The sequence below is a fragment of the Pongo abelii genome, chromosome Y (assembly GCF_028885655.2).
Source record: "Pongo abelii isolate AG06213 chromosome Y, NHGRI_mPonAbe1-v2.0_pri, whole genome shotgun sequence".
Classification (NCBI taxonomy): Eukaryota; Metazoa; Chordata; class Mammalia; order Primates; family Hominidae; genus Pongo; species Pongo abelii.
The window spans coordinates 33,115,794-33,187,882 of NC_072009.2; positions in this window are offsets into that span (position 1 = coordinate 33,115,794).

The following is a 72,089-nucleotide window of genomic DNA, read 5'->3' on the forward strand; positions in this document are numbered from 1 at the left end:
TTCCATTGCATTCCATTACATTCCACTACTGTCCACTCAATTCTATGCCATTCAACTCCGTTCCACTCCACTGCACTCCACTTCATTCCACTCCATCCCATTCCTTTCCACCCCATTCCACTATAATCCATTCCACCCCACACCACTCCAATTCATGCCATTACGTTCCATTTCATTCCATTCCTCCACATTCCACTCCACTAATGTCCACTCTGTTCCATTCCATTCCACTGCGTTCCATTCCATTCCTTTCTTTTGAGAGTATGACACTCAGTCACCCTGCCTAGAGCACATTGGTAAAATCTCAGCTCCCATTCCATTCCATCCCATTCCATTCCACTCCACTCCAGTCCACTCCATTCTGCTCTGCTCCATTCCAGTCCATTACACTGCACTCCATTCCCTTCCACTACACTCCAATCCACTCCACTCCACTCCACTACTATCCATTCCATTCCACTCCATTCCATGCCATTCCACTCCACTCCATTCCATTCCTTTCCTCTCCGCTCCACTCAATTCCATTCCACTCCACTTCACTCCAATCCATTCCACTCCTATCCACTCCACTCCATTCCATTCAATTCCATTCCATTCCATTCTATTCCATTCCACTCCACTCCATTCCATGCCATTCCACTCCATTCCATTTCATTCCATTTAACTCCATTCCACTCCAGTCCACTAAATTCAATTTCACTCCGTTCCACTCCTTTCCACTTCATTCCATTCCACTCCATTCCACTCCAATCCATACGACTCCATCCCACTCCTTTCCATTCCTTTCCACTCCACTCCACTCCAATCAACTGCGTTTCTCTCCACTCCCTTCCATTTCTTTTCATTCCACTCCACTCCACTCCACTCCATTCCACTCCACTGCATTCCATTCGATTCAATTCCATTCCACTCCATTCCATTCCATTCCAGTCCGTTCGACACCATTCCACTCTAATCCACTCTACTCCATTCCACTCCATTCGATTCCATTCCACTCCGTTACTTTCCACTCCATTCCACTCCTATTCACTCCATTCACTTCCACTCCACTCCACACCACGATATTCCATTCAACTCCACTCCACTTTACTCAATTCCATTCCACTCCACTGCCCTCCACTCCACTCCATTCCATTCCATTCCACTCCACTCTACTCCAATGCATTCCATTCCACTCCGCTTATCGCCACTGCATTCCATTACAGTCTACTCCATTCCATTCTATTCCATTCCCTTCCACTCCGCTACATTCCACTCCAATCCACCTCATATCTTTCCATTCCATTCCACTCCATTCCATTCCATTGTACTCCATTGAAGTACATTCAGCTCCATTCCACTCCACTCCACACCACTCTACTCCACTCTACTCCTTTCCATTCCTTTCCTATCCATTCCATTGCATTCAATTCCACTCCATTCTATGCCAGTCAATTCCATTCCACTCCATTCCACTCCACTTCTTTCCACTCCATGCCATTACAGTCCACTGCATTCCATTTCATTCCACTCCACCCCGCTCCACTCCACTGCATTCGCTTCCATTCCACTCCATTCCGTTCCACTCCACTCCATTCCATTTCATTCCATTCCATTTCAATCCATTGCATTCCATTCACTTCTTACGACAGGATATCACTATGTCACCCTGGCTGGAGTGCAGTGTCACAATCTCAGCTCATATTACATGTCAACAGTACATTCCATTGCATTCTATTCCATTGCATTCCATTGCATTCTTTTAATTCCGTTGCATTCAATTCTATTCCATTCCATTCCATTCCATTCCATTCCATTCCATTCCTCTCAATTTCATTCCATTCCACTCCATTCCAGTCCATTCCACTAAATTCCACTACACTACACTCAATTCTAGTCTATTGCACTCCATTCCATTAGACTCTGTTCCATTCCACTCCATTTGATTCCATTCCTCTCCACTCCATTCCGCTGCACTCCATTCCATTCTGCTCCATTCCCCTCCTCTCCATTCTATCACATTCCACTCCACTCCACTCCATTCCATTCCACTCCATTTCACTCCACTCCACTACATTTCATTCCACTCCATTCCATTGAATTCCATTCCATTCTATTCCACTCCATTCCTTTCCATTGCATTCCATTCCATTCCACTCTGGCCCACTCCATTCCACTCCACTCCTCTACGTTCCGTTAAATCTAATTCCATTCCACTGCATTCCTATCCTCTCCTCTCCAGTGCACTCCACTCCAGTCCATTCCACTCCATTCCATTCCATTCTGCTCCTTTCCACTGCAATGCACTCCACTGCATTTCATTCAATTCCCTTCCATCCCGTTGCATTCTTCATTCCACTCTGCTCCAACTCACTCCATTCCACTCCACTCCACTCCGTTCCATTCCATTCTACGGCATTCCATTCCATTTCTTTATTTCGAGAATATCTCACTCAGTCAGCCAGCCTGGAGTGCAGTGGCCCCATCCCACCTCCCGCTCCGTTCCATTCCACTCCGCTCTGCTCCTTTCCTTTCCGTTCCATCCACTCCAGTACTTTCAATTACTTCCGATTCCATTCCACTCCATTGCACTCCTTTCCACTCTACTGCACTCCTCTCTACTCCATTTCACTGCATCTGATTCCATTTCGCTCCATTCCATTGCACTCAACTCCACCCCACTCCAGTCCATTTCATTCCATTCCATTACATTCCCTTCCTCTCCGTTCCACTCCAATCCACTTCACTTCACTCCACTCCACTCCAATGCACCCCATTGCATTCCATTCCATTCCACTGCATTCCATTCCATTCCTTTCTTTCGAGAGTATCACACTGTGTCACCCATCCTGGAGCGCAGTGGTACAATCTCAGCTTCCATTGCGTTTCATTCCATTCCATTGCATGAGACTCCTCTGCACTCCACTCCATTCCATTCCACTTCACCCATCGTCACTCCACTCCACCCCTTTCCAATCCACTCCACTCCATTGCATTGCATTGTGCTCCATTCCATGCCACTCCGTTCTATTCCTCACCACTCCAATCGACTCCACTCCACTGCACTCCACTCCCCTCTATTCCATTCAATTCCATGCCATTCCGATGTATTTCACCCCACTCCACTCCACTCAATTCCTGTCCATTACCTTCCTGTCAAATACATTCCACTCCAGTACACTCCATTCGATTACATTCCACTCCAGTCCACTCCACTCCTCTCCATTCCACTACATTCCATTCCATTTCGTTCCATTCCACTCCCCTCCCTTCCATTCGTTTCCACACCATTCCACTCCATTCCATTCCATTCCAATCCACTCTAATCCACTCTACTCCACTCCTTTCCACTTCTTTCGATTCCTCTACTTTCAACTCCACTCCACTCCCTTCCACTCCAATCCAATCCATTCCATTCCATATAATTACACTCCCTTCCACTCTACTCCATCCACTGTATTCCAATCCACTGCTGTTAACTCCACTCTGCTCCCCTCCATTCCAATCCACTTCATTCTACTCTACATCTCTCCATTCCATTCCTTTCCACTTCATTCCAATCTACTCCATTGCATTCCACTCCACTCCATTCCACTCCTTTCAGACCTTTCCACTCCATTCCATTCCTCTCCACTCCACTCCATTCCACTCCATTCCACTCAATTCCATTCCATTCCATTCCCCTCCATTCCACTCTACTCCATTCCATGCCATTCCTTTCCAAACTATTCCACGTCACTCCATTCCATTCCATTCCAATCCATTCTAATCCACTCCACTCCCTTTCCAATCCACTCCATTCCATTCCATTCCTTTCCATTCCATTCCATTCTACTCCATTCCTCTTCCCTCCACTCCACTCCACTCCATTCTTTTCCTCTCCATTCCACTGCACTCCAATCTTTCCCACTCCAATCCATTCCATTCTATTCCATTCCATTCCGTTCCACTCCATTCCATTCTACTCCTTTCCACTCCAATCCATTCTTTGCATTCCATTCCCTTCCACTGCTTTCCATTCCATTACTTTCAATTCTATTCTATTCTCCTCCGTTCCATCAACTCTACTCCACTGCACTACATTCCATTACATCCGAATCCATTCCACTCCATTCCACTCCTCCACTTTGCTGCAATGCTCTCCTCTCAATTCCACTCCTTCTCATTCCATTCCGCTCCATTCCACTGCTATCCTCTCCACCTCAATCAACTCCGGTTCATTCCATTCCATTCCATCCCATTCCAGTTCTCTCCATTACATTCCACTCCACTCCACTTCACTCCAATCCACTCCATTCCATTCCATTCTACTCCATTCTATTCCATTCCATTCCATTCCATTCAATTCCGTTCTGTTGTACTCCATTGCATTCTTTTCCTTTCTTTCGAGAGTATCTCACTCTGTCACTCAGCATGGAGTGCAGTGGCACAGTCTCAGCTCCCGTTCTGTTCTGTTCCTTTTCTTTCCGTTTCACTCCATTCAGCTCTGCTAGGCTCTGCTCCGTTCCATTTCCTTCCATTCTACTCCAGTCCACTCCACTACATTGCGTTACATCCAATTGCATTCCACTGCTTTACACTCCTCTACACTTAACTGCATTCCACTCCACTCCATTTCACGCCATCCCCTTGCATTCATCTCCATTGCACTGTATTCCGCTCCACCTCACTCCGCTCCATTTCAATCCATTCCATTCCATCTCATTCCAGTTCTCTCCATTCCAGGCCACTCCACTTCACTCCACTCTGTTCCCATGCAGTCCACTCCATTCCATTCCATTCCATTCCTTTCTTTCAATGTTATCTCACTCTGTCACATAGCCTGGAGCACAGTCGCACAATCTCCGCTTCCGTTCCATTCCATTCCATGCCATCCCATTCCATTCCACTACACTCCATTCCGCTAAAATCTACTCCACTGCATTCCACTCCACTCCACTCCATTCTATTGCACTCCACTCCACTCCGTTCAATTCCATTCAATTCCATTCCTTTCCACTTCACTCCACTCCACTACATGCCACTCCATTCCTCTCCATTCCATTCTGTTCCATTCCTTTCCACCCCACTCCACACCATTCCACTCCACTCCATTCCATTCCATTTCAGTCCACTCCACTCATTTCCACTCCAGTCCACTCCATTCCACTGCACTATACTCCATTTTATTCCACTCCCCTCCAGTTCACTGCACTCCAATCCTTTCCATTCAATTTCAATCCACTCCATTCCATTCCTTTCCACTACATTCCTGTCCGTTCCCTTGCATTCCACTCCATTCCACTCCCCTGCAACCCACTCCATTCTACTCCAGTCCATTCCACTCCATTCCATTCCACTCCATTCCAATCCACTCCTTTTCATTCCACTCCTTTACCTTCCACTGCATTCCACTCCACTTAACTCCATTCCATTCCATTCCAATCCTTTCCTCTCGACTCCACATCACTCCACTCCTTTCATCTCCACTCCACTCCACACAATTGCACTTCCCTCCTTTCGATTCCATTCCATTCTCTTCCTCTTACTCCCCTCCATTCCACTCCACTCCACTCCATTCCTCTCCATTCCACTCCATTCCATTTTGTTCCATTACATTCCACTCCATTGCTTTCCCTTCCACTTCATTCCATTCCATGCCACTCCACTCCACTCCACTCCAATCTGCTTCATTCAATTCCTATCCACTTGTCTCCATTCCCTTCCATTCCACTCCATTCCATTCATTTCCACTCCAATCCACTCCACTCCACTCCTCTCCATTTCACTCCATTCAATTCCATTGCAGTCCATTCCGTTCCACTTCATTCCATTAATCTCCATTCCAGCTCATTCCAATCCAATCCACTCCACTTCATTCCATTCTGCTCCAGTCCACTCATCTCCCTTCCTTTCCACTCCACTCTACTCCACTCCATTCCGTGCCTTTCCATTCCATTTGGTTCCATTCCATTCCACTAGACTGGACTCCAATCCACTCCTTTAGATTCCATAGTACTCCATTTCACTGCACTCCAATCCACACCTCTGCGTTCTGTTGCATTCCCTTCCATTCCATTCGACTGCTCTCCATTCCACTCCACTCCACTCCACTCCATTCCAATCCATTGGGTTCCATTTCACTCCATTCCATTCCATTCCACTCCATGCCACTCCACTCACCTCCACTCCCCTCCACTCCACTGCATTCTATTCCATTCTATTCCATTCCAATCCACTCTACTCCTTCCATTCCTCTCCACTCCATTCCATTCCACTCCACTGCACTCCACTGCATTCCATTGCATTCAATTCCCTTCCACTCCACTCCACTCCATTGCAGTGCACTCCTCTCTATTCCACTCCACTCCATTCCATTCCATTCTATTGCATTCCACTCCATTCTATTCCGTTTCACTCCATTCCACTCTACTCCACTGTACTACATTCCCTTCCATTCCACTCCTTTGAAATCAGTTCTTTCCTTCCACAGAATCTCACTCGGTCACTAAGGCTGGAGTGTCGTCATACCATCGCAGCTCACATTTCTGTTCTCCATTCCATTGCATTCCATTCCATCCCATTCCATTTCTTTCTATTTCACTCCACTCCACTGCATTCCATTCCACTGCATCCCATTCTATTCCACTCTGTTCCTCTTCACTCCACTCCATTCTACCCCTGTCCACTACATTCCATTCCATTTCACACCACTGCATTCCATTCCATTCTTTCGACACGATATCACTGTGTCAAACAGCCTGGAGAGCTTAGGCACAATCTCAGCTCACATTACATCTCAACTCTCTATTGAACTGCATTCTATTGCATAAAATTCCATTGCATCCCATTCCATTCCTTTGCTTTCCATTACATTCAATTCCATTCCATTCCACTCCTTTCCACTCCACTCCACTCCAGTACGTTCCTTTACATCCGATTCCATTCCACGCCATTGCACTCCTCTCCACTCGACTGCACTGCACTCCACTCCACACCATCCCATTACTTTCTGCTCCATTCCACAGCACTACACTCCTCACCACTCCACTCCACATCATTCCATTCCTTTACATGCGATTCCGTTCCATTCCATTCCTCTCCATTCCACTGCACTCTACTTCAGTCCACTCGAATCCACTCAATTAAAAATTCTTTCCATTCCATTTCTTTCTTTCAAGAGTATCTCACTCTGTCACCCAGCGTGGAGTGCAGTGGCACAATCTCAGCTCACATATCATTCCATCATTCCATTACATTCCATTGCATTCCATTCCATTCCAGTGCACTCCACCCCACTCAATTCCACTCCACTCCACTCCAATACGTTCCATTCCATTCCATTCCAATCCCTTCCATTCCACTCTGTTTTATCGACAGGATCTCCCTCTGTCACGCAGGCTCCAGCGCCGTGGCCAAATCACTGCACATATTTCTTCATTCCATTCGATTCAATTCCATTTCATTCCATTGGATTCCATTCCACACCACTCCGTTCCATTCCACTCCACTCCGTTCCTTTCCTCCCCATTCAATTCCACTCCATCCCACTCTCCTCCACGACACTCCACTCCATTTCATTCCACTCCACTACATTCCTCTCCACACCACTGCACTTCATTCCATTCCATTCCATTCCATTCCATTCCATTCCTTTTTTTACACAGGATTTCATTCCGTCACAAAGGCTGGAGTGCAGTGGAACAATAACAGCTCACATTTCCTTTCAGCAGTCCATTGCATTCCATTCCAACCCATTGCATTCCATTCTATTTCACTCAACGATACTCTACGCCACTCCGTTCCATTCCACTCCGTCAAATTCCATTCGTCTCCATTCGACTCCACTCAACTCCACTCCACTCCATTCCATTCAATTCCATTCCACTTCATTCCATTTCACTCTATTGCATTCCATTCCTTTCTATCCACAGGATATAACGTGTCACCCAGTCTGGAGTGCAGTGGCACAATCTCAGCTCACACTACATCTCAACTTTCCATTGTATTGTATTCTATTACAATGGATTCCATTGCATTCCATTACATTCCACTACTGTCCACTCAATTCTATGCCATTCAACTCCGTTCCACTCCACTGCACTCCACTTCATTCCACTCCATCCCATTCCTTTCCACCCCATTCCACTATAATCCATTCCACCCCACACCACTCCAATTCATGCCATTACGTTCCATTTCATTCCATTCCTCCACATTCCACTCCACTAATGTCCACTCTGTTCCATTCCATTCCACTGCGTTCCATTCCATTCCTTTCTTTTGAGAGTATGACACTCAGTCACCCTGCCTAGAGCACATTGGTAAAATCTCAGCTCCCATTCCATTCCATCCCATTCCATTCCACTCCACTCCAGTCCACTCCATTCTGCTCTGCTCCATTCCAGTCCATTACACTGCACTCCATTCCCTTCCACTACACTCCAATCCACTCCACTCCACTCCACTACTATCCATTCCATTCCACTCCATTCCATGCCATTCCACTCCACTCCATTCCATTCCTTTCCTCTCCGCTCCACTCAATTCCATTCCACTCCACTTCACTCCAATCCATTCCACTCCTATCCACTCCACTCCATTCCATTCAATTCCATTCCATTCCATTCTATTCCATTCCACTCCACTCCATTCCATGCCATTCCACTCCATTCCATTTCATTCCATTTAACTCCATTCCACTCCAGTCCACTAAATTCAATTTCACTCCGTTCCACTCCTTTCCACTTCATTCCATTCCACTCCATTCCACTCCAATCCATACGACTCCATCCCACTCCTTTCCATTCCTTTCCACTCCACTCCACTCCAATCAACTGCGTTTCTCTCCACTCCCTTCCATTTCGTTTCATTCCACTCCACTCCACTCCACTCCATTCCACTCCACTGCATTCCATTCGATTCAATTCCATTCCACTCCATTCCATTCCATTCCAGTCCGTTCGACACCATTCCACTCTAATCCACTCTACTCCATTCCACTCCATTCGATTCCATTCCACTCCGTTACTTTCCACTCCATTCCACTCCTATTCACTCCATTCACTTCCACTCCACTCCACATCACGATATTCCATTCAACTCCACTCCACTTTACTCAATTCCATTCCACTCCACTGCCCTCCACTCCACTCCATTCCATTCCATTCCACTCCACTCTACTCCAATGCATTCCATTCCACTCCGCTTATCGCCACTGCATTCCATTACAGTCTACTCCATTCCATTCTATTCCATTCCCTTCCACTCCGCTACATTCCACTCCAATCCACCTCATATCTTTCCATTCCATTCCACTCCATTCCATTCCATTGTACTCCATTGAAGTACATTCAGCTCCATTCCACTCCACTCCACACCACTCTACTCCACTCTACTCCTTTCCATTCCTTTCCTATCCATTCCATTGCATTCAATTCCACTCCATTCTATGCCAGTCAATTCCATTCCACTCCATTCCACTCCACTTCTTTCCACTCCATGCCATTACAGTCCACTGCATTCCATTTCATTCCACTCCACCCCGCTCCACTCCACTGCATTCGCTTCCATTCCACTCCATTCCGTTCCACTCCACTCCATTCCATTTCATTCCATTCCATTTCAATCCATTGCATTCCATTCACTTCTTACGACAGGATATCACTATGTCACCCTGGCTGGAGTGCAGTGTCACAATCTCAGCTCATATTACATGTCAACAGTACATTCCATTGCATTCTATTCCATTGCATTCCATTGCATTCTTTTAATTCCGTTGCATTCAATTCTATTCCATTCCATTCCATTCCATTCCATTCCATTCCATTCCTCTCAATTTCATTCCATTCCACTCCATTCCAGTCCATTCCACTAAATTCCACTACACTACACTCAATTCTAGTCTATTGCACTCCATTCCATTAGACTCTGTTCCATTCCACTCCATTTGATTCCATTCCTCTCCACTCCATTCCGCTGCACTCCATTCCATTCTGCTCCATTCCCCTCCTCTCCATTCTATCACATTCCACTCCACTCCACTCCATTCCATTCCACTCCATTTCACTCCACTCCACTACATTTCATTCCACTCCATTCCATTGAATTCCATTCCATTCTATTCCACTCCATTCCTTTCCATTGCATTCCATTCCATTCCACTCTGGCCCACTCCATTCCACTCCACTCCTCTACGTTCCGTTAAATCTAATTCCATTCCACTGCATTCCTATCCTCTCCTCTCCAGTGCACTCCACTCCAGTCCATTCCACTCCATTCCATTCCATTCTGCTCCTTTCCACTGCAATGCACTCCACTGCATTTCATTCAATTCCCTTCCATCCCGTTGCATTCTTCATTCCACTCTGCTCCAACTCACTCCATTCCACTCCACTCCACTCCGTTCCATTCCATTCTACGGCATTCCATTCCATTTCTTTATTTCGAGAATATCTCACTCAGTCAGCCAGCCTGGAGTGCAGTGGCCCCATCCCACCTCCCGCTCCGTTCCATTCCACTCCGCTCTGCTCCTTTCCTTTCCGTTCCATCCACTCCAGTACTTTCAATTACTTCCGATTCCATTCCACTCCATTGCACTCCTTTCCACTCTACTGCACTCCTCTCTACTCCATTTCACTGCATCTGATTCCATTTCGCTCCATTCCATTGCACTCAACTCCACCCCACTCCAGTCCATTTCATTCCATTCCATTACATTCCCTTCCTCTCCGTTCCACTCCAATCCACTTCACTTCACTCCACTCCACTCCAATGCACCCCATTGCATTCCATTCCATTCCACTGCATTCCATTCCATTCCTTTCTTTCGAGAGTATCACACTGTGTCACCCATCCTGGAGCGCAGTGGTACAATCTCAGCTTCCATTGCGTTTCATTCCATTCCATTGCATGAGACTCCTCTGCACTCCACTCCATTCCATTCCACTTCACCCATCGTCACTCCACTCCACCCCTTTCCAATCCACTCCACTCCATTGCATTGCATTGTGCTCCATTCCATGCCACTCCGTTCTATTCCTCACCACTCCAATCGACTCCACTCCACTGCACTCCACTCCCCTCTATTCCATTCAATTCCATGCCATTCCGATGTATTTCACCCCACTCCACTCCACTCAATTCCTGTCCATTACCTTCCTGTCAAATACATTCCACTCCAGTACACTCCATTCGATTACATTCCACTCCAGTCCACTCCACTCCTCTCCATTCCACTACATTCCATTCCATTTCGTTCCATTCCACTCCCCTCCCTTCCATTCGTTTCCACACCATTCCACTCCATTCCATTCCATTCCAATCCACTCTAATCCACTCTACTCCACTCCTTTCCACTTCTTTCGATTCCTCTACTTTCAACTCCACTCCACTCCCTTCCACTCCAATCCAATCCATTCCATTCCATATAATTACACTCCCTTCCACTCTACTCCATCCACTGTATTCCAATCCACTGCTGTTAACTCCACTCTGCTCCCCTCCATTCCAATCCACTTCATTCTACTCTACATCTCTCCATTCCATTCCTTTCCACTTCATTCCAATCTACTCCATTGCATTCCACTCCACTCCATTCCACTCCTTTCAGACCTTTCCACTCCATTCCATTCCTCTCCACTCCACTCCATTCCACTCCATTCCACTCAATTCCATTCCATTCCATTCCCCTCCATTCCACTCTACTCCATTCCATGCCATTCCTTTCCAAACTATTCCACGTCACTCCATTCCATTCCATTCCAATCCATTCTAATCCACTCCACTCCCTTTCCAATCCACTCCATTCCATTCCATTCCTTTCCATTCCATTCCATTCTACTCCATTCCTCTTCCCTCCACTCCACTCCACTCCATTCTTTTCCTCTCCATTCCACTGCACTCCAATCTTTCCCACTCCAATCCATTCCATTCTATTCCATTCCATTCCGTTCCACTCCATTCCATTCTACTCCTTTCCACTCCAATCCATTCTTTGCATTCCATTCCCTTCCACTGCTTTCCATTCCATTACTTTCAATTCTATTCTATTCTCCTCCGTTCCATCAACTCTACTCCACTGCACTACATTCCATTACATCCGAATCCATTCCACTCCATTCCACTCCTCCACTTTGCTGCAATGCTCTCCTCTCAATTCCACTCCTTCTCATTCCATTCCGCTCCATTCCACTGCTATCCTCTCCACCTCAATCAACTCCGGTTCATTCCATTCCATTCCATCCCATTCCAGTTCTCTCCATTACATTCCACTCCACTCCACTTCACTCCAATCCACTCCATTCCATTCCATTCTACTCCATTCTATTCCATTCCATTCCATTCCATTCAATTCCGTTCTGTTGTACTCCATTGCATTCTTTTCCTTTCTTTCGAGAGTATCTCACTCTGTCACTCAGCATGGAGTGCAGTGGCACAGTCTCAGCTCCCGTTCTGTTCTGTTCCTTTTCTTTCCGTTTCACTCCATTCAGCTCTGCTAGGCTCTGCTCCGTTCCATTTCCTTCCATTCTACTCCAGTCCACTCCACTACATTGCGTTACATCCAATTGCATTCCACTGCTTTACACTCCTCTACACTTAACTGCATTCCACTCCACTCCATTTCACGCCATCCCCTTGCATTCATCTCCATTGCACTGTATTCCGCTCCACCTCACTCCGCTCCATTTCAATCCATTCCATTCCATCTCATTCCAGTTCTCTCCATTCCAGGCCACTCCACTTCACTCCACTCTGTTCCCATGCAGTCCACTCCATTCCATTCCATTCCATTCCTTTCTTTCAATGTTATCTCACTCTGTCACATAGCCTGGAGCACAGTCGCACAATCTCCGCTTCCGTTCCATTCCATTCCATGCCATCCCATTCCATTCCACTACACTCCATTCCGCTAAAATCTACTCCACTGCATTCCACTCCACTCCACTCCATTCTATTGCACTCCACTCCACTCCGTTCAATTCCATTCAATTCCATTCCTTTCCACTTCACTCCACTCCACTACATGCCACTCCATTCCTCTCCATTCCATTCTGTTCCATTCCTTTCCACCCCACTCCACACCATTCCACTCCACTCCATTCCATTCCATTTCAGTCCACTCCACTCATTTCCACTCCAGTCCACTCCATTCCACTGCACTATACTCCATTTTATTCCACTCCCCTCCAGTTCACTGCACTCCAATCCTTTCCATTCAATTTCAATCCACTCCATTCCATTCCTTTCCACTACATTCCTGTCCGTTCCCTTGCATTCCACTCCATTCCACTCCCCTGCAACCCACTCCATTCTACTCCAGTCCATTCCACTCCATTCCATTCCACTCCATTCCAATCCACTCCTTTTCATTCCACTCCTTTACCTTCCACTGCATTCCACTCCACTTAACTCCATTCCATTCCATTCCAATCCTTTCCTCTCGACTCCACATCACTCCACTCCTTTCATCTCCACTCCACTCCACACAATTGCACTTCCCTCCTTTCGATTCCATTCCATTCTCTTCCTCTTACTCCCCTCCATTCCACTCCACTCCACTCCATTCCTCTCCATTCCACTCCATTCCATTTTGTTCCATTACATTCCACTCCATTGCTTTCCCTTCCACTTCATTCCATTCCATGCCACTCCACTCCACTCCACTCCAATCTGCTTCATTCAATTCCTATCCACTTGTCTCCATTCCCTTCCATTCCACTCCATTCCATTCATTTCCACTCCAATCCACTCCACTCCACTCCTCTCCATTTCACTCCATTCAATTCCATTGCAGTCCATTCCGTTCCACTTCATTCCATTAATCTCCATTCCAGCTCATTCCAATCCAATCCACTCCACTTCATTCCATTCTGCTCCAGTCCACTCATCTCCCTTCCTTTCCACTCCACTCTACTCCACTCCATTCCGTGCCTTTCCATTCCATTTGGTTCCATTCCATTCCACTAGACTGGACTCCAATCCACTCCTTTAGATTCCATAGTACTCCATTTCACTGCACTCCAATCCACACCTCTGCGTTCTGTTGCATTCCCTTCCATTCCATTCGACTGCTCTCCATTCCACTCCACTCCACTCCACTCCATTCCAATCCATTGGGTTCCATTTCACTCCATTCCATTCCATTCCACTCCATGCCACTCCACTCACCTCCACTCCCCTCCACTCCACTGCATTCTATTCCATTCTATTCCATTCCAATCCACTCTACTCCTTCCATTCCTCTCCACTCCATTCCATTCCACTCCACTGCACTCCACTGCATTCCATTGCATTCAATTCCCTTCCACTCCACTCCACTCCATTGCAGTGCACTCCTCTCTATTCCACTCCACTCCATTCCATTCCATTCTATTGCATTCCACTCCATTCTATTCCGTTTCACTCCATTCCACTCTACTCCACTGTACTACATTCCCTTCCATTCCACTCCTTTGAAATCAGTTCTTTCCTTCCACAGAATCTCACTCGGTCACTAAGGCTGGAGTGTCGTCATACCATCGCAGCTCACATTTCTGTTCTCCATTCCATTGCATTCCATTCCATCCCATTCCATTTCTTTCTATTTCACTCCACTCCACTGCATTCCATTCCACTGCATCCCATTCTATTCCACTCTGTTCCTCTTCACTCCACTCCATTCTACCCCTGTCCACTACATTCCATTCCATTTCACACCACTGCATTCCATTCCATTCTTTCGACACGATATCACTGTGTCAAACAGCCTGGAGAGCTTAGGCACAATCTCAGCTCACATTACATCTCAACTCTCTATTGAACTGCATTCTATTGCATAAAATTCCATTGCATCCCATTCCATTCCTTTGCTTTCCATTACATTCAATTCCATTCCATTCCACTCCTTTCCACTCCACTCCACTCCAGTACGTTCCTTTACATCCGATTCCATTCCACGCCATTGCACTCCTCTCCACTCGACTGCACTGCACTCCACTCCACACCATCCCATTACTTTCTGCTCCATTCCACAGCACTACACTCCTCACCACTCCACTCCACATCATTCCATTCCTTTACATGCGATTCCGTTCCATTCCATTCCTCTCCATTCCACTGCACTCTACTTCAGTCCACTCGAATCCACTCAATTAAAAATTCTTTCCATTCCATTTCTTTCTTTCAAGAGTATCTCACTCTGTCACCCAGCGTGGAGTGCAGTGGCACAATCTCAGCTCACATATCATTCCATCATTCCATTACATTCCATTGCATTCCATTCCATTCCAGTGCACTCCACCCCACTCAATTCCACTCCACTCCACTCCAATACGTTCCATTCCATTCCATTCCAATCCCTTCCATTCCACTCTGTTTTATCGACAGGATCTCCCTCTGTCACGCAGGCTCCAGCGCCGTGGCCAAATCACTGCACATATTTCTTCATTCCATTCGATTCAATTCCATTTCATTCCATTGGATTCCATTCCACACCACTCCGTTCCATTCCACTCCACTCCGTTCCTTTCCTCCCCATTCAATTCCACTCCATCCCACTCTCCTCCACGACACTCCACTCCATTTCATTCCACTCCACTACATTCCTCTCCACACCACTGCACTTCATTCCATTCCATTCCATTCCATTCCATTCCATTCCTTTTTTTACACAGGATTTCATTCCGTCACAAAGGCTGGAGTGCAGTGGAACAATAACAGCTCACATTTCCTTTCAGCAGTCCATTGCATTCCATTCCAACCCATTGCATTCCATTCTATTTCACTCAACGATACTCTACGCCACTCCGTTCCATTCCACTCCGTCAAATTCCATTCGTCTCCATTCGACTCCACTCAACTCCACTCCACTCCATTCCATTCAATTCCATTCCACTTCATTCCATTTCACTCTATTGCATTCCATTCCTTTCTATCCACAGGATATAACGTGTCACCCAGTCTGGAGTGCAGTGGCACAATCTCAGCTCACACTACATCTCAACTTTCCATTGTATTGTATTCTATTACAATGGATTCCATTGCATTCCATTACATTCCACTACTGTCCACTCAATTCTATGCCATTCAACTCCGTTCCACTCCACTGCACTCCACTTCATTCCACTCCATCCCATTCCTTTCCACCCCATTCCACTATAATCCATTCCACCCCACACCACTCCAATTCATGCCATTACGTTCCATTTCATTCCATTCCTCCACATTCCACTCCACTAATGTCCACTCTGTTCCATTCCATTCCACTGCGTTCCATTCCATTCCTTTCTTTTGAGAGTATGACACTCAGTCACCCTGCCTAGAGCACATTGGTAAAATCTCAGCTCCCATTCCATTCCATCCCATTCCATTCCACTCCACTCCAGTCCACTCCATTCTGCTCTGCTCCATTCCAGTCCATTACACTGCACTCCATTCCCTTCCACTACACTCCAATCCACTCCACTCCACTCCACTACTATCCATTCCATTCCACTCCATTCCATGCCATTCCACTCCACTCCATTCCATTCCTTTCCTCTCCGCTCCACTCAATTCCATTCCACTCCACTTCACTCCAATCCATTCCACTCCTATCCACTCCACTCCATTCCATTCAATTCCATTCCATTCCATTCTATTCCATTCCACTCCACTCCATTCCATGCCATTCCACTCCATTCCATTTCATTCCATTTAACTCCATTCCACTCCAGTCCACTAAATTCAATTTCACTCCGTTCCACTCCTTTCCACTTCATTCCATTCCACTCCATTCCACTCCAATCCATACGACTCCATCCCACTCCTTTCCATTCCTTTCCACTCCACTCCACTCCAATCAACTGCGTTTCTCTCCACTCCCTTCCATTTCGTTTCATTCCACTCCACTCCACTCCACTCCATTCCACTCCACTGCATTCCATTCGATTCAATTCCATTCCACTCCATTCCATTCCATTCCAGTCCGTTCGACACCATTCCACTCTAATCCACTCTACTCCATTCCACTCCATTCGATTCCATTCCACTCCGTTACTTTCCACTCCATTCCACTCCTATTCACTCCATTCACTTCCACTCCACTCCACATCACGATATTCCATTCAACTCCACTCCACTTTACTCAATTCCATTCCACTCCACTGCCCTCCACTCCACTCCATTCCATTCCATTCCACTCCACTCTACTCCAATGCATTCCATTCCACTCCGCTTATCGCCACTGCATTCCATTACAGTCTACTCCATTCCATTCTATTCCATTCCCTTCCACTCCGCTACATTCCACTCCAATCCACCTCATATCTTTCCATTCCATTCCACTCCATTCCATTCCATTGTACTCCATTGAAGTACATTCAGCTCCATTCCACTCCACTCCACACCACTCTACTCCACTCTACTCCTTTCCATTCCTTTCCTATCCATTCCATTGCATTCAATTCCACTCCATTCTATGCCAGTCAATTCCATTCCACTCCATTCCACTCCACTTCTTTCCACTCCATGCCATTACAGTCCACTGCATTCCATTTCATTCCACTCCACCCCGCTCCACTCCACTGCATTCGCTTCCATTCCACTCCATTCCGTTCCACTCCACTCCATTCCATTTCATTCCATTCCATTTCAATCCATTGCATTCCATTCACTTCTTACGACAGGATATCACTATGTCACCCTGGCTGGAGTGCAGTGTCACAATCTCAGCTCATATTACATGTCAACAGTACATTCCATTGCATTCTATTCCATTGCATTCCATTGCATTCTTTTAATTCCGTTGCATTCAATTCTATTCCATTCCATTCCATTCCATTCCATTCCATTCCATTCCTCTCAATTTCATTCCATTCCACTCCATTCCAGTCCATTCCACTAAATTCCACTACACTACACTCAATTCTAGTCTATTGCACTCCATTCCATTAGACTCTGTTCCATTCCACTCCATTTGATTCCATTCCTCTCCACTCCATTCCGCTGCACTCCATTCCATTCTGCTCCATTCCCCTCCTCTCCATTCTATCACATTCCACTCCACTCCACTCCATTCCATTCCACTCCATTTCACTCCACTCCACTACATTTCATTCCACTCCATTCCATTGAATTCCATTCCATTCTATTCCACTCCATTCCTTTCCATTGCATTCCATTCCATTCCACTCTGGCCCACTCCATTCCACTCCACTCCTCTACGTTCCGTTAAATCTAATTCCATTCCACTGCATTCCTATCCTCTCCTCTCCAGTGCACTCCACTCCAGTCCATTCCACTCCATTCCATTCCATTCTGCTCCTTTCCACTGCAATGCACTCCACTGCATTTCATTCAATTCCCTTCCATCCCGTTGCATTCTTCATTCCACTCTGCTCCAACTCACTCCATTCCACTCCACTCCACTCCGTTCCATTCCATTCTACGGCATTCCATTCCATTTCTTTATTTCGAGAATATCTCACTCAGTCAGCCAGCCTGGAGTGCAGTGGCCCCATCCCACCTCCCGCTCCGTTCCATTCCACTCCGCTCTGCTCCTTTCCTTTCCGTTCCATCCACTCCAGTACTTTCAATTACTTCCGATTCCATTCCACTCCATTGCACTCCTTTCCACTCTACTGCACTCCTCTCTACTCCATTTCACTGCATCTGATTCCATTTCGCTCCATTCCATTGCACTCAACTCCACCCCACTCCAGTCCATTTCATTCCATTCCATTACATTCCCTTCCTCTCCGTTCCACTCCAATCCACTTCACTTCACTCCACTCCACTCCAATGCACCCCATTGCATTCCATTCCATTCCACTGCATTCCATTCCATTCCTTTCTTTCGAGAGTATCACACTGTGTCACCCATCCTGGAGCGCAGTGGTACAATCTCAGCTTCCATTGCGTTTCATTCCATTCCATTGCATGAGACTCCTCTGCACTCCACTCCATTCCATTCCACTTCACCCATCGTCACTCCACTCCACCCCTTTCCAATCCACTCCACTCCATTGCATTGCATTGTGCTCCATTCCATGCCACTCCGTTCTATTCCTCACCACTCCAATCGACTCCACTCCACTGCACTCCACTCCCCTCTATTCCATTCAATTCCATGCCATTCCGATGTATTTCACCCCACTCCACTCCACTCAATTCCTGTCCATTACCTTCCTGTCAAATACATTCCACTCCAGTACACTCCATTCGATTACATTCCACTCCAGTCCACTCCACTCCTCTCCATTCCACTACATTCCATTCCATTTCGTTCCATTCCACTCCCCTCCCTTCCATTCGTTTCCACACCATTCCACTCCATTCCATTCCATTCCAATCCACTCTAATCCACTCTACTCCACTCCTTTCCACTTCTTTCGATTCCTCTACTTTCAACTCCACTCCACTCCCTTCCACTCCAATCCAATCCATTCCATTCCATATAATTACACTCCCTTCCACTCTACTCCATCCACTGTATTCCAATCCACTGCTGTTAACTCCACTCTGCTCCCCTCCATTCCAATCCACTTCATTCTACTCTACATCTCTCCATTCCATTCCTTTCCACTTCATTCCAATCTACTCCATTGCATTCCACTCCACTCCATTCCACTCCTTTCAGACCTTTCCACTCCATTCCATTCCTCTCCACTCCACTCCATTCCACTCCATTCCACTCAATTCCATTCCATTCCATTCCCCTCCATTCCACTCTACTCCATTCCATGCCATTCCTTTCCAAACTATTCCACGTCACTCCATTCCATTCCATTCCAATCCATTCTAATCCACTCCACTCCCTTTCCAATCCACTCCATTCCATTCCATTCCTTTCCATTCCATTCCATTCTACTCCATTCCTCTTCCCTCCACTCCACTCCACTCCATTCTTTTCCTCTCCATTCCACTGCACTCCAATCTTTCCCACTCCAATCCATTCCATTCTATTCCATTCCATTCCGTTCCACTCCATTCCATTCTACTCCTTTCCACTCCAATCCATTCTTTGCATTCCATTCCCTTCCACTGCTTTCCATTCCATTACTTTCAATTCTATTCTATTCTCCTCCGTTCCATCAACTCTACTCCACTGCACTACATTCCATTACATCCGAATCCATTCCACTCCATTCCACTCCTCCACTTTGCTGCAATGCTCTCCTCTCAATTCCACTCCTTCTCATTCCATTCCGCTCCATTCCACTGCTATCCTCTCCACCTCAATCAACTCCGGTTCATTCCATTCCATTCCATCCCATTCCATTTCTCTCCATTACATTCCACTCCACTCCACTTCACTCCAATCCACTCCATTCCATTCCATTCTACTCCATTCTATTCCATTCCATTCCATTCCATTCAATTCCGTTCTGTTGTACTCCATTGCATTCTTTTCCTTTCTTTCGAGAGTATCTCACTCTGTCACTCAGCATGGAGTGCAGTGGCACAGTCTCAGCTCCCGTTCTGTTCTGTTCCTTTTCTTTCCGTTTCACTCCATTCAGCTCTGCTAGGCTCTGCTCCGTTCCATTTCCTTCCATTCTACTCCAGTCCACTCCACTACATTGCGTTACATCCAATTGCATTCCACTGCTTTACACTCCTCTACACTTAACTGCATTCCACTCCACTCCATTTCACGCCATCCCCTTGCATTCATCTCCATTGCACTGTATTCCGCTCCACCTCACTCCGCTCCATTTCAATCCATTCCATTCCATCTCATTCCAGTTCTCTCCATTCCAGGCCACTCCACTTCACTCCACTCTGTTCCCATGCAGTCCACTCCATTCCATTCCATTCCATTCCTTTCTTTCAATGTTATCTCACTCTGTCACATAGCCTGGAGCACAGTCGCACAATCTCCGCTTCCGTTCCATTCCATTCCATGCCATCCCATTCCATTCCACTACACTCCATTCCGCTAAAATCTACTCCACTGCATTCCACTCCACTCCACTCCATTCTATTGCACTCCACTCCACTCCATTCAATTCCATTCAATTCCATTCCTTTCCACTTCACTCCACTCCACTACATGCCACTCCATTCCTCTCCATTCCATTCTGTTCCATTCCTTTCCACCCCACTCCACACCATTCCACTCCACTCCATTCCATTCCATTTCAGTCCACTCCACTCATTTCCACTCCAGTCCACTCCATTCCACTGCACTATACTCCATTTTATTCCACTCCCCTCCAGTTCACTGCACTCCAATCCTTTCCATTCAATTTCAATCCACTCCATTCCATTCCTTTCCACTACATTCCTGTCCGTTCCCTTGCATTCCACTCCATTCCACTCCCCTGCAACCCACTCCATTCTACTCCAGTCCATTCCACTCCATTCCATTCCACTCCATTCCAATCCACTCCTTTTCATTCCACTCCTTTACCTTCCACTGCATTCCACTCCACTTAACTCCATTCCATTCCATTCCAATCCTTTCCTCTCGACTCCACATCACTCCACTCCTTTCATCTCCACTCCACTCCACACAATTGCACTTCCCTCCTTTCGATTCCATTCCATTCTCTTCCTCTTACTCCCCTCCATTCCACTCCACTCCACTCCATTCCTCTCCATTCCACTCCATTCCATTTTGTTCCATTACATTCCACTCCATTGCTTTCCCTTCCACTTCATTCCATTCCATGCCACTCCACTCCACTCCACTCCAATCTGCTTCATTCAATTCCTATCCACTTGTCTCCATTCCCTTCCATTCCACTCCATTCCATTCATTTCCACTCCAATCCACTCCACTCCACTCCTCTCCATTTCACTCCATTCAATTCCATTGCAGTCCATTCCGTTCCACTTCATTCCATTAATCTCCATTCCAGCTCATTCCAATCCAATCCACTCCACTTCATTCCATTCTGCTCCAGTCCACTCATCTCCCTTCCTTTCCACTCCACTCTACTCCACTCCATTCCGTGCCTTTCCATTCCACTTGGTTCCATTCCATTCCACTAGACTAGACTCCAATCCACTCCTTTAGATTCCATAGTACTCCATTTCACTGCACTCCAATCCACACCTCTGCGTTCTGTTGCATTCCCTTCCATTCCATTCGACTGCTCTCCATTCCACTCCACTCCACTCCACTCCATTCCAATCCATTGGGTTCCATTTCACTCCATTCCATTCCATTCCACTCCATGCCACTCCACTCACCTCCACTCCCCTCCACTCCACTGCATTCTATTCCATTCTATTCCATTCCAATCCACTCTACTCCTTCCATTCCTCTCCACTCCATTCCATTCCACTCCACTGCACTCCACTGCATTCCATTGCATTCAATTCCCTTCCACTCCACTCCACTCCATTGCAGTGCACTCCTCTCTATTCCACTCCACTCCATTCCATTCCATTCTATTGCATTCCACTCCATTCTATTCCGTTTCACTCCATTCCACTCTACTCCACTGTACTACATTCCCTTCCATTCCACTCCTTTGAAATCAGTTCTTCCCTTCCACAGAATCTCACTCGGTCACTAAGGCTGGAGTGTCGTCATACCATCGCAGCTCACATTTCTGTTCTCCATTCCATTGCATTCCATTCCATCCCATTCCATTTCTTTCTATTTCACTCCACTCCACTGCATTCCATTCCACTGCATCCCATTCTATTCCACTCTGTTCCTCTTCACTCCACTCCATTCTACCCCTGTCCACTACATTCCATTCCATTTCACACCACTGCATTCCATTCCATTCTTTCGACACGATATCACTGTGTCAAACAGCCTGGAGAGCTTAGGCACAATCTCAGCTCACATTACATCTCAACTCTCTATTGAACTGCATTCTATTGCATAAAATTCCATTGCATCCCATTCCGTTCCTTTGCTTTCCATTACATTCAATTCCATTCCATTCCACTCCTTTCCACTCCACTCCACTCCAGTACGTTCCTTTACATCCGATTCCATTCCACGCCATTGCACTCCTCTCCACTCGACTGCACTGCACTCCACTCCACACCATCCCATTACTTTCTGCTCCATTCCACAGCACTACACTCCTCACCACTCCACTCCACATCATTCCATTCCTTTACATGCGATTCCGTTCCATTCCATTCCTCTCCATTCCACTGCACTCTACTTCAGTCCACTCGAATCCACTCAATTAAAAATTCTTTCCATTCCATTTCTTTCTTTCAAGAGTATCTCACTCTGTCACCCAGCGTGGAGTGCAGTGGCACAATCTCAGCTCACATATCATTCCATCATTCCATTACATTCCATTGCATTCCATTCCATTCCAGTGCACTCCACTCCACTCAATTCCACTCCACTCCACTCCAATACGTTCCATTCCATTCCATTCCAATCCCTTCCATTCCACTCTGTTTTATCGACAGGATCTCCCTCTGTCACGCAGGCTCCAGCGCCGTGGCCAAATCACTGCACATATTTCTTCATTCCATTCGATTCAATTCCATTTCATTCCATTGGATTCCATTCCACACCACTCCGTTCCATTCCACTCCACTCCGTTCCTTTCCTCCCCATTCAATTCCACTCCATCCCACTCTCCTCCACGACACTCCACTCCATTTCATTCCACTCCACTACATTCCTCTCCACACCACTGCACTTCATTCCATTCCATTCCATTCCATTCCATTCCATTCCATTCCATTCCATTCCATTCCTTTTTTTACACAGGATTTCATTCCGTCACAAAGGCTGGAGTGCAGTGGAACAATAACAGCTCACATTTCCTTTCAGCAGTCCATTGCATTCCATTCCAACCCATTGCATTCCATTCTATTTCACTCAACGATACTCTACGCCACTCCGTTCCATTCCACTCCGTCAAATTCCATTCGTCTCCATTCGACTCCACTCAACTCCACTCCACTCCATTCCATTCAATTCCATTCCACTTCATTCCATTTCACTCTATTGCATTCCATTCCTTTCTATCCACAGGATATAACGTGTCACCCAGTCTGGAGTGCAGTGGCACAATCTCAGCTCACACTACATCTCAACTTTCCATTGTATTGTATTCTATTACAATGGATTCCATTGCATTCCATTACATTCCACTACTGTCCACTCAATTCTATGCCATTCAACTCCGTTCCACTCCACTGCACTCCACTTCATTCCACTCCATCCCATTCCTTTCCACCCCATTCCACTATAATCCATTCCACCCCACACCACTCCAATTCATGCCATTACGTTCCATTTCATTCCATTCCTCCACATTCCACTCCACTAATGTCCACTCTGTTCCATTCCATTCCACTGCGTTCCATTCCATTCCTTTCTTTTGAGAGTATGACACTCAGTCACCCTGCCTAGAGCACATTGGTAAAATCTCAGCTCCCATTCCATTCCATCCCATTCCATTCCACTCCACTCCAGTCCACTCCATTCTGCTCTGCTCCATTCCAGTCCATTACACTGCACTCCATTCCCTTCCACTACACTCCAATCCACTCCACTCCACTCCACTACTATCCATTCCATTCCACTCCATTCCATGCCATTCCACTCCACTCCATTCCATTCCTTTCCTCTCCGCTCCACTCAATTCCATTCCACTCCACTTCACTCCAATCCATTCCACTCCTATCCACTCCACTCCATTCCATTCAATTCCATTCTATTCCATTCCACTCCACTCCATTCCATGCCATTCCACTCCATTCCATTTCATTCCATTTAACTCCATTCCACTCCAGTCCACTAAATTCAATTTCACTCCGTTCCACTCCTTTCCACTTCATTCCATTCCACTCCATTCCACTCCAATCCATACGACTCCATCCCACTCCTTTCCATTCCTTTCCACTCCACTCCACTCCAATCAACTGCGTTTCTCTCCACTCCCTTCCATTTCGTTTCATTCCACTCCACTCCACTCCACTCCATTCCACTCCACTGCATTCCATTCGATTCAATTCCATTCCACTCCATTCCATTCCATTCCAGTCCGTTCGACACCATTCCACTCTAATCCACTCTACTCCATTCCACTCCATTCGATTCCATTCCACTCCGTTACTTTCCACTCCATTCCACTCCTATTCACTCCATTCACTTCCACTCCACTCCACACCACGATATTCCATTCAACTCCACTCCACTTTACTCAATTCCATTCCACTCCACTGCCCTCCACTCCACTCCATTCCATTCCATTCCACTCCACTCTACTCCAATGCATTCCATTCCACTCCGCTTATCGCCACTGCATTCCATTACAGTCTACTCCATTCCATTCTATTCCATTCCCTTCCACTCCGCTACATTCCACTCCAATCCACCTCATATCTTTCCATTCCATTCCACTCCATTCCATTCCATTGTACTCCATTGAAGTACATTCAGCTCCATTCCACTCCACTCCACACCACTCTACTCCACTCTACTCCTTTCCATTCCTTTCCTATCCATTCCATTGCATTCAATTCCACTCCATTCTATGCCAGTCAATTCCATTCCACTCCATTCCACTCCACTTCTTTCCACTCCATGCCATTACAGTCCACTGCATTCCATTTCATTCCACTCCACCCCGCTCCACTCCACTGCATTCGCTTCCATTCCACTCCATTCCGTTCCACTCCACTCCATTCCATTTCATTCCATTCCATTTCAATCCATTGCATTCCATTCACTTCTTACGACAGGATATCACTATGTCACCCTGGCTGGAGTGCAGTGTCACAATCTCAGCTCATATTACATGTCAACAGTACATTCCATTGCATTCTATTCCATTGCATTCCATTGCATTCTTTTAATTCCGTTGCATTCAATTCTATTCCATTCCATTCCATTCCATTCCATTCCTCTCAATTCCATTCCATTCCACTCCATTCCAGTCCATTCCACTAAATTCCACTACACTACACTCAATTCTAGTCTATTGCACTCCATTCCATTAGACTCTGTTCCATTCCACTCCATTTGATTCCATTCCTCTCCACTCCATTCCGCTGCACTCCATTCCATTCTGCTCCATTCCCCTCCTCTCCATTCTATCACATTCCACTCCACTCCACTCCATTCCATTCCACTCCATTTCACTCCACTCCACTACATTTCATTCCACTCCATTCCATTGAATTCCATTCCATTCTATTCCACTCCATTCCTTTCCATTGCATTCCATTCCATTCCACTCTGGCCCACTCCATTCCACTCCACTCCTCTACGTTCCGTTAAATCTAATTCCATTCCACTGCATTCCTATCCTCTCCTCTCCAGTGCACTCCACTCCAGTCCATTCCACTCCATTCCATTCCATTCTGCTCCTTTCCACTGCAATGCACTCCACTGCATTTCATTCAATTCCCTTCCATCCCGTTGCATTCTTCATTCCACTCTGCTCCAACTCACTCCATTCCACTCCACTCCACTCCGTTCCATTCCATTCTACGGCATTCCATTCCATTTCTTTATTTCGAGAATATCTCACTCAGTCAGCCAGCCTGGAGTGCAGTGGCCCCATCCCACCTCCCGCTCCGTTCCATTCCACTCCGCTCTGCTCCTTTCCTTTCCGTTCCATCCACTCCAGTACTTTCCATTACTTCCGATTCCATTCCACTCCATTGCACTCCTTTCCACTCTACTGCACTCCTCTCTACTCCATTTCACTGCATCTGATTCCATTTCGCTCCATTCCATTGCACTCAACTCCACCCCACTCCAGTCCATTTCATTCCATTCCATTACATTCCCTTCCTCTCCGTTCCACTCCAATCCACTTCACTTCACTCCACTCCACTCCAATGCACCCCATTGCATTCCATTCCATTCCACTGCATTCCATTCCATTCCTTTCTTTCGAGAGTATCACACTGTGTCACCCATCCTGGAGCGCAGTGGTACAATCTCAGCTTCCATTGCGTTTCATTCCATTCCATTGCATGAGACTCCTCTGCACTCCACTCCATTCCATTCCACTTCACCCATCGTCACTCCACTCCACCCCTTTCCAATCCACTCCACTCCATTGCATTGCATTGTGCTCCATTCCATGCCACTCCGTTCTATTCCTCACCACTCCAATCGACTCCACTCCACTGCACTCCACTCCCCTCTATTCCATTCAATTCCATGCCATTCCGATGTATTTCACCCCACTCCACTCCACTCAATTCCTGTCCATTACCTTCCTGTCAAATACATTCCACTCCAGTACACTCCATTCGATTACATTCCACTCCAGTCCACTCCACTCCTCTCCATTCCACTACATTCCATTCCATTTCGTTCCATTCCACTCCCCTTCCTTCCATTCGTTTCCACACCATTCCACTCCACTCCATTCCATTCCAATCCACTCTAATCCACTCTACTCCACTCCTTTCCACTTCTTTCGATTCCTCTACTTTCAACTCCACTCCACTCCCTTCCACTCCAATCCAATCCATTCCATTCCATATAATTACACTCCCTTCCACTCTACTCCATCCACTGTATTCCAATCCACTGCTGTTAACTCCACTCTGCTCCCCTCCATTCCAATCCACTTCATTCTACTCTACTTCTCTCCATTCCATTCCTTTCCACTTCATTCCAATCTACTCCATTGCATTCCACTCCACTCCATTCCACTCCTTTCAGACCTTTCCACTCCATTCCATTCCTCTCCACTCCACTCCATTCCACTCCATTCCACTCAATTCCATTCCATTCCATTCCCCTCCATTCCACTCTACTCCATTCCATGCCATTCCTTTCCAAACTATTCCACGTCACTCCCTTCCATTCCATTCCATTCCAATCCATTCTAATCCACTCCACTCCCTTTCCAATCCACTCCATTCCATTCCATTCCATTCCATTCTACTCCATTCCTCTTCCTTCCACTCCACTCCACTCCATTCTATTCCTCTCCATTCCACTGCACTCCAATCTTTCCCACTCCAATCCATTCCATTCTATTCCATTCCATTCCGTTCCACTCCATTCCATTCTACTCCTTTCCACTCCAATCCATTCTTTGCATTCCGTTCCCTTCCACTGCTTTCCCTTCCATTACTTTCAATTCTATTCTATTCTCCTCCGTTCCACTCAACTCTACTCAACTGCACTACATTCCATTACATCCAAATCCATTCCACTCCATTCCACCCCTCCACTTTGCTGCAATGCTCTCCTCTCAATTCCACTCCTTCTCATTCCATTCCGCTCCATTCCACTGCTATCCGCTCCACCTCAATCAACTCCGGTTCATTCCATTCCATTCCATCCATTCCATTTCTCTCCATTCCATTCCACTCCACTCCACTTCACTCCAATCCACTCCATTCCATTCCATTCTACTCCATTCTATTCCATTCCATTCCATTCCATTCCATTCAATTCCGTTCTGTTGTACTCCATTGCATTCTTTTCCTTTCTTTCGAGAGTATCTCACTCTGTCACTCAGGATGGAGTGCACTGGCACAGTCTCAGCTCCAGTTCTGTTCTGTTCCTTTTCTTCCCGTTCCACTCCATTCAGCTCTGCTAGGCTCTGCTCCGTTCCATTTCCTTCCATTCTACTCCAGTCCACTCCACTACATTGCGATACATCCAGTTGCATTCCACTGCTTTACACTCCTCTACACTTAACTGCATTCCACTCCACTCCATTTCACGCCATCCCCTTGCATTCATCTCCATTGCACTGTATTCCGCTCCACCTCACTCCGCTCCATTTCAATCCATTCCATTCCATCTCATTCCAGTTCTCTCCATTCCAGGCCACTCCACTTCACTCCACTCTGTTCCCATGCAGTCCACTCCATTCCATTCCATTCCATTCCTTTCTTTCAATGTTATCTCACTCTGTCACATAGCCTGGAGCACTGTCGCACAATCTCCGCTTCCGTTCCATTCCATTCCATGCCATCCCATTCCATTCCACTACACTCCATTCCGCTAAAATCTACTCCACTGCATTCCACTTCACTCCACTCCGTTCTATTGCACTCCACTCCACTCCGTTCAATTCCATTCAATTCCATTCCTTTCCACTTCACTCCACTCCACTACATGCCACTCCATTCCTCTCCATTCCATTCTGTTCCATTCCTTTCCACCCCACTCCACACCATTCCACTCCACTCCATTCCATTCCATTTCAGTCCACTCCACTCATTTCCACTCCAGTCCACTCCATTCCACTGCACTATACTCCATTTTATTCCACTCCCCTCCAGTTCACTGCACTCCAATCCTTTCCATTCAATTTCAATCCACTCCATTCCATTCCTTTCCACTACATTCCTTTCCGTTCCCTTCCATTCCACTCCATTCCACTCCCCTGCAACCCACTCCATTCTACTCCAGTCCATTCCACTCCATTCCATTCCACTCCATTCCAATCCACTCCTTTTCATTCCACTCCTTTACCTTCCACTGCATTCCACTCCACTTAACTCCATTCCATTCCATTCCAATCCTTTCCTCTCGACTCCACATCACTCCACTCCTTTCATCTCCACTCCACTCCACACAATTGCACTTCCCTCCTTTCGATTCCATTCCATTCTCTTCCTCTTACTCCCCTCCATTCCACTCCACTCCACTCCATTCCTCTCCATTCCACTCCATTCCATTTTATTCCATCACATTCCACTCCATTGCTTTCCCATCCACTTCATTCCATTCCATGCCACTCCACTCCACTCCACTCCAATCTGCTTCATTCAATTCCTATCCACTTGTCTCCATTCCCTTCCATTCCACTCCATTCCATTCATTTCCACTCCAATCCACTCCACTCCACTCCTCTCCATTTCACTCCATTCAATTCCATTGCAGTCCATTCCGTTCCACTTCATTCCATTAATCTCCATTCCAGCTCATTCCAATCCAATCCACTCCACTCCATTCCATTCTGCTCCAGTCCACTCATCTCCCTTCCTTTCCACTCCACTCTACACCACTCCATTCCGTGCCATTCCATTCCATTTGGTTCCATTCCATTCCACTAGACTAGACTCCACTCCACTCCTTTAGATTTCATAGTACTCCATTTCACTGCACTCCAATCCACACCTCTGCGTTCTGTTGCATTCCCTTCCATTCCATTCGACTGCTCTCCATTCCACTCCACTCCACTCCACTCCATTCCAATCCATTGGGTTCCATTTCACTCCATTCCATTCCATTCCACTCCATGCCACTCCACTCACCTCCACTCCCCTCCACTCCACTGCATTCTATTCCATTCTATTCCATTCCAGTCCACTCTACTCCTTCCAGTCCTCTCCACTCCATTCCATTCCACTCCACTGCACTCCACTGCATTCCATTGCATTCAATTCCCTTCCACTCCACTCCACTCCATTGCAGTGCACTCCTCTCTATTCCACTCCACTCCATTCCATTCCATTCTATTGCATTCCACTCCATTCTATTCCGTTTCACTCCATTCCACTCTACTCCACTGTACTACATTCCCTTCCATTCCACTCCTTTGAAATCAGTTCTTTCCTTCCACAGAATCTCACTCGGTCACTAAGGCTGGAGTGTCGTCATACCATCGCAGCTCACATTTCTGTTCTCCATTCCATTGCATTCCATTCCATCCCATTCCATTTCTTTCTATTTCACTCCACTCCACTGCATTCCATTCCACTGCATCCCATTCTATTCCACTCTGTTCCTCTTCACTCCACTCCATTCTATCCCTGTCCACTACATTCCATTCCATTTCACACCACTGCATTCCATTCCATTCTTTCGACACGATATCACTGTGTCAAACAGCCTGGAGAGCTTAGGCACAATCTCAGCTCACATTACATCTCAACTCTCTATTGAACTGCATTCTATTGCATAAAATTCCATTGCATCCCATTCCATTCCTTTGCTTTCCATTACATTCAATTCCATTCCATTCCACTCCTTTCCACTCCACTCCACTCCAGTACGTTCCTTTACATCCGATTCCATTCCACGCCATTGCACTCCTCTCCACTCGACTGCACTGCACTCCACTCCACACCATCCCATTACTTTCTGCTCCATTCCACAACACTACACTCCTCACCACTCCACTCCACATCATTCCATTCCTTTACATGCGATTCCGTTCCATTCCATTCCTCTCCATTCCACTGCACTCTACTTCAGTCCACTCGAATCCACTCAATTAAAAATTCTTTCCATTCCATTTCTTTCTTTCAAGAGTATCTCACTCTGTCACCCAGCGTGGAGTGCAGTGGCACAATCTCAGCTCACATATCATTCCATCATTCCATTACATTCCATTGCATTCCATTCCATTCCAGTGCACTCCACTCCACTCAATTCCACTCCACTCCACTCCAATACGTTCCATTCCATTCCATTCCAATCCCTTCCATTCCACTCTGTTTTATCGACAGGATCTCCCTCTGTCACGCAGGCTCCAGCGCCGTGGCCAAATCACTGCACATATTTCTTCATTCCATTCGATTCAATTCCATTTCATTCCATTGGATTCCATTCCACACCACTCCGTTCCATTCCACTCCACTCCGTTCCTTTCCTCCCCATTCCATTCCACTCCATCCCACTCTCCTCCACGACACTCCAGTCCATTTCACTGCACTCCACTACACTCCTCTCCACACCACTGCACTTCATTCCATTCCATTCCATTCCATTCCATTCCATTCCATTCCATTCCATTCCATTCCATTCCATTCCTTTTTTTACACAGGATTTCATTCCGTCACAAAGGCTGGAGTGCAGTGGAACAATAACAGCTCACATTTCCTTTCAGCAGTCCATTGCATTCCATTCCAACCCATTGCATTCCATTCTATTTCACTCAACTATACTCCACGCCACTCCGTTCCATTCCACTCCGTCAAATTCCATTCGTCTCCATTCGACTCCACTCAACTCCACTCCACTCCATTCCATTCAATTCCATTCCACTTCATTCCATTTCACTCTATTGCATTCCATTCCTTTCTATCCACAGGATATAACGTGTCACCCAGTCTGGAGTGCAGTGGCACAATCTCAGCTCACACTACATCTCAACTTTCCATTGTGTTATATTCTATTACAATGGATTCCATTGCATTCCATTACATTCCACTACTGTCCACTCAATTCTATGCCATTCAACTCCGTTCCACTCCACTGCACTCCACTTCATTCCACTCCATCCCATTCCTTTCCACCCCATTCCACTATAATCCATTCCACCCCACACCACTCCAATTCATGCCATTACGTTCCATTTCATTCCATTCCTCCACATTCCACTCCACTAATGTCCACTCTGTTCCATTCCATTCCACTGCGTTCCATTCCATTCCTTTCTTTTGAGAGTCTGACACTCAGTCACCCTGCCTAGAGCACATTGGTAAAATCTCAGCTCCCATTCCATTCCATCCCATTCCATTCCACTCCACTCCAGTCCACTCCATTCTGCTCTGCTCCATTCCAGTCCATTACACTGCACTCCATTCCCTTCCACTACACTCCAATCCACTCCACTCCACTCCACTACTATCCATTCCATTCCACTCCATTCCATGCCATTCCACTCCACTCCATTCCATTCCTTTCCTCTCCGCTCCACTCAATTCCATTCCACTCCACTTCACTCCAATCCATTCCACTCCTCTCCACTCCACTCCATTCCATTCAATTCCATTCCATTCCATTCTATTTCATTCCACTCCACTCCATTCCATTCCATTCCACTCCATTCCATTTCATTCCATTTAACTCCATTCCACTCCAGTCCACTAAATTCAATTTCACTCCGTTCCACTCCTTTCCACTTCATTCCATTCCACTCCATTCCACTCCAACCCATACGACTCCATCCCACTCCTTTCCATTCCTTTCCACTCCACTCCACTCCAATCAACTGCGTTTCTCTCCACTCCCTTCCATTTCGTTTCATTCCACTCCACTCCACTCCACTCCATTCCACTCCACTGCATTCCCTTCGATTCAATTCCATTCCACTCCATTCCATTCCATTCCAGTCCATTCGACACCATTCCACTCTAATCCACTCTACTCCATTCCACTCCATTCGACTCCATTCCACTCCGTTACCTTCCACTCCATTCCACTCCTATTCACTCCATTCACTTCCACTCCACTCCACACCACGATATTCCATTCAACTCCACTCCACTTTACTCAATTCCATTCCACTCCACTGCCCTCCACTCCACTCCATTCCATTCCATTCCACTCCACTCTACTCCAATGCATTCCATTCCACTCCGCTTATCGCCACTGCATTCCATTACAGTCTACTCCATTCCATTCTATTCCATTCCCTTCCACTCCGCTACATTCCACTCCAATCCACCTCATATCTTTCCATTCCATTCCACTCCATTCCATTCCATTGTACTCCATTGAAGTACATTCAGCTCCATTCCACTCCACTCCACACCACTCTACTCCACTCTACTCCTTTCCATTCCTTTCCTATCCATTCCATTGCATTCAATTCCACTCCATTCTATGCCAGTCAATTCCATTCCACTCCATTCCACTCCACTTCTTTCCACTCCATGCCATTACAGTCCACTGCATTCCATTTCATTCCACTCCACCCCGCTCCACTCCACTGCATTCGCTTCCATTCCACTCCATTCCGTTCCACTCCACTCCATTCCATTTCATTCCATTCCATTTCAATCCATTGCATTCCATTCACTTCTTACGACAGGATATCACTATGTCACCCTGGCTGGAGTGCAGTGTCACAATCTCAGCTCATATTACATGTCAACAGTACATTCCATTGCATTCTATTCCATTGCATTCCATTGCATTCTTTTAATTCCGTTGCATTCAATTCTATTCCATTCCATTCCATTCCATTCCATTCCTCTCAATTCCATTCCATTCCACTCCATTCCAGTCCATTCCACTAAATTCCACTACACTACACTCAATTCTAGTCTATTGCACTCCATTCCATTAGACTCTGTTCCATTCCACTCCATTTGATTCCATTCCTCTCCACTCCATTCCGCTGCACTCCATTCCATTCTGCTCCATTCCCCTCCTCTCCATTCTATCACATTCCACTCCACTCCACTCCATTCCATTCCACTCCATTTCACTCCACTCCACTACATTTCATTCCACTCCATTCCATTGAATTCCATTCCATTCTATTCCACTCCATTCCTTTCCATTGCATTCCATTCCATTCCACTCTGGCCCACTCCATTCCACTCCACTCCTCTACGTTCCGTTAAATCTAATTCCATTCCACTGCATTCCTATCCTCTCCTCTCCAGTGCACTCCACTCCAGTCCATTCCACTCCATTCCATTCCATTCTGCTCCTTTCCACTGCAATGCACTCCACTGCATTTCATTCAATTCCCTTCCATCCCGTTGCATTCTTCATTCCACTCTGCTCCAACTCACTCCATTCCACTCCACTCCACTCCGTTCCATTCCATTCTACGGCATTCCATTCCATTTCTTTATTTCGAGAATATCTCACTCAGTCAGCCAGCCTGGAGTGCAGTGGCCCCATCCCACCTCCCGCTCCGTTCCATTCCACTCCGCTCTGCTCCTTTCCTTTCCGTTCCATCCACTCCAGTACTTTCCATTACTTCCGATTCCATTCCACTCCATTGCACTCCTTTCCACTCTACTGCACTCCTCTCTACTCCATTTCACTGCATCTGATTCCATTTCGCTCCATTCCATTGCACTCAACTCCACCCCACTCCAGTCCATTTCATTCCATTCCATTACATTCCCTTCCTCTCCGTTCCACTCCAATCCACTTCACTTCACTCCACTCCACTCCAATGCACCCCATTGCATTCCATTCCATTCCACTGCATTCCATTCCATTCCTTTCTTTCGAGAGTATCACACTGTGTCACCCATCCTGGAGCGCAGTGGTACAATCTCAGCTTCCATTGCGTTTCATTCCATTCCATTGCATGAGACTCCTCTGCACTCCACTCCATTCCATTCCACTTCACCCATCGTCACTCCACTCCACCCCTTTCCAATCCACTCCACTCCATTGCATTGCATTGTGCTCCATTCCATGCCACTCCATTCTATTCCTCACCACTCCAATCGACTCCACTCCACTGCACTCCACTCCCCTCTATTCCATTCAATTCCATGCCATTCCGATGTATTTCACCCCACTCCACTCCACTCAATTCCTGTCCATTACCTTCCTGTCAAATACATTCCACTCCAGTACACTCCATTCGATTACATTCCACTCCAGTCCACTCCACTCCTCTCCATTCCACTACATTCCATTCCATTTCGTTCCATTCCACTCCCCTTCCTTCCATTCGTTTCCACACCATTCCACTCCACTCCATTCCATTCCAATCCACTCTAATCCACTCTACTCCACTCCTTTCCACTTCTTTCGATTCCTCTACTTTCAACTCCACTCCACTCCCTTCCACTCCAATCCAATCCATTCCATTCCATATAATTACACTCCCTTCCACTCTACTCCATCCACTGTATTCCAATCCACTGCTGTTAACTCCACTCTGCTCCCCTCCATTCCAATCCACTTCATTCTACTCTACTTCTCTCCATTCCATTCCTTTCCACTTCATTCCAATCTACTCCATTGCATTCCACTCCACTCCATTCCACTCCTTTCAGACCTTTCCACTCCATTCCATTCCTCTCCACTCCACTCCATTCCACTCCATTCCACTCAATTCCATTCCATTCCATTCCCCTCCATTCCACTCTACTCCATTCCATGCCATTCCTTTCCAAACTATTCCACGTCACTCCCTTCCATTCCATTCCATTCCAATCCATTCTAATCCACTCCACTCCCTTTCCAATCCACTCCATTCCATTCCATTCCATTCCATTCTACTCCATTCCTCTTCCTTCCACTCCACTCCACTCCATTCTATTCCTCTCCATTCCACTGCACTCCAATCTTTCCCACTCCAATCCATTCCATTCTATTCCATTCCATTCCGTTCCACTCCATTCCATTCTACTCCTTTCCACTCCAATCCATTCTTTGCATTCCGTTCCCTTCCACTGCTTTCCCTTCCATTACTTTCAATTCTATTCTATTCTCCTCCGTTCCACTCAACTCTACTCAACTGCACTACATTCCATTACATCCAAATCCATTCCACTCCATTCCACCCCTCCACTTTGCTGCAATGCTCTCCTCTCAATTCCACTCCTTCTCATTCCATTCCGCTCCATTCCACTGCTATCCGCTCCACCTCAATCAACTCCGGTTCATTCCATTCCATTCCATCCATTCCATTTCTCTCCATTCCATTCCACTCCACTCCACTTCACTCCAATCCACTCCATTCCATTCCATTCTACTCCATTCTATTCCATTCCATTCCATTCCATTCCATTCAATTCCGTTCTGTTGTACTCCATTGCATTCTTTTCCTTTCTTTCGAGAGTATCTCACTCTGTCACTCAGGATGGAGTGCACTGGCACAGTCTCAGCTCCAGTTCTGTTCTGTTCCTTTTCTTCCCGTTCCACTCCATTCAGCTCTGCTAGGCTCTGCTCCGTTCCATTTCCTTCCATTCTACTCCAGTCCACTCCACTACATTGCGATACATCCAGTTGCATTCCACTGCTTTACACTCCTCTACACTTAACTGCATTCCACTCCACTCCATTTCACGCCATCCCCTTGCATTCATCTCCATTGCACTGTATTCCGCTCCACCTCACTCCGCTCCATTTCAATCCATTCCATTCCATCTCATTCCAGTTCTCTCCATTCCAGGCCACTCCACTTCACTCCACTCTGTTCCCATGCAGTCCACTCCATTCCATTCCATTCCATTCCTTTCTTTCAATGTTATCTCACTCTGTCACATAGCCTGGAGCACTGTCGCACAATCTCCGCTTCCGTTCCATTCCATTCCATGCCATCCCATTCCATTCCACTACACTCCATTCCGCTAAAATCTACTCCACTGCATTCCACTTCACTCCACTCCGTTCTATTGCACTCCACTCCACTCCGTTCAATTCCATTCAATTCCATTCCTTTCCACTTCACTCCACTCCACTACATGCCACTCCATTCCTCTCCATTCCATTCTGTTCCATTCCTTTCCACCCCACTCCACACCATTCCACTCCACTCCATTCCATTCCATTTCAGTCCACTCCACTCATTTCCACTCCAGTCCACTCCATTCCACTGCACTATACTCCATTTTATTCCACTCCCCTCCAGTTCACTGCACTCCAATCCTTTCCATTCAATTTCAATCCACTCCATTCCATTCCTTTCCACTACATTCCTTTCCGTTCCCTTCCATTCCACTCCATTCCACTCCCCTGCAACCCACTCCATTCTACTCCAGTCCATTCCACTCCATTCCATTCCACTCCATTCCAATCCACTCCTTTTCATTCCACTCCTTTACCTTCCACTGCATTCCACTCCACTTAACTCCATTCCATTCCATTCCAATCCTTTCCTCTCGACTCCACATCACTCCACTCCTTTCATCTCCACTCCACTCCACACAATTGCACTTCCCTCCTTTCGATTCCATTCCATTCTCTTCCTCTTACTCCCCTCCATTCCACTCCACTCCACTCCATTCCTCTCCATTCCACTCCATTCCATTTTATTCCATCACATTCCACTCCATTGCTTTCCCATCCACTTCATTCCATTCCATGCCACTCCACTCCACTCCACTCCAATCTGCTTCATTCAATTCCTATCCACTTGTCTCCATTCCCTTCCATTCCACTCCATTCCATTCATTTCCACTCCAATCCACTCCACTCCACTCCTCTCCATTTCACTCCATTCAATTCCATTGCAGTCCATTCCGTTCCACTTCATTCCATTAATCTCCATTCCAGCTCATTCCAATCCAATCCACTCCACTCCATTCCATTCTGCTCCAGTCCACTCATCTCCCTTCCTTTCCACTCCACTCTACACCACTCCATTCCGTGCCATTCCATTCCATTTGGTTCCATTCCATTCCACTAGACTAGACTCCACTCCACTCCTTTAGATTTCATAGTACTCCATTTCACTGCACTCCAATCCACACCTCTGCGTTCTGTTGCATTCCCTTCCATTCCATTCGACTGCTCTCCATTCCACTCCACTCCACTCCACTCCATTCCAATCCATTGGGTTCCATTTCACTCCATTCCATTCCATTCCACTCCATGCCACTCCACTCACCTCCACTCCCCTCCACTCCACTGCATTCTATTCCATTCTATTCCATTCCAGTCCACTCTACTCCTTCCAGTCCTCTCCACTCCATTCCATTCCACTCCACTGCACTCCACTGCATTCCATTGCATTCAATTCCCTTCCACTCCACTCCACTCCATTGCAGTGCACTCCTCTCTATTCCACTCCACTCCATTCCATTCCATTCTATTGCATTCCACTCCATTCTATTCCGTTTCACTCCATTCCACTCTACTCCACTGTACTACATTCCCTTCCATTCCACTCCTTTGAAATCAGTTCTTTCCTTCCACAGAATCTCACTCGGTCACTAAGGCTGGAGTGTCGTCATACCATCGCAGCTCACATTTCTGTTCTCCATTCCATTGCATTCCATTCCATCCCATTCCATTTCTTTCTATTTCACTCCACTCCACTGCATTCCATTCCACTGCATCCCATTCTATTCCACTCTGTTCCTCTTCACTCCACTCCATTCTATCCCTGTCCACTACATTCCATTCCATTTCACACCACTGCATTCCATTCCATTCTTTCGACACGATATCACTGTGTCAAACAGCCTGGAGAGCTTAGGCACAATCTCAGCTCACATTACATCTCAACTCTCTATTGAACTGCATTCTATTGCATAAAATTCCATTGCATCCCATTCCATTCCTTTGCTTTCCATTACATTCAATTCCATTCCATTCCACTCCTTTCCACTCCACTCCACTCCAGTACGTTCCTTTACATCCGATTCCATTCCACGCCATTGCACTCCTCTCCACTCGACTGCACTGCACTCCACTCCACACCATCCCATTACTTTCTGCTCCATTCCACAGCACTACACTCCTCACCACTCCACTCCACATCATTCCATTCCTTTACATGCGATTCCGTTCCATTCCATTCCTCTCCATTCCACTGCACTCTACTTCAGTCCACTCGAATCCACTCAATTAAAAATTCTTTCCATTCCATTTCTTTCTTTCAAGAGTATCTCACTCTGTCACCCAGCGTGGAGTGCAGTGGCACAATCTCAGCTCACATATCATTCCATCATTCCATTACATTCCATTGCATTCCATTCCATTCCAGTGCACTCCACTCCACTCAATTCCACTCCACTCTACTCCAATACGTTCCATTCCATTCCATTCCAATCCCTTCCATTCCACTCTGTTTTATCGACAGGATCTCCCTCTGTCACGCAGGCTCCAGCGCCGTGGCCAAATCACTGCACATATTTCTTCATTCCATTCGATTCAATTCCATTTCATTCCATTGGATTCCATTCCACACCACTCCGTTCCATTCCACTCCACTCCGTTCCTTTCCTCCCCATTCCATTCCACTCCATCCCACTCTCCTCCACGACACTCCAGTCCATTTCACTGCACTCCACTACACTCCTCTCCACACCACTGCACTTCATTCCATTCCATTCCATTCCATTCCATTCCATTCCATTCCATTCCATTCCATTCCATTCCATTCCATTCCTTTTTTTACACAGGATTTCATTCCGTCACAAAGGCTGGAGTGCAGTGGAACAATAACAGCTCACATTTCCTTTCAGCAGTCCATTGCATTCCATTCCAACCCATTGCATTCCATTCTATTTCACTCAACTATACTCCACGCCACTCCGTTCCATTCCACTCCGTCAAATTCCATTCGTCTCCATTCGACTCCACTCAACTCCACTCCACTCCATTCCATTCAATTCCATTCCACTTCATTCCATTTCACTCTATTGCATTCCATTCCTTTCTATCCACAGGATATAACGTGTCACCCAGTCTGGAGTGCAGTGGCACAATCTCAGCTCACACTACATCTCAACTTTCCATTGTGTTATATTCTATTACAATGGATTCCATTGCATTCCATTACATTCCACTACTGTCCACTCAATTCTATGCCATTCAACTCCGTTCCACTCCACTGCACTCCACTTCATTCCACTCCATCCCATTCCTTTCCACCCCATTCCACTATAATCCATTCCACCCCACACCACTCCAATTCATGCCATTACGTTCCATTTCATTCCATTCCTCCACATTCCACTCCACTAATGTCCACTCTGTTCCATTCCATTCCACTGCGTTCCATTCCATTCCTTTCTTTTGAGAGTCTGACACTCAGTCACCCTGCCTAGAGCACATTGGTAAAATCTCAGCTCCCATTCCATTCCATCCCATTCCATTCCACTCCACTCCAGTCCACTCCATTCTGCTCTGCTCCATTCCAGTCCATTACACTGCACTCCATTCCCTTCCACTACACTCCAATCCACTCCACTCCACTCCACTACTATCCATTCCATTCCACTCCATTCCATGCCATTCCACTCCACTCCATTCCATTCCTTTCCTCTCCGCTCCACTCAATTCCATTCCACTCCACTTCACTCCAATCCATTCCACTCCTCTCCACTCCACTCCATTCCATTCAATTCCATTCCATTCCATTCTATTTCATTCCACTCCACTCCATTCCATTCCATTCCACTCCATTCCATTTCATTCCATTTAACTCCATTCCACTCCAGTCCACTAAATTCAATTTCACTCCGTTCCACTCCTTTCCACTTCATTCCATTCCACTCCATTCCACTCCAACCCATACGACTCCATCCCACTCCTTTCCATTCCTTTCCACTCCACTCCACTCCAATCAACTGCGTTTCTCTCCACTCCCTTCCATTTCGTTTCATTCCACTCCACTCCACTCCACTCCATTCCACTCCACTGCATTCCCTTCGATTCAATTCCATTCCACTCCATTCCATTCCATTCCAGTCCATTCGACACCATTCCACTCTAATCCACTCTACTCCATTCCACTCCATTCGACTCCATTCCACTCCGTTACCTTCCACTCCATTCCACTCCTATTCACTCCATTCACTTCCACTCCACTCCACACCACGATATTCCATTCAACTCCACTCCACTTTACTCAATTCCATTCCACTCCACTGCCCTCCACTCCACTCCATTCCATTCCATTCCACTCCACTCTACTCCAATGCATTCCATTCCACTCCGCTTATCGCCACTGCATTCCATTACAGTCTACTCCATTCCATTCTATTCCATTCCCTTCCACTCCGCTACATTCCACTCCAATCCACCTCATATCTTTCCATTCCATTCCACTCCATTTCATTCCATTGTACTCCATTGAAGTACATTCAGCTCCATTCCACTCCACTCCACACCACTCTACTCCACTCTACTCCTTTCCATTCCTTTCCTATCCATTCCATTGCATTCAATTCCACTCCATTCTATGCCAGTCAATTCCATTCCACTCCATTCCACTCCACTTCTTTCCACTCCATGCCATTACAGTCCACTGCATTCCATTTCATTCCACTCCACCCCGCTCCACTCCACTGCATTCGCTTCCATTCCACTCCATTCCGTTCCACTCCACTCCATTCCATTTCATTCCATTCCATTTCACTCCATTGCATTCCATTCACTTCTTACGACAGGATATCACTATGTCACCCTGGCTGGAGTGCAGTGTCACAATCTCAGCTCATATTACATGTCAACAGTACATTCCATTGCATTCTATTCCATTGCATTCCATTGCATTCTTTTTATTCCATTGCATTCAATTCTATTCCATTCCATTCCATTCCATTCCATTCCATTTCATTCCATTCCATTCCATTCCATTCCATTCCATTCCATTCCATTCCTCTCAATTCCATTCCATTCCACTCCATTCCAGTCCATTCCACTAAATTCCACTACACTACACTCAATTCTAGTCTATTGCACTCCATTCCATTCCACTCTGTTCCATTCCACTCCATTTGATTCCATTCCTCTCCACTCCATTCTGCTGCACTCCATTCCATTCTGCTCCATTCCCCTCCTCTCCATTCTATCACATTCCACTCCACTCCACTCCATTCCATTCCACTCCATTTCACTCCACTCCAATACATTTCATTCCACTCCATTCCATTCCATTCCATTCCATTCTATTCCACTCCATTCCTTTCCATTGCATTCCATTCCATTCCACTCTGGCCCACTCCATTCCACTCCACTCCTCTACGTTCCGTTACATCTAATTCCATTCCACTGCATTCCTATCCTCTCCTCTCCAGTGCACTCCACTGCAGTCCATTCCACTCCTTTCCATTCCATTCTGCTCCATTCCACTGCAATGCACTCCACTGCATTTCATTCAATTCCCTTCCATCCCATTGCATTCTTCATTCCACTCTGCTCCAACTCACTCCATTCCACTCCACTCCACTCCGTTCCATTCCATTCTACGGCATTCCATTCCATTTCTTTATTTCGAGAATATCTCACTCAGTCAGCCAGCCTGGAGTGCAGTGGCCCCATCCCACCTCCCGCTCCGTTCCATTCCACTCCGCTCCGCTCCTTTCCTTTCCGTTCCATCCACTCCACTACTTTCCATTACTTCCGATTCCATTCCACTCCATTGCACTCCTTTCCACTCTACTGCACTCCTCTCTACTCCATTTCACTGCATCTGATTCCATTTCGCTCCATTCCATTGCACTCAACTCCACCCCACTCCAGTCCATTTCATTCCATTCCATTACATTCCCTTCCTCTCCGTTCCACTCCAATCCACTTCACTCCACTCCACTCCACTCCAAAGCACCCCATTGCATTCCATTCCATTCCACTGCATTCCATTCCATTCCTTTCTTTCGAGAGTATCACACTGTGTCACCCATCCTGGAGCGCAGTGGTACAATCTCAGCTTCCATTGCGTTCCATTCCATTCCATTCCATGAGACTCCTCTGCACTCCACTCCATTCCATTCCACTTCACCCATCGTCACTCCACTCCACCCCTTTCCAATCCACTCCACTCCATTGCATTCCACTGTGCTCCATTCCATGCCACTCCGTTCTATTCCTCACCACTCCAATCGACTCCACTCCACTGCATTCCACTCCCCTCCATTCCATTCAATTCCATGCCATTCCGATGTATTTCACTCCACTCCACTCCACTCAATTCCTGTCCATTACCCTCCTGTCAAATACATTCCACTCCAGTACACTCCATTCGATTACATTCCACTCCAGTCCACTCCACTCCTCTCCATTCCACTACATTCCATTCCATTTCGTTCCATTCCACTCCCCTCCCTTCCATTCGTTTCCACACCATTCCACTCCATTCCATTCCATTCCAATCCACTCTAATCCACTCTACTCCACTCCTTTCCACTTCTTTCGATTCCTCTACTTTCAACTCCACTCCACTCCCTTCCACTCCAATCCAATCCATTCCATTCCATATAATTACACTCCCTTCCACTCTACTCCATCCACTGTATTCCAATCCACTGCTGTTAACTCCACTCTGCTCCCCTCCATTCCAATCCACTTCATTCTACTCTACATCTCTCCATTCCATTCCTTTCCACTTCATTCCAATCTACTCCATTGCATTCCACTCCACTCCATTCCACTCCTTTCAGACCTTTCCACTCCATTCCATTCCTCTCCACTCCACTCCATTCCACTCCATTCCACTCAATTCCATTCCATTCCATTCCCCTCCATTCCACTCTACTCCATTCCATGCCATTCCTTTCCAAACTATTCCACGTCACTCCATTCCATTCCATTCCAATCCATTCTAATCCACTCCACTCCCTTTCCAATCCACTCCATTCCATTCCATTCTACTCCATTCCTCTTCCCTCCACTCCACTCCACTCCATTCTTTTCCTCTCCATTCCACTGAACTCCAATCTTTCCCACTCCAATCCATTCCATTCTATTCCATTCCATTCCGTTCCACTCCATTCCATTCTACTCCTTTCCACTCCAATCCATTCTTTGCATTCCATTCCCTTCCACTGCTTTCCATTCCATTACTTTCAATTCTATTCTATTCTCCTCCGTTCCATCAACTCTACTCCACTGCACTACATTCCATTACATCCGAATCCATTCCACTCCATTCCACTCCTCCACTTTGCTGCAATGCTCTCCTCTCAATTCCACTCCTTCTCATTCCATTCCGCTCCATTCCACTGCTATCCTCTCCACCTCAATCAACTCCGGTTCATTCCATTCCATTCCATCCCATTCCATTTCTCTCCATTACATTCCACTCCACTCCACTTCACTCCAATCCACTCCATTCCATTCCATTCTACTCCATTCTATTCCATTCCATTCCATTCCATTCCATTCAATTCCGTTCTGTTGTACTCCATTGCATTCTTTTCCTTTCTTTCGAGAGTATCTCACTCTGTCACTCAGCATGGAGTGCAGTGGCACAGTCTCAGCTCCCGTTCTGTTCTGTTCCTTTTCTTTCCGTTCCACTCCATTCAGCTCTGCTAGGCTCTGCTCCGTTCCATTTCCTTCCATTCTACTCCAGTCCACTCCACTACATTGCGTTACATCCAATTGCATTCCACTGCTTTACACTCCTCTACACTTAACTGCATTCCACTCCACTCCATTTCACGCCATCCCCTTGCATTCATCTCCATTGCACTGTATTCCGCTCCACCTCACTCCGCTCCATTTCAATCCATTCCATTCCATCTCATTCCAGTTCTCTCCATTCCAGGCCACTCCACTTCACTCCACTCTGTTCCCATGCAGTCCACTCCATTCCATTCCATTCCATTCCTTTCTTTCAATGTTATCTCACTCTGTCACATAGCCTGGAGCACAGTCGCACAATCTCCGCTTCCGTTCCATTCCATTCCATGCCATCCCATTCCATTCCACTACACTCCATTCCGCTAAAATCTACTCCACTGCATTCCACTCCACTCCACTCCATTCTATTGCACTCCACTCCACTCCGTTCAATTCCATTCAATTCCATTCCTTTCCACTTCACTCCACTCCACTACATGCCACTCCATTCCTCTCCATTCCATTCTGTTCCATTCCTTTCCACCCCACTCCACACCATTCCACTCCACTCCATTCCATTCCATTTCAGTCCACTCCACTCATTTCCACTCCAGTCCACTCCATTCCACTGCACTATACTCCATTTTATTCCCCTCCCCTCCAGTTCACTGCACTCCAATCCTTTCCATTCAATTTCAATCCACTCCATTCCATTCCTTTCCACTACATTCCTGTCCGTTCCCTTGCATTCCACTCCATTCCACTCCCCTGCAACCCACTCCATTCTACTCCAGTCCATTCCACTCCATTCCATTCCACTCCATTCCAATCCACTCCTTTTCATTCCACTCCTTTACCTTCCACTGCATTCCACTCCACTTAACTCCATTCCATTCCATTCCAATCCTTTCCTCTCGACTCCACATCACTCCGCTCTTTTCATCTCCACTCCACTCCACACAATTGCACTTCCCTCCTTTCGATTCCATTCCATTCTCTTCCTCTTATTCCCCTCCATTCCACTCCACTCCACTCCATTCCTCTCCATTCCACTCCATTCCATTTTGTTCCATTACATTCCACTCCATTGCTTTCCCTTCCACTTCATTCCATTCCATGCCACTCCACTCCACTCCACTCCAATCTGCTTCATTCAATTCCTATCCACTTGTCTCCATTCCCTTCCATTCCACTCCATTCCATTCATTTCCACTCCAATCCACTCCACTCCACTCCTCTCCATTTCACTCCATTCAATTCCATTGCAGTCCATTCCGTTCCACTTCATTCCATTAATCTCCATTCCAGCTCATTCCAATCCAATCCACTCCACTTCATTCCATTCTGCTCCAGTCCACTCATCTCCCTTCCTTTCCACTCCACTCTACTCCACTCCATTCCGTGCCTTTCCATTCCATTTGGTTCCATTCCATTCCACTAGACTAGACTCCAATCCACTCCTTTAGATTCCATAGTACTCCATTTCACTGCACTCCAATCCACACCTCTGCGTTCTGTTGCATTCCCTTCCATTCCATTCGACTGCTCTCCATTCCACTCCACTCCACTCCACTCCATTCCAATCCATTGGGTTCCATTTCACTCCATTCCATTCCATTCCACTCCATGCCACTCCACTCACCTCCACTCCCCTCCACTCCACTGCATTCTATTCCATTCTATTCCATTCCAATCCACTCTACTCCTTCCATTCCTCTCCACTCCATTCCATTCCACTCCACTGCACTCCACTGCATTCCATTGCATTCAATTCCCTTCCACTCCACTCCACTCCATTGCAGTGCACTCCTCTCTATTCCACTCCACTCCATTCCATTCCATTCTATTGCATTCCACTCCATTCTATTCCGTTTCACTCCATTCCACTCTACTCCACTGTACTACATTCCCTTCCATTCCACTCCTTTGAAATCAGTTCTTTCCTTCCACAGAATCTCACTCGGTCACTAAGGCTGGAGTGTCGTCATACCATCGCAGCTCACATTTCTGTTCTCCATTCCATTGCATTCCATTCCATCCCATTCCATTTCTTTCTATTTCACTCCACTCCACTGCATTCCATTCCACTGCATCCCATTCTATTCCACTCTGTTCCTCTTCACTCCACTCCATTCTACCCCTGTCCACTACATTCCATTCCATTTCACACCACTGCATTCCATTCCATTCTTTCGACACGATATCACTGTGTCAAACAGCCTGGAGAGCTTAGGCACAATCTCAGCTCACATTACATCTCAACTCTCTATTGAACTGCATTCTATTGCATAAAATTCCATTGCATCCCATTCCATTCCTTTGCTTTCCATTACATTCAATTCCATTCCATTCCACTCCTTTCCACTCCACTCCACTCCAGTACGTTCCTTTACATCCGATTCCATTCCACGCCATTGCACTCCTCTCCACTCGACTGCACTGCACTCCACTCCACACCATCCCATTACTTTCTGCTCCATTCCACAGCACTACACTCCTCACCACTCCACTCCACATCATTCCATTCCTTTACATGCGATTCCGTTCCATTCCATTCCTCTCCATTCCACTGCACTCTACTTCAGTCCACTCGAATCCACTCAATTAAAAATTCTTTCCATTCCATTTCTTTCTTTCAAGAGTATCTCACTCTGTCACCCAGCGTGGAGTGCAGTGGCACAATCTCAGCTCACATATCATTCCATCATTCCATTACATTCCATTGCATTCCATTCCATTCCAGTGCACTCCACTCCACTCAATTCCACTCCACTCCACTCCAATACGTTCCATTCCATTCCATTCCAATCCCTTCCATTCCACTCTGTTTTATCGACAGGATCTCCCTCTGTCACGCAGGCTCCAGCGCCGTGGCCAAATCACTGCACATATTTCTTCATTCCATTCGATTCAATTCCATTTCATTCCATTGGATTCCATTCCACACCACTCCGTTCCATTCCACTCCACTCCGTTCCTTTCCTCCCCATTCCATTCCACTCCATCCCACTCTCCTCCACGACACTCCACTCCATTTCATTCCACTCCACTACATTCCTCTCCACACCACTGCACTTCATTCCATTCCATTCCATTCCATTCCATTCCATTCCATTCCATTCCATTCCATTCCTTTTTTTACACAGGATTTCATTCCGTCACAAAGGCTGGAGTGCAGTGGAACAATAACAGCTCACATTTCCTTTCAGCAGTCCATTGCATTCCATTCCAACCCATTGCATTCCATTCTATTTCACTCAACGATACTCTACGCCACTCCGTTCCATTCCACTCCGTCAAATTCCATTCGTCTCCATTCGACTCCACTCAACTCCACTCCACTCCATTCCATTCAATTCCATTCCACTTCATTCCATTTCACTCTATTGCATTCCATTCCTTTCTATCCACAGGATATAACGTGTCACCCAGTCTGGAGTGCAGTGGCACAATCTCAGCTCACACTACATCTCAACTTTCCATTGTATTGTATTCTATTACAATGGATTCCATTGCATTCCATTACATTCCACTACTGTCCACTCAATTCTATGCCATTCAACTCCGTTCCACTCCACTGCACTCCACTTCATTCCACTCCATCCCATTCCTTTCCACCCCATTCCACTATAATCCATTCCACCCCACACCACTCCAATTCATGCCATTACGTTCCATTTCATTCCATTCCTCCACATTCCACTCCACTAATGTCCACTCTGTTCCATTCCATTCCACTGCGTTCCATTCCATTCCTTTCTTTTGAGAGTATGACACTCAGTCACCCTGCCTAGAGCACATTGGTAAAATCTCAGCTCCCATTCCATTCCATCCCATTCCATTCCACTCCACTCCAGTCCACTCCATTCTGCTCTGCTCCATTCCAGTCCATTACACTGCACTCCATTCCCTTCCACTACACTCCAATCCACTCCACTCCACTCCACTACTATCCATTCCATTCCACTCCATTCCATGCCATTCCACTCCACTCCATTCCATTCCTTTCCTCTCCGCTCCACTCAATTCCATTCCACTCCACTTCACTCCAATCCATTCCACTCCTATCCACTCCACTCCATTCCATTCAATTCCATTCCATTCCATTCTATTCCATTCCACTCCACTCCATTCCATGCCATTCCACTCCATTCCATTTCATTCCATTTAACTCCATTCCACTCCAGTCCACTAAATTCAATTTCACTCCGTTCCACTCCTTTCCACTTCATTCCATTCCACTCCATTCCACTCCAATCCATACGACTCCATCCCACTCCTTTCCATTCCTTTCCACTCCACTCCACTCCAATCAACTGCGTTTCTCTCCACTCCCTTCCATTTCGTTTCATTCCACTCCACTCCACTCCACTCCATTCCACTCCACTGCATTCCATTCGATTCAATTCCATTCCACTCCATTCCATTCCATTCCTGTCCGTTCGACACCATTCCACTCTAATCCACTCTACTCCATTCCACTCCATTCGACTCCATTCCACTCCGTTACCTTCCACTCCATTCCACTCCTATTCACTCCATTCACTTCCACTCCACTCCACACCACGATATTCCATTCAACTCCACTCCACTTTACTCAATTCCATTCCACTCCACTGCCCTCCACTCCACTCCATTCCATTCCATTCCACTCCACTCTACTCCAATGCATTCCATTCCACTCCGCTTATCGCCACTGCATTCCATTACAGTCTACTCCATTCCATTCTATTCCATTCCCTTCCACTCCGCTACATTCAACTCCAATCCACCTCATATCTTTCCATTCCATTCCACTCCATTCCATTCCATTGTACTCCATTGAAGTACATTCAGCTCCATTCCACTCCACTCCACACCACTCTACTCCACTCTACTCCTTTCCATTCCTTTCCTATCCATTCCATTGCATTCAATTCCACTCCATTCTATGCCAGTCAATTCCATTCCACTCCATTCCACTCCACTTCTTTCCACTCCATGCCATTACAGTCCACTGCATTCCATTTCATTCCACTCCACCCCGCTCCACTCCACTGCATTCGCTTCCATTCCACTCCATTCCGTTCCACTCCACTCCATTCCATTTCATTCCATTCCATTTCACTCCATTGCATTCCATTCACTTCTTACGACAGGATATCACTATGTCACCCTGGCTGGAGTGCAGTGTCACAATCTCAGCTCATATTACATGTCAACAGTACATTCCATTGCATTCTATTCCATTGCACTCCATTGCATTCTTTTTATTCCGTTGCATTCAATTCTATTCCTTTCCATTCCATTCCATTCCATTCCATTCCATTCCATTCCATTCCATTCCATTCCATTCCATTCCTCTCAATTCCATTCCATTCCACTCCATTCCAGTCCATTCCACTAAATTCCACTACACTACACTCAATTCTAGTCTATTGCACTCCATTCCATTCCACTCTGTTCCATTCCACTCCATTTGATTCCATTCCTCTCCACTCCATTCCGCTGCACTCCATTCCATTCTGCTCCATTCCCCTCCTCTCCATTCTATCACATTCCACTCCACTCCACTCCATTCCATTCCACTCCATTTCACTCCACTCCAATACATTTCATTCCACTCCATTCCATTCCATTCCATTCCATTCTATTCCACTCCATTCCTTTCCATTGCATTCCATTCCATTCCACTCTGGCCCACTCCATTCCACTCCACTCCTCTACGTTCCGTTACATCTAACTCCATTCCACTGCATTCCTATCCTCTCCTCTCCAGTGCACTCCACTCCAGTCCATTCCACTCCTTTCCATTCCATTCTGCTCCATTCCACTGCAATGCACTCCACTGCATTTCATTCAATTCCCTTCCATCCCATTGCATTCTTCATTCCACTCTGCTCCAACTCACTCCATTCCACTCCACTCCACTCCGTTCCATTCCATTCTACGGCATTCCATTCCATTTCTTTATTTCGAGAATATCTCACTCAGCCAGCAAGCCTGGAGTGCAGTGGCCACATTCCACCTCCCGCTCCGTTCCATTCCACTCCGCTCCGCACCTTTCCTTTCCGTTCCATCCACTCCACTACTTTCCATTACTTCCGATTCCATTCCACTCCATTGCACTCCTTTCCACTCTACTGCACTCCTCTCTACTCCATTTCACTGCATCTGATTCCATTTCGCTCCATTCCATTGCACTCAACTCCACCCCACTCCAGTCCATTTCATTCCATTCCATTACATTCCCTTCCTCTCCGTTCCACTCCAATCCACTTCACTCCACTCCACTCCACTCCAATGCACCCCATTGCATTCCATTCCATTCCACTGCATTCCATTCCATTCCTTTCTTTCGAGAGTATCACACTGTGTCACCCATCCTGGAGCGCAGTGGTACAATCTCAGCTTCCATTGCGTTCCATTCCATTCCATTCCATGAGACTCCTCTGCACTCCACTCCATTCCATTCTACTTCACCCATCGTCACTCCACTCCACCCCTTTCCAAACCACTCCACTCCATTGCATTCCACTGTGCTCCATTCCATGCCACTCCGTTCTATTCCTCACCACTCCAATCGACTCCACTCCACTGCATTCCACTCCCCTCCATTCCATTCAATTCCATGCCATTCCGATGTATTTCACTCCACTCCACTCCACTCAATTCCTGTCCATTACCCTCCTGTCAAATACATTCCACTCCAGTACACTCCATTCGATTACATTCCACTCCAGTCCACTCCACTCCTCTCCATTCCACTACATTCCATTCCATTTCGTTCCATTCCACTCCCCTCCCTTCCATTCGATTCCACACCATTCCACTCCACTCCATTCCATTCCAATCCACTCTAATCCACTCTACTCCTCTCCTTTCCACTTCTTTCGATTCCTCTACTTTCAACTCCACTCCACTCCCTTCCACTCCAATCCAATCCATTCCATTCCATATAATTCCACTCCCTTCCACTCTACTCCATCCACTGTATTCCAATCCACTGCTGTTAACTCCACTCTGCTCCCCTCCATTCCAATCCACTTCATTCTACTCTACATCTCTCCATTCCATTCCTTTCCACTTCATTCCAATCTACTCCATTGCATTCCACTCCACTCCATTCCACTCCTTTCAGACCTTTCCACTCCATTCCATTCCTCTCCACTCCACTCCATTCCACTCCATTCCACTCAATTCCATTCCATTCCAATCCCCTCCATTCCACTCTACTCCATTCCATGCCATTCCTTTCCAAACTATTCCACGTCACTCCATTCCATTCCATTCCAATCCATTCTAATCCACTCCACTCCCTTTCCAATCCACTCCATTCCATTCCATTCCTTTCCATTCCATTCCATTCTACTCCATTCCTCTTCCCTCCACTCCACTCCACTCCATTCTTTTCCTCTCCATTCCACTGCACTCCAATCTTTTCCAATCCAATCCATTCCATTCTATTCCATTCCATTCCGTTCCACTCCATTCCATTCTACTCCTTTCCACTCCAATCCATTCTTTGCATTCCATTCCCTTCCACTGCTTTCCATTCCATTAATTTCAATTCTATTCTATTCTCCTCCGTTCCATCAACTCTACTCCACTGCACTACATTCCATTACATCCGAATCCATTCCACTCCGTTCCACTCCTCCACTTTGCTGCAATGCTCTCCTCTCAATTCCACTCCTTCTCATTCCATTCCGCTCCATTCCACTGCTATCCTCTCCACCTCAATCAACTCCGGTTCATTCCATTCCATTCCATCCCATTCCATTTCTCTCCATTCCATTCCACTCCACTCCACTTCACTCCAATCCACTCCATTCCATTCCATTCTACTCCATTCTATTCCATTCCATTCCATTCCATTCAATTCCGTTCTGTTGTACTCCATTGCATTCTTTTCCTTTCTTTCGAGAGTATCTCACTCTGTCACTCAGCATGGAGTGCAGTGGCACAGTCTCAGCTCCCGTTCTGTTCTGTTCCTTTTCTTTCCGTTTCACTCCATTCAGCTCTGCTAGGCTCTGCTCCGTTCCATTTCCTTCCATTCTACTCCAGTCCTCTCCACTACATTGCGTTACATCCAATTGCATTCCACTGCTTTACACTCCTCTACACTTAACTGCATTCCACTCCACTCGATTTCACGCCATCCCCTTGCGTTCATCTCCATTGCACTGTATTCCGCTCCACCTCACTCCGCTCCATTTCAATCCATTCCATTCCATCTCATTCCAGTTCTCTCCATTCCAGGCCACTCCACTTCACTCCACTCTGTTCCCATGCAGTCCACTCCATTCCATTCCATTCCATTCCTTTCTTTCAATGTTATCTCACTCTGTCACATAGCCTGGAGCACAGTCGCACAATCTCCGCTTCCGTTCCATTCCATTCCATGCCATCCCATTCCATTCCACTACACTCCATTCCGCTAAAATCTACTCCACTGCATTCCACTCCACTCCACTCCATTCTATTGCACTCCACTCCACTCCGTTCAATTCCATTCAATTCCATTCCTTTCCACTTCACTCCACTCCACTACATGCCACTCCATTCCTCTCCATTCCATTCTGTTCCATTCCTTTCCACCCCACTCCACACCATTCCACTCCACTCCATTCCATTCCATTTCAGTCCACTCCACTCATTTCCACTCCAGTCCACTCCATTCCACTGCACTATACTCCATTTTATTCCACTCCCCTCCAGTTCACTGCACTCCAATCCTTTCCATTCAATTTCAATCCACTCCATTCCATTCCTTTCCACTACATTCCTGTCCGTTCCCTTCCATTCCACTCCATTCCACTCCCCTGCAACCCACTCCATTCTACTCCAGTCCATTCCACTCCATTCCATTCCACTCCATTCCAATCCACTCCTTTTCATTCCACTCCTTTACCTTCCACTGCATTCCACTCCACTTAACTCCATTCCATTCCATTCCAATCCTTTCCTCTCGACTCCACATAACTCCACTCCTTTCATCTCCACTCCACTCCACACAATTGCACTTCCCTCCTTTCGATTCCATTCCATTCTCTTCCTCTTACTCCCCTCCATTCCACTCCACTCCACTCCATTACTCTCCATTCCACTCCATTCCATTTTATTCCATTACATTCCACTCCATTGCTTTCCCTTCCACTTCATTCCATTCCATGCCACTCCACTCCACTCCACTCCAATCTGCTTCATTCAATTCCTATCCACTTGTCTCCATTCCCTTCCAATCCACTCCATTCCATTCATTTCCACTCCAATCCACTCCCCTCCACTCCTCTCCATTTCACTCCATTCAATTCCCTTGCAGTCCATTCCGTTCCACTTCATTCCATTAATCTCCATTCCAGCTCATTCCAATCCAATCCACTCCTCTCCATTCCATTCTGCTCCAGTCCACTCATCTCCCTTCCTTTCCACTCCACTCTACTCCACTCCATTCCGTGCCTTTCCATTCCATTTGGTTCCATTCCATTCCACTAGACTAGACTCCAATCCACTCCTTTCGATTCCATAGTACTCCATTTCACTGCACTCCAATCCACACCTCTGCGTTCTGTTGCATTCCCTTCCATTCCATTCGACTGCTCTCCATTCCACTCCACTCCACTCCACTCCATTCCAATCCATTGGGTTCCATTTCACTCCATTCCATTCCATTCCACTCCATGCCACTCCACTCACCTCCACTCCCCTCCACTCCACTGCATTCTATTCCATTCTATTCCATTCCAGTCCACTCTACTCCTTCCAGTCCTCTCCACTCCATTCCATTCCACTCCACTGCACTCCACTGCATTCCATTGCATTCAATTCCCTTCCACTCCACTCCACTCCATTGCAGTGCACTCCTCTCTATTCCACTCCACTCCATTCCATTCCATTCTATTGCATTCCACTCCATTCTATTCCGTTTCACTCCATTCCACTCTACTCCACTGTACTACATTCCCTTCCATTCCACTCCTTTGAAATCAGTTCTTTCCTTCCACAGAATCTCACTCGGTCACTAAGGCTGGAGTGTCGTCATACCATCGCAGCTCACATTTCTGTTCTCCATTCCATTGCATTCCATTCCATCCCATTCCATTTCTTTCTATTTCACTCCACTCCACTGCATTCCATTCCACTGCATCCCATTCTATTCCACTCTGTTCCTCTTCACTCCACTCCATTCTATCCCTGTCCACTACATTCCATTCCATTTCACACCACTGCATTCCATTCCATTCTTTCGACACGATATCACTGTGTCAAACAGCCTGGAGAGCTTAGGCACAATCTCAGCTCACATTACATCTCAACTCTCTATTGAACTGCATTCTATTGCATAAAATTCCATTGCATCCCATTCCATTCCTTTGCTTTCCATTACATTCAATTCCATTCCATTCCACTCCTTTCCACTCCACTCCACTCCAGTACGTTCCTTTACATCCGATTCCATTCCACGCCATTGCACTCCTCTCCACTCGACTGCACTGCACTCCACTCCACACCATCCCATTACTTTCTGCTCCATTCCACAGCACTACACTCCTCACCACTCCACTCCACATCATTCCATTCCTTTACATGCGATTCCGTTCCATTCCATTCCTCTCCATTCCACTGCACTCTACTTCAGTCCACTCGAATCCACTCAATTAAAAATTCTTTCCATTCCATTTCTTTCTTTCAAGAGTATCTCACTCTGTCACCCAGCGTGGAGTGCAGTGGCACAATCTCAGCTCACATATCATTCCATCATTCCATTACATTCCATTGCATTCCATTCCATTCCAGTGCACTCCACTCCACTCAATTCCACTCCACTCTACTCCAATACGTTCCATTCCATTCCATTCCAATCCCTTCCATTCCACTCTGTTTTATCGACAGGATCTCCCTCTGTCACGCAGGCTCCAGCGCCGTGGCCAAATCACTGCACATATTTCTTCATTCCATTCGATTCAATTCCATTTCATTCCATTGGATTCCATTCCACACCACTCCGTTCCATTCCACTCCACTCCGTTCCTTTCCTCCCCATTCCATTCCACTCCATCCCACTCTCCTCCACGACACTCCAGTCCATTTCACTGCACTCCACTACACTCCTCTCCACACCACTGCACTTCATTCCATTCCATTCCATTCCATTCCATTCCATTCCATTCCATTCCATTCCATTCCATTCCATTCCTTTTTTTACACAGGATTTCATTCCGTCACAAAGGCTGGAGTGCAGTGGAACAATAACAGCTCACATTTCCTTTCAGCAGTCCATTGCATTCCATTCCAACCCATTGCATTCCATTCTATTTCACTCAACGATACTCCACGCCACTCCGTTCCATTCCACTCCGTCAAATTCCATTCGTCTCCATTCGACTCCACTCAACTCCACTCCACTCCATTCCATTCAATTCCATTCCACTTCATTCCATTTCACTCTATTGCATTCCATTCCTTTCTATCCACAGGATATAACGTGTCACCCAGTCTGGAGTGCAGTGGCACAATCTCAGCTCACACTACATCTCAACTTTCCATTGTGTTATATTCTATTACAATGGATTCCATTGCATTCCATTACATTCCACTACTGTCCACTCAATTCTATGCCATTCAACTCCGTTCCACTCCACTGCACTCCACTTCATTCCACTCCATCCCATTCCTTTCCACCCCATTCCACTATAATCCATTCCACCCCACACCACTCCAATTCATGCCATTACGTTCCATTTCATTCCATTCCTCCACATTCCACTCCACTAATGTCCACTCTGTTCCATTCCATTCCACTGCGTTCCATTCCATTCCTTTCTTTTGAGAGTCTGACACTCAGTCACCCTGCCTAGAGCACATTGGTAAAATCTCAGCTCCCATTCCATTCCATCCCATTCCATTCCACTCCACTCCAGTCCACTCCATTCTGCTCTGCTCCATTCCAGTCCATTACACTGCACTCCATTCCCTTCCACTACACTCCAATCCACTCCACTCCACTCCACTACTATCCATTCCATTCCACTCCATTCCATGCCATTCCACTCCACTCCATTCCATTCCTTTCCTCTCCGCTCCACTCAATTCCATTCCACTCCACTTCACTCCAATCCATTCCACTCCTCTCCACTCCACTCCATTCCATTCAATTCCATTCCATTCCATTCTATTTCATTCCACTCCACTCCATTCCATTCCATTCCACTCCATTCCATTTCATTCCATTTAACTCCATTCCACTCCAGTCCACTAAATTCAATTTCACTCCGTTCCACTCCTTTCCACTTCATTCCATTCCACTCCATTCCACTCCAACCCATACGACTCCATCCCACTCCTTTCCATTCCTTTCCACTCCACTCCACTCCAATCAACTGCGTTTCTCTCCACTCCCTTCCATTTCGTTTCATTCCACTCCACTCCACTCCACTCCATTCCACTCCACTGCATTCCATTCGATTCAATTCCATTCCACTCCATTCCATTCCATTCCAGTCCATTCGACACCATTCCACTCTAATCCACTCTACACCATTCCACTCCATTCGACTCCATTCCACTCCGTTACCTTCCACTCCATTCCACTCCTATTCACTCCATTCACTTCCACTCCACTCCACACCACGATATTCCATTCAACTCCACTCCACTTTACTCAATTCCATTCCACTCCACTGCCCTCCACTCCACTCCATTCCATTCCATTCCACTCCACTCTACTCCAATGCATTCCATTCCACTCCGCTTATCGCCACTGCATTCCATTACAGTCTACTCCATTCCATTCTATTCCATTCCCTTCCACTCCGCTACATTCCACTCCAATCCACCTCATATCTTTCCATTCCATTCCACTCCATTTCATTCCATTGTACTCCATTGAAGTACATTCAGCTCCATTCCACTCCACTCCACACCACTCTACTCCACTCTACTCCTTTCCATTCCTTTCCTATCCATTCCATTGCATTCAATTCCACTCCATTCTATGCCAGTCAATTCCATTCCACTCCATTCCACTCCACTTCTTTCCACTCCATGCCATTACAGTCCACTGCATTCCATTTCATTCCACTCCACCCCGCTCCACTCCACTGCATTCGCTTCCATTCCACTCCATTCCGTTCCACTCCACTCCATTCCATTTCATTCCATTCCATTTCACTCCATTGCATTCCATTCACTTCTTACGACAGGATATCACTATGTCACCCTGGCTGGAGTGCAGTGTCACAATCTCAGCTCATATTACATGTTAACAGTACATTCCATTGCATTCTATTCCATTGCATTCCATTGCATTCTTTTTATTCCGTTGCATTCAATTCTATTCCATTCCATTCCATTCCATTCCATTCCATTTCATTCCATTCCATTCCATTCCATTCCATTCCATTCCATTCCATTCCTCTCAATTCCATTCCATTCCACTCCATTCCAGTCCATTCCACTAAATTCCACTACACTACACTCAATTCTAGTCTATTGCACTCCATTCCATTCCACTCTGTTCCATTCCACTCCATTTGATTCCATTCCTCTCCACTCCATTCTGCTGCACTCCATTCCATTCTGCTCCATTCCCCTCCTCTCCATTCTATCACATTCCACTCCACTCCACTCCATTCCATTCCACTCCATTTCACTCCACTCCAATACATTTCATTCCACTCCATTCCATTCCATTCCATTCCATTCTATTCCACTCCATTCCTTTCCATTGCATTCCATTCCATTCCACTCTGGCCCACTCCATTCCACTCCACTCCTCTACGTTCCGTTACATCTAATTCCATTCCACTGCATTCCTATCCTCTCCTCTCCAGTGCACTCCACTGCAGTCCATTCCACTCCTTTCCATTCCATTCTGCTCCATTCCACTGCAATGCACTCCACTGCATTTCATTCAATTCCCTTCCATCCCATTGCATTCTTCATTCCACTCTGCTCCAACTCACTCCATTCCACTCCACTCCACTCCGTTCCATTCCATTCTACGGCATTCCATTCCATTTCTTTATTTCGAGAATATCTCACTCAGTCAGCCAGCCTGGAGTGCAGTGGCCCCATCCCACCTCCCGCTCCGTTCCATTCCACTCCGCCCCGCTCCTTTCCTTTCCGTTCCATCCACTCCACTACTTTCCATTACTTCCGATTCCATTCCACTCCATTGCACTCCTTTCCACTCTACTGCAGTCCTCTCTACTCCATTTCACTGCATCTGATTCCATTTCGCTCCATTCCATTGCACTCAACTCCACCCCACTCCAGTCCATTTCATTCCATTCCATTACATTCCCTTCCTCTCCGTTCCACTCCAATCCACTTCACTCCACTCCACTCCACTCCAAAGCACCCCATTGCATTCCATTCCATTCCACTGCATTCCATTCCATTCCTTTCTTTCGAGAGTATCACACTGTGTCACCCATCCTGGAGCGCAGTGGTACAATCTCAGCTTCCATTGCGTTCCATTCCATTCCATTCCATGAGACTCCTCTGCACTCCACTCCATTCCATTCCACTTCACCCATCGTCACTCCACTCCACCCCTTTCCAATCCACTCCACTCCATTGCATTCCACTGTGCTCCATTCCATGCCACTCCGTTCTATTCCTCACCACACCAATCGACTCCACTCCACTGCATTCCACTCCCCTCCATTCCATTCAATTCCATGCCATTCCGATGTATTTCACTCCACTCCACTCCACTCAATTCCTGTCCATTACCCTCCTGTCAAATACATTCCACTCCAGTACACTCCATTCGATTACATTCCACTCCAGTCCACTCCACTCCTCTCCATTCCACTACATTCCATTCCATTTCGTTCCATTCCACTCCCCTCCCTTCCATTCGTTTCCACACCATTCCACTCCATTCCATTCCATTCCAATCCACTCTAATCCACTCTACTCCACTCCTTTCCACTTCTTTCGATTCCTCTACTTTCAACTCCACTCCACTCCCTTCCACTCCAATCCAATCCATTCCATTCCATATAATTACACTCCCTTCCACTCTACTCCATCCACTGTATTCCAATCCACTGCTGTTAACTCCACTCTGCTCCCCTCCATTCCAATCCACTTCATTCTACTCTACATCTCTCCATTCCATTCCTTTCCACTTCATTCCAATCTACTCCATTGCATTCCACTCCACTCCATTCCACTCCTTTCAGACCTTTCCACTCCATTCCATTCCTCTCCACTCCACTCCATTCCACTCCATTCCACTCAATTCCATTCCATTCCATTCCCCTCCATTCCACTCTACTCCATTCCATGCCATTCCTTTCCAAACTATTCCACGTCACTCCATTCCATTCCATTCCAATCCATTCTAATCCACTCCACTCCCTTTCCAATCCACTCCATTCCATTCCATTCCTTTCCATTCCATTCCATTCTACTCCATTCCTCTTCCCTCCACTCCACTCCACTCCATTCTTTTCCTCTCCATTCCACTGCACTCCAATCTTTCCCACTCCAATCCATTCCATTCTATTCCATTCCATTCCGTTCCACTCCATTCCATTCTACTCCTTTCCACTCCAATCCATTCTTTGCATTCCATTCCCTTCCACTGCTTTCCATTCCATTACTTTCAATTCTATTCTATTCTCCTCCGTTCCATCAACTCTACTCCACTGCACTACATTCCATTACATCCGAATCCATTCCACTCCATTCCACTCCTCCACTTTGCTGCAATGCTCTCCTCTCAATTCCACTCCTTCTCATTCCATTCCGCTCCATTCCACTGCTATCCTCTCCACCTCAATCAACTCCGGTTCATTCCATTCCATTCCATCCCATTCCATTTCTCTCCATTACATTCCACTCCACTCCACTTCACTCCAATCCACTCCATTCCATTCCATTCTACTCCATTCTATTCCATTCCATTCCATTCCATTCAATTCCGTTCTGTTGTACTCCATTGCATTCTTTTCCTTTCTTTCGAGAGTATCTCACTCTGTCACTCAGCATGGAGTGCAGTGGCACAGTCTCAGCTCCCGTTCTGTTCTGTTCCTTTTCTTTCCGTTTCACTCCATTCAGCTCTGCTAGGCTCTGCTCCGTTCCATTTCCTTCCATTCTACTCCAGTCCACTCCACTACATTGCGTTACATCCAATTGCATTCCACTGCTTTACACTCCTCTACACTTAACTGCATTCCACTCCACTCCATTTCACGCCATCCCCTTGCATTCATCTCCATTGCACTGTATTCCGCTCCACCTCACTCCGCTCCATTTCAATCCATTCCATTCCATCTCATTCCAGTTCTCTCCATTCCAGGCCACTCCACTTCACTCCACTCTGTTCCCATGCAGTCCACTCCATTCCATTCCATTCCATTCCTTTCTTTCAATGTTATCTCACTCTGTCACATAGCCTGGAGCACAGTCGCACAATCTCCGCTTCCGTTCCATTCCATTCCATGCCATCCCATTCCATTCCACTACACTCCATTCCGCTAAAATCTACTCCACTGCATTCCACTCCACTCCACTCCATTCTATTGCACTCCACTCCACTCCGTTCAATTCCATTCAATTCCATTCCTTTCCACTTCACTCCACTCCACTACATGCCACTCCATTCCTCTCCATTCCATTCTGTTCCATTCCTTTCCACCCCACTCCACACCATTCCACTCCACTCCATTCCATTCCATTTCAGTCCACTCCACTCATTTCCACTCCAGTCCACTCCATTCCACTGCACTATACTCCATTTTATTCCACTCCCCTCCAGTTCACTGCACTCCAATCCTTTCCATTCAATTTCAATCCACTCCATTCCATTCCTTTCCACTACATTCCTGTCCGTTCCCTTGCATTCCACTCCATTCCACTCCCCTGCAACCCACTCCATTCTACTCCAGTCCATTCCACTCCATTCCATTCCACTCCATTCCAATCCACTCCTTTTCATTCCACTCCTTTACCTTCCACTGCATTCCACTCCACTTAACTCCATTCCATTCCATTCCAATCCTTTCCTCTCGACTCCACATCACTCCACTCCTTTCATCTCCACTCCACTCCACACAATTGCACTTCCCTCCTTTCGATTCCATTCCATTCTCTTCCTCTTACTCCCCTCCATTCCACTCCACTCCACTCCATTCCTCTCCATTCCACTCCATTCCATTTTGTTCCATTACATTCCACTCCATTGCTTTCCCTTCCACTTCATTCCATTCCATGCCACTCCACTCCACTCCACTCCAATCTGCTTCATTCAATTCCTATCCACTTGTCTCCATTCCCTTCCATTCCACTCCATTCCATTCATTTCCACTCCAATCCACTCCACTCCACTCCTCTCCATTTCACTCCATTCAATTCCATTGCAGTCCATTCCGTTCCACTTCATTCCATTAATCTCCATTCCAGCTCATTCCAATCCAATCCACTCCACTTCATTCCATTCTGCTCCAGTCCACTCATCTCCCTTCCTTTCCACTCCACTCTACTCCACTCCATTCCGTGCCTTTCCATTCCATTTGGTTCCATTCCATTCCACTAGACTAGACTCCAATCCACTCCTTTAGATTCCATAGTACTCCATTTCACTGCACTCCAATCCACACCTCTGCGTTCTGTTGCATTCCCTTCCATTCCATTCGACTGCTCTCCATTCCACTCCACTCCACTCCACTCCATTCCAATCCATTGGGTTCCATTTCACTCCATTCCATTCCATTCCACTCCATGCCACTCCACTCACCTCCACTCCCCTCCACTCCACTGCATTCTATTCCATTCTATTCCATTCCAATCCACTCTACTCCTTCCATTCCTCTCCACTCCATTCCATTCCACTCCACTGCACTCCACTGCATTCCATTGCATTCAATTCCCTTCCACTCCACTCCACTCCATTGCAGTGCACTCCTCTCTATTCCACTCCACTCCATTCCATTCCATTCTATTGCATTCCACTCCATTCTATTCCGTTTCACTCCATTCCACTCTACTCCACTGTACTACATTCCCTTCCATTCCACTCCTTTGAAATCAGTTCTTTCCTTCCACAGAATCTCACTCGGTCACTAAGGCTGGAGTGTCGTCATACCATCGCAGCTCACATTTCTGTTCTCCATTCCATTGCATTCCATTCCATCCCATTCCATTTCTTTCTATTTCACTCCACTCCACTGCATTCCATTCCACTGCATCCCATTCTATTCCACTCTGTTCCTCTTCACTCCACTCCATTCTACCCCTGTCCACTACATTCCATTCCATTTCACACCACTGCATTCCATTCCATTCTTTCGACACGATATCACTGTGTCAAACAGCCTGGAGAGCTTAGGCACAATCTCAGCTCACATTACATCTCAACTCTCTATTGAACTGCATTCTATTGCATAAAATTCCATTGCATCCCATTCCATTCCTTTGCTTTCCATTACATTCAATTCCATTCCATTCCACTCCTTTCCACTCCACTCCACTCCAGTACGTTCCTTTACATCCGATTCCATTCCACGCCATTGCACTCCTCTCCACTCGACTGCACTGCACTCCACTCCACACCATCCCATTACTTTCTGCTCCATTCCACAGCACTACACTCCTCACCACTCCACTCCACATCATTCCATTCCTTTACATGCGATTCCGTTCCATTCCATTCCTCTCCATTCCACTGCACTCTACTTCAGTCCACTCGAATCCACTCAATTAAAAATTCTTTCCATTCCATTTCTTTCTTTCAAGAGTATCTCACTCTGTCACCCAGCGTGGAGTGCAGTGGCACAATCTCAGCTCACATATCATTCCATCATTCCATTACATTCCATTGCATTCCATTCCATTCCAGTGCACTCCACTCCACTCAATTCCACTCCACTCCACTCCAATACGTTCCATTCCATTCCATTCCAATCCCTTCCATTCCACTCTGTTTTATCGACAGGATCTCCCTCTGTCACGCAGGCTCCAGCGCCGTGGCCAAATCACTGCACATATTTCTTCATTCCATTCGATTCAATTCCATTTCATTCCATTGGATTCCATTCCACACCACTCCGTTCCATTCCACTCCACTCCGTTCCTTTCCTCCCCATTCAATTCCACTCCATCCCACTCTCCTCCACGACACTCCACTCCATTTCATTCCACTCCACTACATTCCTCTCCACACCACTGCACTTCATTCCATTCCATTCCATTCCATTCCATTCCATTCCATTCCATTCCATTCCATTCCTTTTTTTACACAGGATTTCATTCCGTCACAAAGGCTGGAGTGCAGTGGAACAATAACAGCTCACATTTCCTTTCAGCAGTCCATTGCATTCCATTCCAACCCATTGCATTCCATTCTATTTCACTCAACGATACTCTACGCCACTCCGTTCCATTCCACTCCGTCAAATTCCATTCGTCTCCATTCGACTCCACTCAACTCCACTCCACTCCATTCCATTCAATTCCATTCCACTTCATTCCATTTCACTCTATTGCATTCCATTCCTTTCTATCCACAGGATATAACGTGTCACCCAGTCTGGAGTGCAGTGGCACAATCTCAGCTCACACTACATCTCAACTTTCCATTGTATTGTATTCTATTACAATGGATTCCATTGCATTCCATTACATTCCACTACTGTCCACTCAATTCTATGCCATTCAACTCCGTTCCACTCCACTGCACTCCACTTCATTCCACTCCATCCCATTCCTTTCCACCCCATTCCACTATAATCCATTCCACCCCACACCACTCCAATTCATGCCATTACGTTCCATTTCATTCCATTCCTCCACATTCCACTCCACTAATGTCCACTCTGTTCCATTCCATTCCACTGCGTTCCATTCCATTCCTTTCTTTTGAGAGTATGACACTCAGTCACCCTGCCTAGAGCACATTGGTAAAATCTCAGCTCCCATTCCATTCCATCCCATTCCATTCCACTCCACTCCAGTCCACTCCATTCTGCTCTGCTCCATTCCAGTCCATTACACTGCACTCCATTCCCTTCCACTACACTCCAATCCACTCCACTCCACTCCACTACTATCCATTCCATTCCACTCCATTCCATGCCATTCCACTCCACTCCATTCCATTCCTTTCCTCTCCGCTCCACTCAATTCCATTCCACTCCACTTCACTCCAATCCATTCCACTCCTATCCACTCCACTCCATTCCATTCAATTCCATTCCATTCCATTCTATTCCATTCCACTCCACTCCATTCCATGCCATTCCACTCCATTCCATTTCATTCCATTTAACTCCATTCCACTCCAGTCCACTAAATTCAATTTCACTCCGTTCCACTCCTTTCCACTTCATTCCATTCCACTCCATTCCACTCCAATCCATACGACTCCATCCCACTCCTTTCCATTCCTTTCCACTCCACTCCACTCCAATCAACTGCGTTTCTCTCCACTCCCTTCCATTTCGTTTCATTCCACTCCACTCCACTCCACTCCATTCCACTCCACTGCATTCCATTCGATTCAATTCCATTCCACTCCATTCCATTCCATTCCGGTCCGTTCGACACCATTCCACTCTAATCCACTCTACTCCATTCCACTCCATTCGACTCCATTCCACTCCGTTACCTTCCACTCCATTCCACTCCTATTCACTCCATTCACTTCCACTCCACTCCACACCACGATATTCCATTCAACTCCACTCCACTTTACTCAATTCCATTCCACTCCACTGCCCTCCACTCCACTCCATTCCATTCCATTCCACTCCACTCTACTCCAATGCATTCCATTCCACTCCGCTTATCGCCACTGCATTCCATTACAGTCTACTCCATTCCATTCTATTCCATTCCCTTCCACTCCGCTACATTCAACTCCAATCCACCTCATATCTTTCCATTCCATTCCACTCCATTCCATTCCATTGTACTCCATTGAAGTACATTCAGCTCCATTCCACTCCACTCCACACCACTCTACTCCACTCTACTCCTTTCCATTCCTTTCCTATCCATTCCATTGCATTCAATTCCACTCCATTCTATGCCAGTCAATTCCATTCCACTCCATTCCACTCCACTTCTTTCCACTCCATGCCATTACAGTCCACTGCATTCCATTTCATTCCACTCCACCCCGCTCCACTCCACTGCATTCGCTTCCATTCCACTCCATTCCGTTCCACTCCACTCCATTCCATTTCATTCCATTCCATTTCACTCCATTGCATTCCATTCACTTCTTACGACAGGATATCACTATGTCACCCTGGCTGGAGTGCAGTGTCACAATCTCAGCTCATATTACATGTCAACAGTACATTCCATTGCATTCTATTCCATTGCACTCCATTGCATTCTTTTTATTCCGTTGCATTCAATTCTATTCCTTTCCATTCCATTCCATTCCATTCCATTCCATTCCATTCCATTCCATTCCATTCCATTCCATTCCTCTCAATTCCATTCCATTCCACTCCATTCCAGTCCATTCCACTAAATTCCACTACACTACACTCAATTCTAGTCTATTGCACTCCATTCCATTCCACTCTGTTCCATTCCACTCCATTTGATTCCATTCCTCTCCACTCCATTCCGCTGCACTCCATTCCATTCTGCTCCATTCCCCTCCTCTCCATTCTATCACATTCCACTCCACTCCACTCCATTCCATTCCACTCCATTTCACTCCACTCCAATACATTTCATTCCACTCCATTCCATTCCATTCCATTCCATTCTATTCCACTCCATTCCTTTCCATTGCATTCCATTCCATTCCACTCTGGCCCACTCCATTCCACTCCACTCCTCTACGTTCCGTTACATCTAACTCCATTCCACTGCATTCCTATCCTCTCCTCTCCAGTGCACTCCACTCCAGTCCATTCCACTCCTTTCCATTCCATTCTGCTCCATTCCACTGCAATGCACTCCACTGCATTTCATTCAATTCCCTTCCATCCCATTGCATTCTTCATTCCACTCTGCTCCAACTCACTCCATTCCACTCCACTCCACTCCGTTCCATTCCATTCTACGGCATTCCATTCCATTTCTTTATTTCGAGAATATCTCACTCAGCCAGCCAGCCTGGAGTGCAGTGGCCACATTCCACCTCCCGCTCCGTTCCATTCCACTCCGCTCCGCTCCTTTCCTTTCCGTTCCATCCACTCCACTACTTTCCATTACTTCCGATTCCATTCCACTCCATTGCACTCCTTTCCACTCTACTGCACTCCTCTCTACTCCATTTCACTGCATCTGATTCCATTTCGCTCCATTCCATTGCACTCAACTCCACCCCACTCCAGTCCATTTCATTCCATTCCATTACATTCCCTTCCTCTCCGTTCCACTCCAATCCACTTCACTCCACTCCACTCCACTCCAATGCACCCCATTGCATTCCATTCCATTCCACTGCATTCCATTCCATTCCTTTCTTTCGAGAGTATCACACTGTGTCACCCATCCTGGAGCGCAGTGGTACAATCTCAGCTTCCATTGCGTTCCATTCCATTCCATTCCATGAGACTCCTCTGCACTCCACTCCATTCCATTCTACTTCACCCATCGTCACTCCACTCCACCCCTTTCCAAACCACTCCACTCCATTGCATTCCACTGTGCTCCATTCCATGCCACTCCGTTCTATTCCTCACCACTCCAATCGACTCCACTCCACTGCATTCCACTCCCCTCCATTCCATTCAATTCCATGCCATTCCGATGTATTTCACTCCACTCCACTCCACTCAATTCCTGTCCATTACCCTCCTGTCAAATACATTCCACTCCAGTACACTCCATTCGATTACATTCCACTCCAGTCCACTCCACTCCTCTCCATTCCACTACATTCCATTCCATTTCGTTCCATTCCACTCCCCTCCCTTCCATTCGATTCCACACCATTCCACTCCACTCCATTCCATTCCAATCCACTCTAATCCACTCTACTCCACTCCTTTCCACTTCTTTCGATTCCTCTACTTTCAACTCCACTCCACTCCCTTCCACTCCAATCCAATCCATTCCATTCCATATAATTCCACTCCCTTCCACTCTACTCCATCCACTGTATTCCAATCCACTGCTGTTAACTCCACTCTGCTCCCCTCCATTCCAATCCACTTCATTCTACTCTACATCTCTCCATTCCATTCCTTTCCACTTCATTCCAATCTACTCCATTGCATTCCACTCCACTCCATTCCACTCCTTTCAGACCTTTCCACTCCATTCCATTCCTCTCCACTCCACTCCATTCCACTCCATTCCACTCAATTCCATTCCATTCCAATCCCCTCCATTCCACTCTACTCCATTCCATGCCATTCCTTTCCAAACTATTCCACGTCACTCCATTCCATTCCATTCCAATCCATTCTAATCCACTCCACTCCCTTTCCAATCCACTCCATTCCATTCCATTCCTTTCCATTCCATTCCATTCTACTCCATTCCTCTTCCCTCCACTCCACTCCACTCCATTCTTTTCCTCTCCATTCCACTGCACTCCAATCTTTTCCAATCCAATCCATTCCATTCTATTCCATTCCATTCCGTTCCACTCCATTCCATTCTACTCCTTTCCACTCCAATCCATTCTTTGCATTCCATTCCCTTCCACTGCTTTCCATTCCATTAATTTCAATTCTATTCTATTCTCCTCCGTTCCATCAACTCTACTCCACTGCACTACATTCCATTACATCCGAATCCATTCCACTCCGTTCCACTCCTCCACTTTGCTGCAATGCTCTCCTCTCAATTCCACTCCTTCTCATTCCATTCCGCTCCATTCCACTGCTATCCTCTCCACCTCAATCAACTCCGGTTCATTCCATTCCATTCCATCCCATTCCATTTCTCTCCATTCCATTCCACTCCACTCCACTTCACTCCAATCCACTCCATTCCATTCCATTCTACTCCATTCTATTCCATTCCATTCCATTCCATTCAATTCCGTTCTGTTGTACTCCATTGCATTCTTTTCCTTTCTTTCGAGAGTATCTCACTCTGTCACTCAGCATGGAGTGCAGTGGCACAGTCTCAGCTCCCGTTCTGTTCTGTTCCTTTTCTTTCCGTTTCACTCCATTCAGCTCTGCTAGGCTCTGCTCCGTTCCATTTCCTTCCATTCTACTCCAGTCCACTCAACTACATTGCGTTACATCCAATTGCATTCCACTGCTTTACACTCCTCTACACTTAACTGCATTCCACTCCACTCCATTTCACGCCATCCCCTTGCGTTCATCTCCACTGCACTGTATTCCGCTCCACCTCACTCCGCTCCATTTCAATCCATTCCATTCCATCTCATTCCAGTTCTCTCCATTCCAGGCCACTCCACTTCACTCCACTCTGTTCCCATGCAGTCCACTCCATTCCATTCCATTCCATTCCTTTCTTTCAATGTTATCTCACTCTGTCACATAGCCTGGAGCACAGTCGCACAATCTCCGCTTCCGTTCCATTCCATTCCATGCCATCCCATTCCATTCCACTACACTCCATTCCGCTAAAATCTACTCCACTGCATTCCACTCCACTCCACTCCATTCTATTGCACTCCACTCCACTCCGTTCAATTCCATTCAATTCCATTCCTTTCCACTTCACTCCACTCCACTACATGCCACTCCATTCCTCTCCATTCCATTCTGTTCCATTCCTTTCCACCCCACTCCACACCATTCCACTCCACTCCATTCCATTCCATTTCAGTCCACTCCACTCATTTCCACTCCAGTCCACTCCATTCCACTGCACTATACTCCATTTTATTCCACTCCCCTCCAGTTCACTGCACTCCAATCCTTTCCATTCAATTTCAATCCACTCCATTCCATTCCTTTCCACTACATTCCTGTCCGTTCCCTTGCATTCCACTCCATTCCACTCCCCTGCAACCCACTCCATTCTACTCCAGTCCATTCCACTCCATTCCATTCCACTCCATTCCAATCCACTCCTTTTCATTCCACTCCTTTACCTTCCACTGCATTCCACTCCACTTAACTCCATTCCATTCCATTCCAATCCTTTCCTCTCGACTCCACATCACTCCACTCCTTTCATCTCCACTCCACTCCACACAATTGCACTTCCCTCCTTTCGATTCCATTCCATTCTCTTCCTCTTACTCCCCTCCATTCCACTCCACTCCACTCCATTCCTCTCCATTCCACTCCATTCCATTTTGTTCCATTACATTCCACTCCATTGCTTTCCCTTCCACTTCATTCCATTCCATGCCACTCCACTCCACTCCACTCCAATCTGCTTCATTCAATTCCTATCCACTTGTCTCCATTCCCTTCCATTCCACTCCATTCCATTCATTTCCACTCCAATCCACTCCACTCCACTCCTCTCCATTTCACTCCATTCAATTCCATTGCAGTCCATTCCGTTCCACTTCATTCCATTAATCTCCATTCCAGCTCATTCCAATCCAATCCACTCCACTTCATTCCATTCTGCTCCAGTCCACTCATCTCCCTTCCTTTCCACTCCACTCTACTCCACTCCATTCCGTGCCTTTCCATTCCATTTGGTTCCATTCCATTCCACTAGACTAGACTCCAATCCACTCCTTTAGATTCCATAGTACTCCATTTCACTGCACTCCAATCCACACCTCTGCGTTCTGTTGCATTCCCTTCCATTCCATTCGACTGCTCTCCATTCCACTCCACTCCACTCCACTCCATTCCAATCCATTGGGTTCCATTTCACTCCATTCCATTCCATTCCACTCCATGCCACTCCACTCACCTCCACTCCCCTCCACTCCACTGCATTCTATTCCATTCTATTCCATTCCAATCCACTCTACTCCTTCCATTCCTCTCCACTCCATTCCATTCCACTCCACTGCACTCCACTGCATTCCATTGCATTCAATTCCCTTCCACTCCACTCCACTCCATTGCAGTGCACTCCTCTCTATTCCACTCCACTCCATTCCATTCCATTCTATTGCATTCCACTCCATTCTATTCCGTTTCACTCCATTCCACTCTACTCCACTGTACTACATTCCCTTCCATTCCACTCCTTTGAAATCAGTTCTTTCCTTCCACAGAATCTCACTCGGTCACTAAGGCTGGAGTGTCGTCATACCATCGCAGCTCACATTTCTGTTCTCCATTCCATTGCATTCCATTCCATCCCATTCCATTTCTTTCTATTTCACTCCACTCCACTGCATTCCATTCCACTGCATCCCATTCTATTCCACTCTGTTCCTCTTCACTCCACTCCATTCTACCCCTGTCCACTACATTCCATTCCATTTCACACCACTGCATTCCATTCCATTCTTTCGACACGATATCACTGTGTCAAACAGCCTGGAGAGCTTAGGCACAATCTCAGCTCACATTACATCTCAACTCTCTATTGAACTGCATTCTATTGCATAAAATTCCATTGCATCCCATTCCATTCCTTTGCTTTCCATTACATTCAATTCCATTCCATTCCACTCCTTTCCACTCCACTCCACTCCAGTACGTTCCTTTACATCCGATTCCATTCCACGCCATTGCACTCCTCTCCACTCGACTGCACTGCACTCCACTCCACACCATCCCATTACTTTCTGCTCCATTCCACAGCACTACACTCCTCACCACTCCACTCCACATCATTCCATTCCTTTACATGCGATTCCGTTCCATTCCATTCCTCTCCATTCCACTGCACTCTACTTCAGTCCACTCGAATCCACTCAATTAAAAATTCTTTCCATTCCATTTCTTTCTTTCAAGAGTATCTCACTCTGTCACCCAGCGTGGAGTGCAGTGGCACAATCTCAGCTCACATATCATTCCATCATTCCATTACATTCCATTGCATTCCATTCCATTCCAGTGCACTCCACTCCACTCAATTCCACTCCACTCCACTCCAATACGTTCCATTCCATTCCATTCCAATCCCTTCCATTCCACTCTGTTTTATCGACAGGATCTCCCTCTGTCACGCAGGCTCCAGCGCCGTGGCCAAATCACTGCACATATTTCTTCATTCCATTCGATTCAATTCCATTTCATTCCATTGGATTCCATTCCACACCACTCCGTTCCATTCCACTCCACTCCGTTCCTTTCCTCCCCATTCAATTCCACTCCATCCCACTCTCCTCCACGACACTCCACTCCATTTCATTCCACTCCACTACATTCCTCTCCACACCACTGCACTTCATTCCATTCCATTCCATTCCATTCCATTCCATTCCATTCCATTCCATTCCATTCCTTTTTTTACACAGGATTTCATTCCGTCACAAAGGCTGGAGTGCAGTGGAACAATAACAGCTCACATTTCCTTTCAGCAGTCCATTGCATTCCATTCCAACCCATTGCATTCCATTCTATTTCACTCAACGATACTCTACGCCACTCCGTTCCATTCCACTCCGTCAAATTCCATTCGTCTCCATTCGACTCCACTCAACTCCACTCCACTCCATTCCATTCAATTCCATTCCACTTCATTCCATTTCACTCTATTGCATTCCATTCCTTTCTATCCACAGGATATAACGTGTCACCCAGTCTGGAGTGCAGTGGCACAA